A 64,630-nucleotide genomic window follows, 5' to 3' on the forward strand; every position below is an offset into this window, starting at 1 on the left:
TATTTTTGCATGTAGACATGGTTGAGATGATCTGATGCAGTTCGAACCAAGCATCATAATGGGGAAGAAAGGTTATTTAAATGACTTTGAACATGGCATGGCTGTCAAGCTGAAAGGGCTTGATTTGAGTATTTCAGAAAATACTGATCTACTGGGATATTCACACACAACCATGTCTAGGGTTTACAAAGAATGGTACGAAAAAGAAAAAAAAATGCAGTGAGCTGCGATTCTGTGGGCAAAAATGCCTTGTTGATGGTACAGGTCAGAGGAAAATGACCAGACTGATTTGAGCTGATACACAGGCAACATTAAGTCCAATAACCACTTATTACAACCAAGGTGCATAAGATTGCACAGGACATCAAATCTTGAGGCAAATGGGCCATAGTAGCAGAAAACCACATTTGGTGCCACTCTTGTCAGTTAAGAACAGGAAAATGAGGCAACAATTTGGACAGGCTCACCATAAACGACACTAGATCGGAAAAATGTTGCCTGGTCTGATGAGTCTTGATATCAACTGCAACACCCAGGTGGAATGGTCAGAATTTGGCGTCATCAACATGAAAACATGGGTCAACCCTGCCTTACATCAATGTTTCAGGCTAGGGATATAATGGTATAAAGGTATTTTCTTAGCACAATTTGGGACAATTAGTACCAATTTATCTTTGTTGGAATGCCACAGCATACCCAAGTATTGTTGCAGGCAGTTCATGCAGTTCTGAAGGCAAAAGGGGGTCCAACCCAGCACTAGAAAGGTGTTCCTAATGCAGTGGCCGGTGAGTGTATGTGATACACGTGGATGTACTGTATGTAGCCTACATGTAATGTACTGTTTCTGTGTAATGGAATGCATGCTTCCTACTGTATGTTCCATATGGGTTGTGCGAGTTATCGTATGACCAAGGAAAAATATAATGCTGGCATGACAGCAAAGTCTATTATATTATATTATATTATATTATATTATATTATATTATATTATATTATATTATATTATATTGTATTATATAATGTGGAAGTCCAGTATTCCAAAACAGTGTTCCATCCTCAGAGTATATCAACTTGTAACTATTTCACCATTAGAAGAAGAGAGACTGGCATAACTGAAATGTAAGGATGCTGGTCAACACGGTACACTAAAATCAATCAAATGTGGCACCGCTTTGCTAATTTATATTGCACATGATTCTAAGAACATGAAAATATTCTAGAATGCAATTGAGATTTCTTTCCCTGCGGAGCTCAGCTGCTATAGATTTTAAAATTCTTCTCATAATTCAGCTGTTCTGTAGCTAGCAACAAAAGTGATCGCATCAATAGTGAAATTGTGCATGCATGATGCAATATTTTCACACACTATGCACACATGCAATGTGCACGTGTGCACTCCCACCGCGTGTTCATGCATACACACACACACACACACACAGCCCCCCCCACACACACACACCAGTGCAAACATAAACAACAAACCAGCATGTGTCTTTGAGAGCGGATTAACCTAAATCATTTAAATCAGAGCATACAGCACGCTCTGCCTCTGCCAGAGCTTCGTGATAATAAAGTGCCCAGCATGCCTGTGCTCAAACCACCAGTGGCGTTCAACAGACTCAAACTGTCCATCAGCGCCCACCAATGTCCAACATCAGTTATTACACTCTTAATGGCACCACTGATGATACTTGTACATAATGCTGTGGAAAGTTAGCCTGGTATGACCCTCCCATAATATTTCTTCTCATACCAGGCTAGTAGAGAGTGGCAAAAGTGACCAAACCTGCAGAGCTGTCATGCTGTTATTTATGGTATTTTATGATTGATAAATTATATACAATTTTTAACCCTTTAAACCTTTTTTTATGACCACAAATGCACTTTATGGTCTGTCCTGTCTGTGTTATCTGTCACCTACAGTTTACATGAACAGTATATGTTTCCGATTGTGTCTCGCTTCACAAGTTGAAGTTGAAGTAAGAACTGTTCAGAGAGTAAAAACCTTGTCACGTTCTCTAAGCAACCAGCTCTGAAGCAGCTGTTCATGATGAAACCTCAAGACAGGTCAACTGCTCTGTGAAGACACTTGTGAAAGAAAGAAAGCCCAACTGGGAAACTCCAACTCCCATTGTCATTGTGACACAGCACTCCACATCACACAAGTGTTCACTGCACACAACGAAATTGCATTTATGCCTCAGCCGTGCAAGGGGGCAGCCCCCAATGGCGTCCCAAGGGAGCAGTGCGGCAGGACAGTACCATACTTAGGGTACCTCAGTCATGGAGGAGGATGGGGGAGAGCACTGGTCAATTACTCCCCCCACCAACCTGGCGGGTCGAGAGTCGAACTGGCAACTTTTGGGCTACGAATCTGATGCCCTAACCGGTTTAGCGCTGACGCCCTACACTTGTGTTTGAAGGGGAAAAAAGTCACCTGTCTGCCCTACCGTGGCTCAAACGATAGGTCACTGCACCAAACAATCAGCTAGTAGACTAGATACTTCAGGCTCAGACTTTTCCAGAATCCATGTGATGTGAGTTGAACACCCCTTTAGGAGACCCTCGGTTAGGAGAGCTTTGGAGTCTTATGGTTGAGAATGAGAGGAATTCCCTTACCGCTGTAGATGGCGGTAGCGCACATCTTGTACAAGCTGCCACAAACATTACAAAAAGAGAATAAGAAGGAGGGGACAACGCCCCCTAAGGAGACCAAACTTTTTAATATATATATTTTTTGGTCTTTTATGACTTTATTTTTACAATAGGAAAATGAAGGAGTGACAGCACACAAATGGGGAGAGCTGTGGGGAAGGATTGACATAGGACCTGGCCCGGGCCAGAATCAAACCCTGTTCACCGGCATAGTCTAGTGGCCAAGTGCCCTACCATTAGAGCCACCAGAGACTCTTTAAGTATATAGAGATATGCCAACATAATAGGTTGCTATGGGCACCTAACATGACCAGGTTCCGGTCTGCCTAAAGGGGCGTGTCATAATGCTCCTAGCATTGAATAGAACAGCCCTTAGGTCTGCCTAGGTCTGCCTAAAGGAGGATTCCCCCCCCCTCCCCCTTGCAATAATAGAACCCGGAAACAATGGGCCAATGGAACCTCTCTCTCTCTACTCTCTCTGGAGCCACGGTAGGGCCAGGAGACCAAACTTGAGCACACTCCTTTGCATTGGGGGCATGGGCGAAGTTTGAATTATCTTTCTCTACTAGATGATTCTTTGACGGCACTGCTACACCGGGGACCCTGAGGTCATTTCCCGATCCTTCCCCATCTCTCTCTCCCACTCGCTTCCTGTCCTATATAAAAAAGGCATAAAAGCCCCTATAATGGGTGAATTCAGGTAAATTGAGAAACTTTTTTTTGCCTATAAGCGAATGGCCCAAAGTGACCCAATTTACTAGCCTGATAAACCAGCCTAAATGAATTGGATGTCTTGGCGCTGGTTTTCCAGGCTACCAATTTACCTGAGTTCGCCATATATATATATTTTTTTTAAAAGTCACCTGTCTGAGAAAGTAAAAGTCCTGTTACTGGCCCTTTTAACACAGATGGTTCTACCAATTATCATTTCGTCAACCTTTGTGATTAGTGGTGCTAAATAGGATCAGTCACGATTAATTAAATTGCCCGAAACAAGTGTGGCAGGACTTCACGTTGTGACATCCGCCTCTCGGAAGGTGGCATGTTTACATCAGTCTGTTGACACACAGTTAGCCTGCTGACGCATGAGTGAGCAATGCAGTGTCTTGGCTGTTTAGCCCCATACAAACAATGTGGGGTACTATCGCTTTTCAAAGCATGCATGCTGGGACCTGTCATTTTTTGGCCGCATGTCACAGTGGCTAAGTTTCCGGAAAGTGGCAAGGCACAGGTGTTACGCAATACTGGCAGTCATTCATTAAAATTCCCACTGCCCAACTGTGCGGAGGGAATAATGGCCATTTTAATGGGACCATTCATCAGGTCACAGCATCATTTGCCAGCAGCATTGTTTGTATATATAAACTCAATTGAAGAAACTAACAACAGGAAATCCTGCATTTTAGCAAGTAATGAACGTCAGCCTGGACAAATATTGGAATGCAGTGTTCTGCTCTATTACAACTGTATACAGTTTCAATTACGCCATGTTATACAATGGTGAGCAAATAAAGGAAGAAAGACATCTGTGTGTGTGTGTGTGTGTGTGTGCGTGCGTGCGTGCGTGCGTGCGTGCGTGCGTGCGTGCGTGCGTGCGAGAGAGAGAGAGAGAGAGAGAGAGAGAGAGAGAGAGAGAGAGAGAGAGAGAGTGCGTGCGTGCGTGCATGTTTTGTGTGAGTGACTGAATGAGCATGTGTGTAAACATGTTCATTCAGTTTGAATACAATAAGTCAACAGGTGGGGAGGAGCAATGATGGGAATTCTACACAATTGGGAGAGTCAGGATCCTTCAGTTGTGAATCATCTCACTTTCACTGGACTGGCCTGCTAAATGATAATTGTTCCATTCCATGTTCCATATTCCATGTTCCAATTGTCCCACACCGTCCTGCTATATTACTGCAATGCTAAATCTTCATATGCCTACTGGGTCTTTGTTTGAAGTTAGTTAGTATTGAAAGGAAGTAAAGGGAATGTTAACCATTTTTCTAAGATCAAGGTGTTCTTTGACTCGTAGCCTACAGATGTATGTCAGCATGAATAATAGAATGTGGTAGTCTATATATCTGGCACCAGGGGGGGGGAGAGAGAGAGAGAGAGAGAGAGAGAGAGAGAGAGAGAGAGAGAGAGAGAGAGAGAGAGAGAGGGAGAGAGAGAGAAATTCAACTTTTTCTGCTTGTAATTTAGCCTACAATCAATGCTTCTGATACACCTGCTATCATCCACCAATAGCAATGTGATTCTAGTATGAAGCAGAAATCACAATTAAGTCACTGGTCCGTCCCACTTGAAATACAATTGGTTCTCTGAACCGAAATGAGTTTGACATCCCATGCTGTAATAGGCCACAGAGGGTTCAAAGGCCACCAGGGGTCATCAAACTGTGTAGGCTAGTCTACATTCTCCGTAATAGGCCTAGTGTGTCCACGCATTATAGCCGAAAATGTGTCCTCCTAAGTAACCTAATTCTTAGGTCTACTAGGCCTAGGGCTCGCATAGGCTTACCACAAACTAAGATAACTCTTACCATAATTCGAACTCAGAAATGTTCACTTACCAAGACATGGGAGAAAATAATAGCTTTGTTGGCCCTTAGCCTATTTGGGATCCCTTGAGACAAAAATGCACTCGCCGTCATTCTTTGCTTTGAACAACTTCTAGGGCACCTGAATTCTTCCCAAGGTTTCCCCCCCAATAATTTTGGCTAATTTCGAGGATCAAACAAACATGGTCTCTTTGGCAATTTCCTCTGTCTCTTCAGAGCCTTCTGCTATCTGATAAACAGTAAAGGCCTATCAGTGCTGTATAGTCTTGGAGGATAGGGCACGTTATCGGAGTTCTGCTTTCCTCCTCTTTCCCATGGGATGGAGAGTTTACCGTTCCCATATTAACTCCCTCACTCACTCGCCCAGCTTATCCCGCTCTGCGCTCTAAACAAGATTGCTTCGTTTCCGAGTTGGGGATTCTGTATTTCAGCATTGAACCGTTATTGTAACCCCATTCGGAGGAAGTTAAACAACTCAATGCGTGGTAGTGAATGCACGTACAAAGTAGCCTCGGCCTGCTGAGTCGTGCGTTTTTACTTTTATTTCAGTGTTAATAAACATGGCTCCAGAAGTTGTCTAGGTCTGACTCGTCGGTGCGACGGATACGAGCGAAGAGGATCCAGACGCCTACAAGACATTACTCACAAGGCGCAGCCCAGACGGTGCGGATCGCAGGTTGTGAAACTACTTTAGGCTACTGCGCAATATTTCACATTCTAATAGGGTTGACGCAAATGTGGCATATCTCCTTCATGGTGTCTACAGGATGAGCATGCACTGCGCTGGGAAGTTTGGTGGAAAATGAAACATGTCAGCCCACGGACTGCTGAACGTTTTCTCTTGCTCTTCATCAGCATCCAAATACACAACTAAAAGGAAACTACGGCAGACTCGAAGTTTAGATCCAGCATTGATAAGAAACGATGGGACAGATTCAAACGGGTTGCCAGGATATCCTGTTGAGGCAAAGTTACACTATTTTGCTTCACAAACAGGTGGTTTGTCGTCTCTCCAAGCGTCCTCCGAGAACCTCACGGCGAGTCCAGCGGTGTCGCGCGCCAAGACAGCGCGAGTGAAAGCGCATCATTCGTCGTCAAGTTTGTTTCCATCCTCGGAGTCGTCGTCGCTGTTTGATTTCGGCTCAGATTATGAAGGCAAGACCTTAAAACGAAGTGTTGGAGATCTGACGCTTCTTCGGTCCTCAACACCAACAGGATGCTCGAGCACTCTGTTTTCACCCCGAAAGTGGCTTCAGAAAAAGCAACACCACCAGAACACGCCGTCGTACACGGTGTACCACTCAGAGGTATGATTTTGTTTTCAGGAGGTAGGCTATTGTGTGATGTGGTTATGTATCCTAGACATGAGACATGGGTATTATGTTGAACACTTGTTCCAGTTTGCTAGTAACCAACTACATGTGGCATCATGTAGGCTATATCTGTCACATTAACTTAGACTATAACTGTTCTTTATTGGAAATGCAGGCTAATTATATATTTATATGTTAAAAAACTCCTCTGGACCCTGATGACCCCCCCCACACACACACACACACATACACACACACCTAGTTCCACTACCACAAGTTCCATCCAGTAACTATGAGTTTACCTTGCTCTCACAAAGCAAAGCCTTGCTTTCCCTTATCGCCAAGCAAAATATTAACATTGTAAGCATCTCTGAAGATTGATGGGGCAGTTGAATCTAGGCCATGGTTCTTTCTTGAGCCTGAGAAGTAGCCTGTATATCAGAAGGCGTAGCTCACAGTTTGAAAGAAATATGGTCTAGTGGTGCCCTAGAGGTTATGTTTTTCCTGAAAGCCCCTGAAGCTGAATGATGGGCCTCCGTTATCACAGGAGAGGTGTAAGAGGAAGAGGTTCCTCCTCAGGTACTCTGTAGTTAAGCCCTAGAAGAGTACTCAGCCTTGACCTCTGTGAGGAATGTGACTATAGGCTACTCCCGAATGCCGAGCATCATAATGCACGCCATTCTCCCAGTGGAACGCTGTCACAGTCATTGAAAAGACTTTATATTACTACCATGCTATTACACTGGTACTATGGCATTACACACAGCCTTTAGTCATACCTTATGACTTGGTCATTGGTATTCAGGTGATGGCAGATTTATAGTTGGGGGTCATGTCTTAAAAGTAGATCTATAGCAGCTCTCTATTGGGTATAATTAGTCCAGGCTGCCGTTTTGGGGCAGGTGGGTTTCTCTGTTTAGGTCTACCTGACTCTTTGAAGATGCAAAATACTACGTGGAATTGTGATATGTGGTGAGGTTGTGATGGATAGTCTTACCAGATGAAGTTGTTTTGAGTGAAATTTATCTTGGTATTTTCTGCTGCAGCAGGCCTTAAGAAGCTGTAATACCGACATAGCTAATAGATTTGATCTTGCAATCACATGCAACAAACTTTTTAAAAATTATTTATGTTGTTGAAAACTACATCAGACTTGTATTTTGAAATGTTTGTGGTGTAGACACATTCCACTTCTGCTATTGTGCAGAGCTCTCTGAAACCTGTCCTGTAAAACTAGTAGATGCATGTCCATATAAGGACTAGACTTTCCCCTCTTCTCTCCAATATGAATTGAGTGTGTTGTGTGTTTAAAAGTGTGATGCCTTTTTAATATCTAATTTTTCCAATACAGTTCTGTAAAGAAGAAATGATCAGTGAAACCTGCTCATTTACCCTGTTGAGTGGTATTCACAAGGTAACTTGTAGAGAGTTACTTGTGCACAATCCCTGGTGCTGAACAAAAAAACAAAACAAAAAAAACGTATTTTTGGAAAAAAGGTTCGCACACTCCTTTGGATTTTTTTCTTTTTATTCATTCATTGGCAAGCATGATGACGTTTCGACCTCTTGGTCTTCCTCAGATTCACAAGGTAAACAAATGCATTTAATTCAATAAGCACACATTTATTCCCCCCCTTTTTTCATTCACAATTCGATTGACTCTGAACTTGTTGTGTCTGCAGTGCAATCTGAATACTGTTTATTTTGGTCGTTGAAAGGCAAAATATACTAATCTGAAATTATGTTGGATTATGCATATTGTTATAAAGGCTGGGTGATAGGGTCTAAAATTTATATTGCAGTGTACCAAAGTTTGATCCATAGACAGTAGACGGTCTCTCGGTGTACTTTGTTTTGTGAATTACAACTAACATTTTCTTAATGGTTACACAACAGTTTATAGTTTACTCTCAAATTCACACCAAGGTAAACCGGTCCAGAATTTATCCAGGCAATAACTACAGTTAATATGTTCCTACAGTATGCTCACAGTTTCCTTGTAAGAATGAAGTATTGTCATCAGTTAAGATGAGGCTACAGCCAGGCCAACATTTTTTCTCATGGTTGTTGTAGTTATACAATGACCATTCCGGCAACCGGTATGACCCAAAATCTCCACCGTTGACCAAATTTATATCACATACAGTACCGTCTACATGGTATATTCTAGGGGTGTAAATAATAATCGAAATGTATCGATGCATCGATCCTACGGCCGACGATTTCATCGAATCGCGTCGTATTGTGAGGCAATTTTTTAAGTGTCAAAAATGGAGTCCTAGCTCCATAACATAATAGAAGTGTAAAAGTACTTGGAAAAAAATGAAATCGAATCGTATCGTATCGTATCATGGGGAATTCACTAGTATAGAAAATAATCGAATCCCTGGATTAAGAAATCGATACCATATTGTATCGTCATGGAGGCTGTGATTTACACCCCTATCCACCCCTTTATAGAAATACAGAGAAAGTAGAGTGCAGAGTAGACTGATGCCAATATCATTGGAGATATTCAGGGGTTTGACCTGACCATGTGCCGCCCTTTCGGAGGGTGGTCTGATTTGCTTTACAGTCTAATGGATTCCTGCTATTTAAACCCATTTCCCAAGTGAAGAGAAATAAATCAGTTCACTGGCTAAGGTATGTGAGCATAAAATAATCGTCAATGAGCCTGGAACATTGCACTGTTCTTTCATTGTTGGGAGCCATGAGCAATGGAAGCAGCAGGGCCGCTGACAGCTTTGGCTGGGCCCAGGACAAAGTCATCTGAAGGGCACCCCCAACCCAATACATTTAATGTCATGAGGACCCAATTGAGGGCCCCCCCACCTCCCTGGGCCCGGGAAAACAGACCCCTTTGTTCCCCCTCGTCGGCCTTCCTGGAAATCAGCAATGTCAGTGATCAAGGTCGAACTTCCGTGGTGTTTGACTCAGTTTGAAGTCCCATGACACACACACACACACACACACACACACACACACACACACACACACACACAAGGAGAGCACATTGAAACACCTCGGACGCGCTGTGCTGTGCTGTGCTGTGCTGTGCTGTGCTGTGCTGTGCTGTGCTGTGCTGTGCTGTGCTGTGCTGTACAGTGCTGTCAGGAGCAGCCTGCGCTACAGTACGAGTGTGACTTCATATTCCATCTGGAGTATAGCAGCAGTAGCTTGTTGTGACAGCTTTTCATTCTCAGTGGCAGAGCAACGCTGGCATGGCACCTCGCTGATGGGTGTAATATGCGCATTTGGCATTTGGAGTCTCTGCACCACCGTCATTAGGAAACAGGCCAGTGAGAGAAAGAAGCAGACACAGTAATAATGTAAACACTATCAATCACAATAATGCTGATTAATGCCAGAGAGAAAAAAAAAACCCTGCACGCTGTTGTTAGCACTGAGCCATTGAAAATTATATGAGGATGAATATTTTATGTGTCAAGGTCCACATAGGCCTATCTCCCATGTTTCAGCTCAAGTCTATCCATTTATCTGTTTAGGCTACAACCTTTCCGCACATGTATCATAATTTAGACTCTAGGCTGCATTTGGTTGTGACTTGTGTGGAAAGCACCTTGGCAAGCTTAGATGTTGTTCATTTGCGGCAAGTTTGAACAGGCTTTTGTTTAAAACACTAAGGCCTCAGACTCTATGCAAATCGATTAAACACCCATTGGTGTCATTGATTGGTCTTTGCATGCAGTCAATAAAGTCAGGCCACCACTTCATTTATTCTAAGTGCTTACAGCCGCTAATAAGTGATATGAGTTTATGGCACTGGATGTTGGTGTCCAATGTTACCAAGAAACCATCTCAAGAGCACAGAGGGACTTTCGCACAGCGTTTCCTCCTTTGGCAGAGGCTTGTCTTTGGCACTGTTACTAGTCCTAAATGGAGTGGGTGCTCTGGAAACTTTGTAATCTTCTTGTTTGGCCAAGGCTTTTGATTGTCCGTGTGTTTGCGTGTGTGTGCGCGTGCGTGTGTGTGTGTGTGTGTGTGTGTGTGTGTGTGTGTGTGTGTGTGTGTGTGTGTGTGTGTGTGTGTGTGTGTGTGTGTGTGTGTGTGTGTGTGTGTGTGTGTGTGTGTGTGTGTGTGTCTGAAGTTATTTACACAGGGTTCAGCAAGAAATGCCTATGTAAATGCCTAATGGGAGTGAATGGCCAATGCATCTCAGAAAGGCCAGGCAGACAAGTATGCAGACAGTACCTGTAGTTCTCACAATTATTTATTCTTATCCTACCTCCACCTCCATATCTTAAGAGACTGAGTAGAAAAAAATGTGTCATGACGCAAAATGACACGGTTGACCCAATTTCTGAAATCTTTTCATCCCTGTGAAGCCGTTATCCCTGATGGCTTTCGCAACACAGCGTGAACAAAACCAACTGCTCCTTTGATTGCTGTGTTGTTAGTCTTGAATTAAAACATGCAAAGGCTGGCTGTGATAAATGTGTCTGTGAAACAGACAGACACTCGATACTTTTAGCCTGTGCCGCTGCCACTGCTGTGATTCACAGTGCCTGCGGTGAAAAGATCTCGTAGGGTTCTGAAACGGCTCAGTTGAAATGTAAAGTGAGGAGACATCTGGTTTACATGAAGTAAGCCCCCCCACTCCTATTTCTCACAACAGAACAGAGCAGCATGACCTGATCTCTGGCAGCGTTCCCTCCCCGAGCAAATATTTCATCCCGCAGGAGACTGTCAGCGTAGGATGTGTGCCATGAAACAGAACCTGCTCCTCGGCTCGAGTCGGCTGAGCTCGCCCTCCCTCCTCCCTCCTCCCTCCTCCCTCCTCAGTCCTTTGGCGTTTATCTGCCTTGCATTATAGGCTCCCACAGTCTTGTAATGGAGAGAGAAGCACAAATATGCAATAGCCGGGCCATTAGGACGCTCTCATAGGAATAGCCTTTTTAAGAAAAAAAAACAAGAAAAACCCTTGTCCTATTTCACTAACATTGCTGGCCAGCCCTGACGCCAAGTATGTTATCCTCTTTACTGCCACACTTCTCACAAGAATGACGCCAACAACAAAGCATAGGGTTAGCTAAAATTGTCAACATGTCCAGCCCTCTCTGGAGGAGAGATGTGGGGGATAGCTCCGGCTTACAGACTGGACCGCTGCCACTTCGCATACACTACCACAGCAGTACACGGTCAGCAGAGCACAGTCAGAATCCGTAAATGTTTTGGGGGCTATTAATAGCACGGCCGGAAAGATGCTTTCTTTTCTCATAATGTGTAACATATGGGCTTGATATTTGGCGAGGGCCTACTTCTTGTGTCGTCGTTCACTCTCGTGCATGTTTATGTTTTCGGAGCTTTTCATTTGTGCGATGTTTGGACTGAGGCCTCGCTCGTTCCCTCTTCCTGCACCCAGGGGCGGATTTTCCATTTGGCAAACCTAGGCAATTGCCCGGGGCCCGACAAAATCTGTCCTCCATAGGGGCCCCAACTGTCACACCAGTCATGGTAAACACACAAAAAAGTAGGAGTAATCTTAATTTGTGAACTATGTAAAGTAACCGAAGATACCTATGCATATAAATGAGACAAAACACTTAAATAACACCAGAACACAGAGTTTCATGTCTATACAATGACGTTTTGAGGACCCCATGTTTATATTTTGCCTAGGGCCCCAAAATGGCTAGATCCGCCTCTTCCTGCACCGCTGGGTCTTTGTGTTCTTTGTTTGTCTCGGATCGCTAAACATTTATAACTCTTTCAGTCAAAGGGTTATGGGCTGTGGAAGAGCCAGCTGTAACACTGCGCCATGTCATTTGCATCATGACCAGATGTAGTCATTGGACCGTTTGGAAATTAGTCTACTTCATAATTATTGGCTGCTAAATAGTACCATACGCCAACGATGAAGATAATTACATTTGGAAACTTTTAGGGTTTTTTAGCTGAAGCATCCTCACTGTGAAAATAGACTGTCTCATTTTAATTGGATAGTGCATGATGTTAGGCCAAGACTACTGTACCAATTGTTTTCCATCGCTGTTTCCACTATATAACAGCCTAATTAATATGAATTAAATTGAAACCTTGGTGCACTACACTGATTCGCCCTGCAGTTGTGTGCAATATCTGCCTATGCCCGGGGGGGCAAGCGCTATTCAGACATACCGCTATTCAGACACCAGATATGCCGTAGGGTTAGGGTTAGAGTCAGGGTCAAGGTTAGGGTTAGGGTTAGGGTTAGGGTTACAGGTAGGGTAAATGCATGCACTCTCCCTAAACTGAAAAAAACCTGAGCAACGTAGCACAAACCACAGAAATGGCAGCAGTGTTTCCCATACATTGAGGAAACTATGGCGCACCGCCATAGTTTAAATTTGGCCGCCATAGTTTCCGAAAATGTAAAAAAAAAAAAAAAAAAAAAAAAAAATTTTTTTTTTTTTTTTTAAACGATCTCCGTTTTTTAAAAAGCGATTTCAAAAACGATTTCCTTCGCATTTTCCTCCTGGAGTAAATACATTCTATAGAGGAAACTATGAATGCTTGAAAGACAGAGGGATCAAAAGCCTTGTCAAGTTGTTAACTTGGGTTTGGAAGCAATACATATTTTCAGAGAAGGGACAGTTGGCAATTGAGTTTACTAACACTCCCCAGGCTTTGTTTTACAGTTACATGATAATGAGTTAGGCACAGGCCTTCATTGACACAGCAAAGGAGACATCAGGATGCATAGAGATGAATGTGTAATGAATGTGAATATAGACTGTAATGTGTGATATGTTGTTCAGCCCTTTTACTGGGAGGAATTTTGAAAAACTGGCCCTGTGACCAGCACCCCTCATGTAGAATGTTTACGCTTATGTGTGTGTGTAAAAAGGCATAGCCTAGTCTCTTCGACCCTTTTTGTCTGTGTGTTAACAATTTCACAGTGCTCCTAAATTCTTATCTGTGCTCCTATTTTTATTTTATTTTTTCATTGCATAGAACCCCTGCATGAGGGCCGAATGAAAAGTGTGTTGCAAACAGAAATGATTCACTGTACTGCATTTTTAAAAATATAAATGACAATGCACTAGGCCTACTATACATGTCATGGGTAAAACATAAATGGCTGAAATGTAGGCCTATCGTTTCTCCATGCGCCAATGTCATACTTTACTCATTGTTTTGCCCGTTTTGCATTTTGTATCCCCCCCTCCCCAAAAAAAATGGGCCGCGAGAACCCCGGCTGCCCCCATAGTTTCCAAAATTTCTGTGGGAAACACTGGGCAGATTTCGGTGGGAAACTTGCCGGTATTCAGACAATAGACATCAATGTCTGAATAGCGGCATGTCTGAATAGCGGCATGTCTGAATAGCGCCATGTAACCCTATGCCCGTATTGCTCTTTTGGACTCCAGGCCCCGTCAGCAGAGCGAGGGAGTGAGCAAGCCACAGCAGAGGCCATCACTCTGTTTATAAAAAGGGGTTTTCGTTATTGGCTGCAGGCATCAGACTCCTCTCTCTCAGGTTCTTTTGCTTCATGTGGCTGCAGACATTCCTTTTCCTACCACAAGTCCCATCTCACATATCATACTTCGTTACGCTGGCATTTTGAATTCATTTAGATTGATTTAGACTTTTTAAACTCTGTGGCTTTTGGGTCTGCAGCAATTGTAGGCTACCTCCCTCTCTGAGGCGTTATGCTTTCATCTTTGCCACAGGCAGGCAAGACCATAACATCAGAGGTCATGGAGTTATAAAAAGTGCTCCATTTGAGTGGAAAAATTAATCACCAAAATTTGATTTATTTCATTTACATCAGACAATCTGGCCTTCCTTATGGGAGTTCTGCTGATGATTATACAGAAAATGGCAACTTGTTTCAACTTTAGATGGTTGGAGAGAGCAGTTCCATCAAACAGGCTGATTATATTGCTCTTGAAAGGGGGGTATTGGTAATGAAAATGTGGTAGGTCTTCAATCAACCAGTGTTGTTTATGCTGTCATATCTGTTGGTCTATCACACACATGTGCTGGTGGCCAAAAAGAAGTCAAGTAAGTGGTTTAGTGACTAATAGAAAGTTAATTTAATGTGGTAAACCCCCTGGATAAGGACTTATCTTTCATTCCCCTGCCAAAACAAAGCCAAAGTGACATGGCTTACCGGCTGTTTAGGCATTTGCATGCCTAGTGAGTGACTAAATCTGCTTATCAAGATACCCCCCTCCAGCTGTGTGGGAATACAGCGTTTTTGCTTATTGGGTTAGTGGCCAAATGTTAGCCTGACTGACCACATATACTCCTGCTACTGCTGATAGTGTTTACTATGATCTAATCTCCGGGGGCGTATTGAAAACACTGCATGCAACCAAGTCAAGTCAAGTGTACTTTATTGTCAAAGATCCATGTGGGTTAGCACAGAAGTTTGAAATTGCGTTTGACCAGTTTCCAATGTGCAGTTAAACAAAACATACATACATTTAAGACATTTCAGACAATGCTTACCAGTCAGTGGTCTCAGTGGTAGCCTATCATGTGTACAGATTTGAGTTTTTGGTCTCTTTAACTCAATTATTGACTGATATGCAGGCACATTCACACACGGAGACACACACACATACACACACATACCCAAGTTGTAATATTCACAAACGTCTGTCCTGCTCTCTGTCATGATCACAGATGTGTGGAGCATGGGTTTATAGTGATCTCCAGTGGACCTCTCTGTTGTCACAAGTTGTAAATACAAAAGCAGTGTGCACAAAGACAAGTAAAAATAGCAGTAGGCTATTATTTACTTATGCCGAGACACAATGAAGTATATCTTGAAGATATACTTATTTTTAAAATTAGTTTTTATAACATTTGTGTTGATTGTTAAAACTCACAATATAATAATTTTGCACGCATAATTCAGGGGGTTGGTTTGAACCCATATGAATTGCTATTAATGTCCTGATTTTTAATAAATCTAAATCGTATCGTAAGCGTCACCAGTAAAACTGTACGTGCCATTACTTCACCTTTAGGGGGAGCCATTTACCTTTGAACTGAGCAAATGATCTATGAAACCAGTCCTGAATTCAATACAGTGAATTGAAGTCCTCAGATCACCTCTCCATAGTTGCTGCTAACAAAATCTTCTTCTTCTTTTTTTTTTTTTTAATCTTAATTGAAACACAGGGTCAGACCATTTACACATGGTGACAGAGATCTTAAATTAGAACTTTTATATTTTCTCTCTCTCTCTCTCTCTCTCTCTCTCTCTCTCTCTCTCTCTCTCTCTCTCTCTCTCTCTCTCTCTCTCTCTCTCTCTCTCTCTCTCTCTCTCAAACAATTTTCTGGACATTTTTACTCAGGGCATCTGAAACAAATCAAGCCAGAGTGACCTGCCTAGCTGACCTTTAGTCTTGTGCCCTCTCCCCGGGGCAAGCTGCATGCATGTGGAACACTTAAAAGCACACTTAACTCACAAGACCCAACTGAAGCAGACATTCTTCCCACTCCATATTCATTTTGATAATACCACGTCTTGTGCAATTTTAAGTCATGCGTTTTTGTGCATGATTTTTTTTGCAAAAACCTCAACAACATAGCAACATTTCTTTGATGTGAACATCTGCCGTGGAGGGTGTAGTGTGAGTGTGAGTGTGGAGATGTGTTTATGCTGGGGGAGTACTGGTGTGGGAGAGAAGTGGAGGTAGGTCCCATCGTGAATCAGTGGAATGTCGTGTGCATTCCTGAGGCTCAAGAGAGAGCAGGGGTATCCCATCTCAAGGGGAGGGAGGAGGAGAAGACAGATCTGGAGTGGGGTGGCACTGCTTTGATACACCCTTTTCTTGACCCCATGCATGTAGGCCTATTTTGAAGGGGGGGGGGGGGTTCTAAGTAAAAACAACAACAGAAATAGGCCTAACGAATACAAAATTGAGCAAACCATCTCAGTCTTATTATTGCAATACTTTTCTCATTATTTTCTGGTAATTTTCACATTACGACTATTTATGCAAACATGCATTGTGCATTCACTGACATATTAGTTGATTTCTTAAAAGTCTCGAAAAATCTGACAGATGTGCGTTAAGCTATAGCCTATTTTTGTTGTCTTTTGTCTGGTTTCCTCCCGACTGTTTTGTGATGCCCCGCCTTTGTATCTGTCAGCTCTGTCTGGCTCTCAGCTTAGAACTTTGGAGCGTCCTGCGCAACATGTTCTGCAAAGTGCGTCCATGGGGTTGCCGTCTGGAGAACTGAAGTTGCTTTCAAGTTTCCTGTCGCCTTATCAAAATGGTTTTGACAGCCCCGGCCACGTTCCTAATAAGTTTTTGCGTTTATCGTTACTGACAGCAGGTTGGTTGGAATACTACGGTTTGCGTCATTGTAGCAGAGGACCACAAATTGCGGCATGGAAGAACTCGCGGTGTTCGGCAAGCGCGTTTCTTACCTCGTAAGTCATCCCATGTGGATTTTTTTCTGTCTGTGCACCGCGGTTATAGACGCTTGGTATTTCACAAAATGTATGATTTCCCAATACTATGCATGCGTTTATCTTAACTCCTCTGCTTTTCTTATGGTTTGCGCTAAGTTTGGTGTGGCCAGATACAGTTGTATGGGTAATTAATTGCGGCTGCAAATGAATCATCTTTGTCAGTAGTGTGATGAAGTATAGCAGCCAGGTACTGTAAAGCCTGATTTATACCACGCTTCAGAGAGGTAGAGGGTATTTGCAGCAATAGTGCAATAACTCTACTTGAAGACATAGAGCCTGGAATGCGCCATGAGCACAGCTCTAAAAGAGAAGAGCAACTAGGTCTATATAAGATCCCAATAGATAGTTGTGTTGAGATAAGCATTTCCTTTCCCTATCATAAGTTATGATTATGATAATGTGGAATCACTTGATATGATTTGCACAAGGATTTTACAGCCTAATTGATGGAAAATAATTTTGGATCAGAAACTCTGGTTGTGCTGTAGGCCTATAGATTGTGCTATTTCTAGGTTTGTTTCGAGAGTCCACAGCTAAATGCCTGACTGTCAATTTTAGAGCAGAAAGTGGAACCGCAACCATAGACAAATTCAGGTGCAACTCCCTGTCAACCATGCTGAAATAGCCCAATAATCACGTCAATTAATCTACAATCTCATCCTATAAGCGACCACTTCTGACTTTCAACATCCATCATTACAATATCAGTAGTCCTCATACCAGCATTCACATAACAAGCGTGTGCATTTAATACAGACTTACTCAACTGTTTCTTGCAGTAGGAAGTACAGACCCCTATAGTCTTGGGCTTCATGGTCCATATAAACCAATGTGGAAAATAGCCTTTACATGGCCAACTAATATGACTTTGCAAACTAAAGTAAATTTAAAGAGTACACTGCATTCCCTGTAGCACACTGTTAAACTGCTGTTTGTTGTGGTAAACTAGATTTCATGGAAGACCCTCAGACACTTGACACTTTCAATGAAATCTGTCTGAGCGAGATCACAAGTCGTACATCAAAGACAGGAATAACTTGAATAGATTATTTAGAACTTAAACAATGTTGTTTCCAGGGAGGGTGGCGGCCAGAAGCTCACTTCTAATTTTAGCTTCTTTTGGTCCTTTGGATGGTTTTGCTTTAAGGAAAAAACACGGAACAGCAAACAAACGTTCAGCTGAACATGACTCAAAGAGTGTCTTTATTTTCTGGTCTTTCTTTCTTTCTTTCTTTCTTTCTTTCTTTCTTTCTTTCTTTCTTTCTTTTTTCTTTCTGTATTTCTTTCTTTCTTTCTTTCTTTCTTTCTTTCTTTCTTTCTTTCTTTCTTTCTTTCTTTCTTTCTTTCTTTCATCACAGAAACCTTTCTCTTTAGAAGACGAGGGAACATTTCAGCTGACTGTGTCTGCATCAAGCAGTTTTGTGAATTATGCCTTAAATTTCTAAAATGGCCTAGCCGACTGCAACCCAAACCTATGGGTCCTTCTAGTTTTTTTCCCCTCTCTCACTTAATGTTTGACATTAGTTTAAAAATAGCACATTACATATTTTGTCATCAATCCAGTTATTTATGGATTTGGCCATTCTTTAAAAGCCCTTGTGTGCGAGTGACCACTGTTTCCTTTTAGGACCAAGTTACATTCCACCGTGTATAAACATGGCTCACGCCATGTAGCTTTCAGTAACACAGGTTTAACTGTTCAGGGTGGGATGGATGAAACATGATAAAGATCTGTCCACTAAGACACATGCGCCTTTTGGGAATTCCTTCTCTCATGTAACCCCCCCCCCCCCCCCAACTCCTCATACAATTCCTCATGATTTGCCATTATGATAAAGACACCTCTAGTCTAGCCTGATTATCATCGACTTTCAAATCTCTGCGAGACTTGGTCTGACCAAGACCATACCAAATAACATTGACCTACCTCCCTTGGTTTGCTAATGGTTGTTTGCTTCCCGACAAAGTGGGAGGAGTTCCCGATTTTTTGGGAGCTCAGAAAGTATACTTGTATTGCTCTTCACCTGACTAGTAGCACCGCTGAAGGTGTTGCGTCACTAGGAGGGCACAGCCTGACTTCCTCTAGTCTACTTTAAGACATCTAGCCATTAGCCATTTCAGACGTTTCACTGAATGCCAGGAAACACGGGCTGTGGGCACAGGCTTTTAAAAACGTGCTTTGTTTATCATGTGCGTCAGACGTGAAGGGCACTTCCACCATTGTCCCAGGAACCTCCTTGCCTTCTTACGTACGTCTTTGCTTAAGTTTAGGGCCATAAGTCAGCTATCGAATCAGGATGCATGCATTGTTGATTTATTTCATGCCCGTTTTTGTGCAGTAGACGCTGGCATCCTGCCGTAATTCTCATACACTATAAATCTACTTCAGGGACATTTACTTGATGCCCTGATTTTTGTTTCCAGCTATGTTAGAGAACCATGTTCTATGGCAGTGCTTTTCAACCTTTTTTGAACAAATGCCCCCTTGAACTTGTCATAAGCCTGCCTACGCCCCCTGACCTCATCATAAGCCTGCCAATGCCCCCTTAGCATTGAAAAATAAAATATACTAATGCAACTAAGCCATGCCCCCCTCAGCTGTGTCCTTCTCAACGCCCCCCTAGGGCTCCCCAACGCCCCCTGAGGGGCTGTACCGCCCCCATTGAGAGACATTTTTCTATAGAGTTCTAAGTACCTGGTAATATTTTAATCTTCTGTTTTGGAGCTGGTAATTTTTTGATATATTTGGACCTTGTAGGCTACTCTATTATTCACATAATGGGTTTTCATAGATGGATTATGTTGGTTTTGGCTCAGATCTCCCTGTGGTGGACACACTCAAATGGAAATGACTGATAACACATGGTAGGCTTTCTACCCTGGCCAAGTCTGATACAGTATAAAAGCTAACATGAACCAGCACGGCCCTCCCACCCTGACTCTGATCAGGGCCGTGACAAGACATTTTCAAATACCGGGGTCAAATACTGTACTGCATAGGCTACTGTACATTTCTTCTCTCAAAGTTCGTTTTCACTACTGCCTTGAGGATGCGCTCCAGAGTGTTTGATGAGAACACTTGCCTTGCAATGTGTATCCATGACTCGCGCACTGACTGTTGGGAGGTTAATATTCTGATAATAGTCTATAGTTGGAATATTTCAACTAATAATTTCAAAAATATGGGCTGTGTTTGAGGTAAATAAATGGAAATATAGAGTGCCGTATACAGACAGAATTTACCATTGTTGATCATTGATCGATTTTTATCATAGATAAATGTTACATTTCTGAACAAAAAAATACAGAGTACATGACCTCTGTGTCCTCAATGGTAGTTACGGCCATGTCTCTGATTCACTCTCACATCTGCACACATTGCACACAAGTCTCTCAGCATTGAGGGGGGAATTTCTGTTGCAGTCATGAGAGACATGCTGATACTGTACAGTCAAAGCAGCAGGTGTTCTCTCAACTTGGCAAGGGAGGACAGGACAGCCTTTACTGTTATAGCTCATTCAACAGAGTGCCCAGACAGAGCCCTGTTAAGGGTAATGCCTTGCACTCAGCCAGTCACACTGATGATAGAAGGCTGTAATAGGACACTGCACACTCATACAATATACGCTCCATATGAATTGAAAGGCTGGCATTGTTAAAGGATAAACTTCTGCCAATTTCAATATGTTGTTGTATTGCTCACGCTGCCTTTGACTTGTCAACATTTTTTGAGTCAGCCCTTTCTGAGATCTGAGCTATTCTAATGGGGGCAGATTTTGTTTACATTCAACATTTTCTTAACGTAGGCCTGCTCCAAATATTATCCCAGGTATCGCTATTTGTTAGTTGTCAGCTGATGTTGCATAACCTTTTGGATGTTATTGGGAGTAAATCAAGATGTTTTTTTTTTATGTAAACATACACCTTCCCCCATTACAATGACCAGGATCTTGGAAAATGTTGAAGAAGAAGAAAAAAATCGCAGGTACTGACAAGTCCAGGCAGGGTAGTGTGAGCAAAACAACTGCATGTTGAAATTGGCAGAAGTTACCCTTTAAATCAAGTTTAATTAAAATAAATGTGGAGCACACCTGCTTTCCAAACCACTCTCACTCAATTGGCTGACTCCTTGAGTGTTTCTAATGTGGTTGTCCTCACCCATTGCTTTCATTGGCAAGGGGTTCACGATTCGATGCACATCACGATACTGTACACACGCCACAATGCGATACTATCACAATGCATTGCGATACATGTATTATTTTCATGCATTTCGATATTTACTTAATTCATTTTCTTCTTGCACCTTTGCCAACATTATACAGTAACATATAAATAAATGTATGATAGTATATCCGCAGAATAGGTTGCAAAAGACTAATAATAAAGTTTCAAAATAATGATCGCTTGGGAGTACTATCACATCATATCATGTGATTGTTTTCCGGACTAAAGTGTAACAGAACTTTGAAAGGACACATCAAGACACTGCGCCCTGGCATCGCGATACCTTATCGTGACTGTGTATCACGATTAATCACAATTTGATTCAATATCGTCACACCCCTACAAGGTACCCAACAGCTCAACGGAACCAGTAGGTAGCCTACTGTCGCTAGCAGTCCATGAATCACTAAACAAGTCAGTTATAACAGCATCGAATGTAACAATTCATGTAAACACGTAATGTCTACAGTGCTCTTTTCAGTGACTCAGTAAGTTGGCAAAACACTGAAGATGGATTGAATGATCATAGACTCAATTCTTGGATTGATCATTTGACTTTTAAATGACCTTTACATCAAATTAACTTATAATTATTATATTATTATTAATATTATCAGTAGCTTGTATAGCACATCTCATTTCTAAAGCATGTAGGCCTACTAAGGAGAAAATTAAACAGTTTTTAAAAAAATATACTTTCCCTGCAGCAGAAAGAAGAGCAGCTACATATTTCTGGAACAGTTGTTTACCCCTCTCTTCCACTATTACTCACTGGTGTGCAACGATATCATGGTTCTCAGTTAGTCCTTAATGCTTATGGACGAAGCCGGGCTGCTGACAGCTTTTGCTGGACAAAGGACAAAGTCATTCGAAAGGGCCCCCAACCCAAGAAATACAATGTAATGGGGACCCAATTCTGGGCCCCCTATCTCCCTGGGACCTGGGCAACATACCCGTTTGTACCCCCTGTCGGCGGGCCTGGATGGAAGACCACATAGACAGTGGTAAAGACTGGACAAGACTTTACCTGGAATAACCAATCTGACAGACGGTTTCAGTTTGTATGGGGATTTGTGACAGGGTTGATTTTGTGAAATGAAACCCGGATTAAGATTTGGAAAGATATGACCATATAAAAGGCATAGACACGCCACAATTGGATGCTTTACATAACTTAATACAGTTTTTCTTGGCCACTTAATGGAGTGTTGTGTGTATAGCAATGTTGTTTTATAATAATAGATAATAAGAACAGGAACATGGAGGATAAGGAGGCTTAGGATTGTAAGCAGAAATCTAGGATGTTTATTAAAACCACCTTTTTTATGACTTGGCTCGCTGCAAATTGTGTTTGGGATAAGCTTAAAGCGATGCATAGTTTGCAAATGAACAGTGTCACAGACAATTGGGACAACATGTTCTTGTGCGCCACATCGAATTGCACAAATACTATCCATGTATAACAACAGAGCAGGCCTATGCTAACCCTGCCGAGGACAAAATATGCTAACCCTTCAGAATCTCCTTTTGTATGTATGGTTTAACATGTCCATTGTTGCCGTCGACAATGCTACATACCACAGATGGCATCTTTATAATTGCTCTAGCTTTCTGCAGGCTCCTCCAGAAATCTTGTTTCGAAAGACTGCATCTGCCTGTCATTCAGTCTATCTGTTTCTCACTCTCTGTGTCTCTCATGCACACACGCACACACGCACACACACGCGCAAGCACACACTTTCTCTTCCCCTTTCTCCCTCTCTCTCTGTTGTGCAGTTGATTTGTGGATCTGCGGATTCCCATTGTTTGGGGAATGGTGTGATGACTCACACATGAGCATAACAAAATAAGTGGGAATAGGCCGCTTCGCTGAAAGAAAGAAAGAAAGCAAAATGCACATTAGGCAACACTTCCTGCAATTATGAGATGATGCTTGCTTGCTCGCTCGCTCGCTCTTCATCTTTCCACATTTGGTTATAATTATCCGCCATTGAGTTTGTAGACACTTTGTTAAATGATGCTCAAGCGTTACTTCTCACTGAAATGTGCGTCAAAGGGGAGACAAAGTCCCTTAAAGGGGTATGCCACTATTTTGGGGCTTAATACAGCTAAAATCGTTGGCCAGGGTTTATAAAGGTGGTAAAGTGTCTTATTTTTCATGTAAGCCGTTAAAAGAGGGAGTATGTAGCTAAGCTAGTGAAAGTCAATGGATCACTGTAGCATGTAGCATGCTACACGGATGTATTGACTTTCACTAGCTTAGCGACATGCTAGCTTGCTTGAAGCAAGACAACGGCTTACATGAAAAATAAGACACTTTACCACCTTTATAAACCCTGGCCAACGATTTTAACTGTATTAAGCCCCAAAATAGTGGCATACCCCTTTAATGCTATAAAATAGTTAAGCGGCACTGTTTTAGAAAACGCATGAAAAACTGCAAGAAGATTTGAGACTATTTAACCTGCATCCCTAAGAAGCATCATATGTATTTTTAATTCTTACCGTAGGGGGAAACAAACTCCAGTGAGCTATGTGCTGTGTTGTTTGTTCCTGAGCAGAAGAGCTTTTTACACTCAGACTCTCTGTCCTCTGTCTGTTTTGTATGAAAACATGCATCCTGGTATATATATCTTTGCGTTTCACAGACTGGTATTTGGCATGTTTCTAAATGGTCTCATATTTCTATAACATCGTAATTAAGTGCTGGGGTTACAGGGGTTCCATGAGATAGTGGTCAGTTTGTGTGTGTGTGCGTGTGCGTGTGTGTGTGTGTGTGTGTGTGTGTGTGTGTGTGTGTGTGTGTGTGTGTGTGTGTGTGTGTGTGTGTGTGTGTGTGTGTGTGTGTGTGTGTGTGTGTGTACGCGTGCATGCGCAGGCATGTCTGTGTCTGTACCTGTGTCTGTATGCACACATTTGAAGGCAGTTATTTTCAAAGGCAAATTGGTGACGTAGTAGGTTGTCTCTGTGCAGCAGTAAGGAACTTGGTCCTCTTCACATTTTGGCATGTTCCATGTCATTGTGTCATCTATCAACAACAAAGGGGTGTTGTTTAGACAATGGGAGGCTTGCCGCTGTGTCTGATAATCACCATGACAACTGATCTACTACTAACACGGCTGTGTGTTGTGTATGAATCATGGTGGAAGTGAATACAGGAAATTAGTCCTTTGCCTCATGAAAACATTAGGACATAAATATGTCCCGGTTGTTTGAGTGAGATGAGTGAGTCATTTCTATGGGAGGCCGACAGCCAATGAGCTTTCTCCCACGGAGATGACGAACGACTCTTACGAATAAGAACCAAGTTCAAACGGGTGTATGTGATGGACTCTAACCTGTGGCCATACAGAGACAAATCATCTCGAGTGGCTGTAGAGAATCACTGCTTGTCTGGAGCCAACCAGGAGAGCTACTGTACAGCACCATTCCCAAGACAGTCTGTCCTAGGAGACAGGGATAAAATGCTCCTTGTGATAGATAGACAAAAGGAGAGAAAGAGAGAGAGAGAGAGAGAGAGAGAGAGAGAGAGAGAGAGAGAGAGAGAGAGAGAGAGGGAGGGAGAGAGAGAGATGCAGAGAGACAGGGAGGGAGAGTGAGAAAGAAGGCGACGGAGACACAGTGCGAGAGATACCTTACTGTAAGCCTGATAATGAGTTGGTAAGCCTCTTTGGAGAGGGGCTCATGATAGGTCGAACTAGTGGATCAAAGAAAGTCTAATCTTGTCAGGCTAGATTTGCAGGGCAGTTGCTCAAAGGTTAACGAATTCCACTTAATATCGATTCTGTGGAGCTACTGCAGCACTCTTCTTTTACACTCAGTGACTGATGGCTGGGTACGTGTACTTATGGTTGCACCCTAGTGAAGTCAGAAGGACTGTATGAAGGCGAAGCTGGTAAAAGTGTATCAGTGAGTAATGGCTGGGGGATGAAGGTATCAGTGTAGTTTTTCTCTTGACAGATATGCGTACAGTGCATACACATATCGAGTCTCTACAGGTCATTTGGGGAACATGAATACAGATCATTCATGGCTGGACTGGGACTAAAAACCAGCCAGAGCACTTTTGGCATAGACCACCAGCCCCTTAAGACATCCCCTATTACACTATGATATGAGTAGAATATAGTAAATGTTAGTAGCCTATAAAGTAGTATTAATATAGTGGACTATAGTAACTTGTATTAATCTTGATGGATATTACAGCGTGATTAATTCTGACATGCTCAGTCCACTGCCTATACATATGTAGCCTATATATATATGTAGACGCACTAATGGGCTGCCCCATTTATAATTGTGGGCTGGGTAAAAACAATCAAACAAACAAACAAAAACAACAACAAAAGCATCCATGCCCACCGGGAAAGTGCCTGTTATGCCAGAAGACCAGTCCAGCCCTGAGCCCAATTAGGGGAGGTCCGAGCAGGTTCATGTCCATGTAGGAATCTACTAGAGCAGCAAGGTTGTCTCAGTGCGTACGTATGGCGCCGGTGCCAGCAGCTCAGCTCAGGCACAGACCCAACTCACAGTGCCAGGACTTGTTGCTCAGTACATTTTGCAGTCCACTTACCTGCTGTAGAGAAGAGGACAAAGGTACTGTAGACACGTGCTGAATTTGTCTCTTATGTAGCCCCTTAACAACACACACCGTTCCACCACTGGAACGATGTAATATTCGCTGAAAAAACTTGACTACCATAGTACTACATCACTATGACAGTGCACAGGGCCTTTAGTAATACATTTCAACTTAGCCATTGGCATTCTGGTAACAGCTAATTTACAACAGGGACCGTGTCTTAAGGGGTTAACTAAAAATGCAATTATGCAATGCAATGGCTCAGATGTTCAAATCTCAGGGATTGCGCACTAAGGACTGCAGTTGACGGTCGGCAGCGATATTCCTTGTCTTTGTCTTGAAACCAGGAAGGAAGCCTCTGATTACGGTTGGTAAGGGAGGCAGCCAGGCAGCCAGCCAGGCAGGCAGGTGGAGAGGAGAGGAGAGGAGGACTCGGGGTGAAGGTGAGACGCGGGACAGGACAGGGATAATGTGTTTTAAAGTGCTTGTGCAGATTGCGCCGCCTTCACTTTCCCCCCTGAGCACCGCAGGGACAGGTCTGAGAGAGTCCTCCGAGAGCCGACACACGTGGGTATCATCCCTCTAGTACTTAGCCGGCAGCCAAGACAGCGACTTGGCACAAGTTCCAAGCAACAGACGTTTCAGAGAGGACAGTGCTTGTCTCTTTTTGAAAAGCGTCAAAGGTTTAACAACGTGGCCTGCCGTTTACATAACAGCTCTGTTGTTGTTGTTTTTTCAATGTATTTGAAACTCAATTCTAAAGGATTGGGTAATCATTGGATAACAGTGTTAGAATAAGCCACCTTTGTTTATATACTGTATTTGGCATATCCTAGACCTACTGTAGTGTATATGTATGTTAGTGCTGTTCTTTTGGAATGTTGATGATCTAAGTGCCGTGTGCCTCATGGTACCACTCCTCCCCTCGCTTTTCTCTTCTCTTCTCTTCTCTTCTCTTCTCTTCTCTTCTCTTCTCTTCTCTTCTCTTCTCTTCTCTTCTCTTCTCTTCTCTTCTCTTCTCTTCTCTTCTCTTCTCTTCTCTTCTCTTCTCTTCGCTTCTCTCATATCCTCCTCCCCTGGTTCCCTTGTCTATACTTCTGAGTTCTGACCTCTCCTCAAGAGCATAACAGATCAGAAACGATATTTGCATTGCTCTTGGCCTGACTAGAAGCAATGTAGAACCTCAACCTCAATCTCAACCCCGTCTCATTCTCTCCTCTCTCTTCCTTTTCCTCCCCTCTCCCCTCTTCCGCAGGGTGATTTCACCTGGAGTAGTGCCTCGGGGCGCTCCGTGTGTCTGCAGCCCTCCCCCATACAGAGTCTGTCGGAGTTGGAGCGGGTTCGACTGCAGGAGGTGGCCTTCTGTCAGCTGACACAGGACTACGACCTGGCCTGCCAAATCACAATACCCAAAGGTGCAAACGGTACATACTCTACATACATACATACGTACATTCATGCATAATGCATACATACTTATTCATACATACATACATACATACATACATACATACATACATACATACATACATACATACATACTGTATGCAGGGGCGGTTCCAGACATTTATTCTTGGGGTGGCAAAGGGGTGGCGAAGTGTATTTCAGGGGGGCATGCTCCTACACTAATGGAAGATGATAAACGCTATATAATCGACACACACACTTTTGTGATACAGTGAATCCCTTCAAGTGAAACCCTGCAACCTAAAGGTCTATGTCTGAAATGATGTCAAGCATTAAGGCTATTGGTCACAATCAGGGCTCATAATTGGGGTGGCAAATCATATTTCTGGGGGGGCAAATGCCACCCCCTGCCACCCCTTAGAACCGCCCCTGACTGTATGTCAATACATACATGCATGCATGCAATCATAAATACATAAATACATAATACATACATAAATACATCACAATGACAAATAAAAACATATTCTATATACATACATACATACTGCCCTGCATACTGCCATACTGAGTTTGCCCACTTCTGCTGTGGATGCATTGATCCTGTACATTTAGTACATACATACCTAGACTCACACGCACGCACACACACACGCACACACACACACACACACACACACACACACACACACACACACACACACACACACACACACACACACACACACACACACACACAGCCAGGCCCGTTTCTAGGATTTTGGGGGCCCTAGGCAAAGGGGTTGTCGGGGCCCTAGGTTTTTTGTTTTTTTAAGCGGGGGGGGTGGGGGGGGGGGGGGATCGGGGGGAGTAGCCACGGCGCCAGAACTTCTGTTTCGGGTTTCGCGGAGGGGCCAGACAATTTTTGGATGGCACTTCAGTCATTGTCACATAGCCTACCATTACAACACAATGTCACAGAAACCATAGAAATCTAATGGAACAAACAAGAAGTCACCTTATAGACAGTGTTGTGGCAGGGCAACACATGCATGAAGGGCAATGAATGCATAAAGAGCAAGCATACACCAGCATTTCCTGTGAGGAAATGCAATCTAGTATGATAACTAGTCCCTACAGTTCATTTTATGAAACTTTATGAAGAAAGACCTGGGCAAATATACGGTAGTCCATTCCATTCAGTAGGCTCCGCTCATGAAGTAGGCTAATTGAATGTTCAGTTTAACCTGGTCTGTCTGTCTCACATGAGAGTATATGGCCCAATCAGATTTTTTGACCCTACCACGAAAATCATGATCTGCATTGCCAATCACAAATAAAGAAAGGTCTAATCTTTCCAACCACTTTTAAAATCTAACCAAGGGTGCTCCATTTGTGCAAAACCAACTATTGACTCATAAAACAATAGGCCTAGTCCAGAAACTCAAGGCTGAAAAACGAATGAGCAGGCACAGTGGGGGGTTTGGGGGGATGTGATATTGGTAGGCCTAGTAAGAATTCTAACCAAGCCAGGGGGGGTCTCCCCGACGAGATTTTCTTTCGTATTGCATCCACCACGCATTTGAAAATACAATCCAAATGTTTGTGTTAGTAATACCACAGCACACACAAATAGGCTAGCGACCAAGGATCACTGAACAACCACCTACGTTACTCCGTGGTTGACACAGCTGTGTCAATTATAGGGGACCAATACCCCGGTGCCCTTACCTTGAGTTGTCTTGACCGCAGAATGTATCCCAACCTCTCACTGTAATCCACAAGTTCCCAAATTCCAATGTGTAATCCATATAATAGCAAGAAAGTGGGCTACAATGTAGCTATCCCAGCGCACTTGTGTGACTCGTGTTATCCGAAATATTGGTCATATGCATATGCACATTGTTCATTCGTTTCTTCTTGCGTTTGTCCACACTCAAAACAGTTCCGTGTCGAGAAAAGGTGCGTTATTGAACAATCGACGTTTGCCCAGTGCTTGTTACAGCACATGGATAATGCTTCACGGATGTTTTTGAAAACATAACACTGTAGCATCTCGCTGTCTGTGCGATGTCAACTGGCCTGGGACAGTTTGGTTGCAGTACAGAGAGTAGCCTAATATGTCGCCTTCAAGATTAACTTTTATTTTAAAAGCAACTGTCTTGAACCAAAAATGTAATATAAACTGGCGTCTGCGCAACATCCAGTGAGAGATTATGTAGCTTCATCTTCAGTTTGTATTTGCGCTGGATTTGACGGTTGAACAAATTGGAAGGGGGGCCCCCTCGAGATGGGGGTACTTTGACTACATTTGTCGTTGCACCTTTTGGCAATTGACATTTTCACGTCGCTGTCGCTGATGCAAACCTATTGGAAGGGGGCCCCCTCGAGCAGGGGGCATTAGGGAGGCGCTGTTGCTTCCCTCGCAGCAGAGCCCTTCATAAAGATGGCATTGCCTTATTATAAAATATTTCAAATGGTCGTTGCTGTTGGGTCCATAGCCTGTCGTCCTTGGGGGCCCCACCTACTCGGGGGCCCTAGGCAACTGCCTACATTGCGTACCTTAACGCAACGGGCCTGCGCGCACACACACACACACACACACACACACACACACACACACACACACACACACACACACACACACACACACACACACAGGGAGAGCGTGCAAGTGCATGCAAGACCCTGAGTCTCACGGCACACACACGCGCGCGCGCACGCCCTACTTATCCTTTCTGTGCTAGTTTGATGTGAGAGTATCATAGTGGCCACATAGCCAGTGCTGACCAAGGGGAAACAAGGGAAAGGCAAAGGATCAAATCAAATCTGCTCCGCGCTAGTCCACATGCTCTGGAGTCAGTTAGCTCTTAAGTGTTCTAATCTCCTGTTTCTCAGAATTTTTTTTTTCACACGGGGCTCTGGGGTCGTTTAACATGCCTTGCAGATCTCTGACTCAGCTACATTCAGTCCTCCTCATCATATGTCATCATCAGGCAGAGTGGTTACACGCGAACAGGGGTGCCAACAGGGGGACACAAGTAGGGGACAGTTGTCCCGGGCCCAGGTAGAGAAGGGGCCCAGAATTGGGTCCTCATTACATTGTATCTTTTGGGCTGGGGGTCCCTTTCAGATGACTTTGTCCTGGGCCCGGCCAAAGCTGTCAGCGGTCCTGCACGCAAAGGTTAAAAACGAAGCTATTGTTAATGTTATTGTTAGTGTGACCTGCTAGCAGCCGTGACTGGGAAATTACCAACTGAGGCCTGTGGTTTACTGCTTTTCTGGATTGGTTTGGCTAATTTCTCAAAACTGGGATGACATTCTCAAAACAACACGGACAAATCCCCAAACCAACTTGCAATTTCCCTAAACAGAATGGCATTTCTCATTGCTTTCATCAAATATCAAATGCTTTGTACATGTGTCAAATATTTAGTACATCTCTGTAGATGGCTATGTACAGGTACCCTACAGTTGACACATTGAGCATACATTTAGCACATTTTCCAAATAAATTTATCGTGCTTATCTGAACGAATTAAACAATTCCCAGTGTAATGGTTAACCTCTCCAAAACATGTCAGCATGATTTCATTGTGTAAGCCATCATAAGCAAAGTAGTCTACACAATTGTCAAAACAGTCAAGGACCTAATATTTTAAGAATTTCATTTAGCAGTAAATTCATGACTATAGGGCAGATGATATTGTAACTTTACTAGTTTGTTGAAAATTATTTTACAACCGTGTATACTACAGTTTCCTCTGTAATTTGGCTAATTTCATTTTTCCAAACGACATTCTGTTTTGAACAATTGCTAGTTATTTTGGGATTTGTCCATGTTATTTTGAGAATGTTATCTCTGTTTTGAGAAATGAGCCAAACCCATGAGAAACCTGTAATATATGGGCATTACTTTCGGTATATGAATTTACAGTTAAAAAAAAAAAGTTACTGATAAATGTCCTTGGTAAATTGTCTGTGTTGTCAAACTTCAATGGTTTCACTCACTTTTTCATTTTTATACATAGTCAAAATCTGATAGCTGAACGTAGACAAAACATCTAACCATTTTGACTTGTAGTGCTTACACCATGGCAAAGGGACAATGTATTTTGGGGGTACTAATGATATATGTGAGGAAGGAATTTAGTTTTGACACAAGGGTAAACTGTTTTTGGAGCGATATGAGCAGGTGATGAGGATCCATTATGCTGAACCATCTAGTTTATTTTGACAGGAGGACTAATTGAATGCAAATGAGCCAAAGCAATTGTGAAGGATCTATGCAATTTTTATGGTACTGGCTGTATTTATATGGGAGAAGGTTTAGTACTGATGGAAGAATGAGGTGTTTTGGGAGGTATATGTCATTTTGCTAGTTATCTGAACTGAAGTGTAAGAATGTTTGGCCAAATGACCCAATGGTTATAGGAATGTCATCAGAAATTAGCCAAATCAATCGAGAAAAACTGTGATGTGAATGTGTGTGAAACTGTGTGTGTGTGTGTGTGTGTGTGTGTGTGTGTGCGTGCGTGCGTGCGTGCGTGCATGCATGCTTGGATGAATGGGTTCACAGTTGTGTAACTAGTCTCCTCTGCTCTCTTCTTCACTCCTCCACTGTCCTCTCCTCTCCTCCTCCTACTCCTCAGATAGATAGATAGATAGATAGATAGATAGATAGATAGATAGATAGATAGATAGATAGATAGATAGATAGATAGATAGATAGATAGATAGATAGATAGATAGATAGATAGATAGATAGATAGAGTTTCTCTGGTGTTTTGATTTGGATCTGTTCAGATGAAATGTTGTTTTGGGTTTTGTCTTCATGTTTGTGAATGGTTTGTTGCCTGTGGCTGAGTGTGCTTGTGTTGACCTGCTGTGGCAGGACCATCATCATTTCTGTTTCTCATCTGCCCTGCTCTGCTCCGTTGCGACCCTCTTTCCCGCATCTGTGTACGGTTCATAACTCTCTGCTCCTCCCCTGAGCCCTGTTAAAGTGTCTTACACACGCACACGCACACACACGCACGCACACACACACACACACACAGAGGGAGAGAAACAGAGAGCGCTTGCTGTAAGTGCATGCAAGATCCCGAGTCATGGCGTAAACACACACACACACACACACACACACACACACACACACACACACACACACACACACACACACACACACACACACACACACACACACACACACACACACACACACACACACACACACACACACACACAGGTATAACTCAATGAGTGGTATATTTGGGCTGGAGGGTATGTTAAGGTACATTGGCCGTATAAATATTTTGTAACATTCACCTCTCTTGTCAGCACAGGCACAGAAAAGGGCGGAAATAGGGCACACATTTCAGTATGTGTACCTGCATTGGTGTTCTCTGTCACGTAGCCCTAGTATTTGGCATAACTCTTGCAATATATGTCAACCTTATATAAGTACCATGATTTATTGTCATAGCCGTTGGATACCTTCTGTGTTTTTTTTCTACTTTTGCCTAAAATTGAGTATGAACAATCACATGCTCTTTTGTTCAAATATGTTTTTATTATTTTAATTATTAGCATCATGTTATATTTTGCTCACTGACTAATAATATCATTTTGCTTTCTCAATTTTAGATTGTCAAAAACGGAAGAAGTCCTTGAGGAAAAAGTTTGACTCCATAGCCAAAGAGAAGAGTAAAGACAAAGGTATAGTAGTCTATGACATCATGGGTGCGTTTCTCGAAAGCATAGTTGCTAACTACGTTAGCTACTTTGTTGTTTACGATGCATTTTCCCATTGCTCAGGTTGCTAACTGACTAACAACTTTCAAGAAATGCACCCCAGATATATCCAATTCATCAAGTTAAAGTGTTTTTACTGGTAGGAGACTTGTTTAAACCAAATGGACCACATCATTCCAAACGCTCATCCCAGAGGAGCAACAACACATTCTTGTAGTGCAACAGCACAAGTTAGTGATTGTGATGCTGTTGTATGACACTAACAGAGCTTATGCAGCGTACAGCTAGTTTACAGCTTACTTCTGCTGCTGCTGCTTCTACTACTACTACTACTATTGCTACTACTACTACTACTACTACTGCTACTACTACTGCTGCTGCTGCTACTACTACTACTACTACTACTACTACTACTACTACTACTACTGCTGCTGCTGCTGCTGCTGCTGCTGCTGCTGCTGCTACTACTGCTGCTGCTGCTGCTGCTGCTGCTGCTACTACTGCTACTGCTGCTACTACTGCTGCTGCTGCTGCTGCTACTACTACTACTTCTACTACTACTACTGCTGCTGCTGCTGCTGCTACTACTACTGCTGCTGCTGCTGCTGCTGCTGCTGCTACTACTACCACTACTGCTGCTGCTGCTACTACTACTACTACTTCTTCTACTACTACTACTACTACTACTACTACTACTACTACTGCTGCTGCTGCTGCTGCTGCTGCTGCTGCTACTACTACTACTACTACTGCTGCTGCTGCTGCTACTACTACTACTACTTCTACTACTACTACTACTACTACTACTACTACTATTGCTGCTGCTGCTGCTGCTGCTGCTACCACTACCACTACCACTACCACTACTACTGCTGCTGCTACCGCTACCGCTGCTACTGCTGCTACTACTACTGCACTACTAGTACTAATACTAATACTAATACTACCTCTACAATAGCACTGTTATATTCTTCTACTCATTAAAGAATACACAGTATTGTTGCAGTGTTAATTCAACACTTAGTGAGTCCATTTAACATTCACAGTGTTTGGTCAACTCTCTAAGCGTTGAATTAACACTGCTACGTTTACTGTGTATCAGGCGTCATCCTTCTAATGTACGCAGTTTAATAACACATCTGTTGTCATATGTGCAGTTAACATGACTCCCCCCAGAGTCTTTGTTCGTTAACACTTTACTGGACGCCGGTGTCATATGCATGACATTACAGTGTCATAATAGTGTCATGACACAGTCATAGATAAGTCGTAAACATTAGGTCCAATGCCATGTCAACTTGTCTTTGCCATAACCGAATATCACTTAAGGCCAACAGCCTAAAATGTTTATGACATGGACATAATGTTTGTGACACGTACATAACTGTGCAATGACACTGTTATGACACTGTAATGACATGCTTATGACACCGGCGTCAAGTGAAGTGTTACCCTTTGTTCTGCCTAAGCTGAGGCAGTGCTTTCTCCCCCTCTGCCTGGACAGTGGACCGACAGTAGTAGAAGCTGTAGCCTTTGATCTGTATAACTTTGTGTAACTTTCTGGTGCAGACATCAGCTCAGCTCAAGCTGTTTATACCGACATAGCCGTGTGCAAAAATATACAGAATCCCGCCATGTAAAAAAAGGAAAAAGGTCAGCTTGAGCGATCGCTCTGCGTCAGCCCGTGTGCAACAATGTACACTGGAATGCAAGTTTCACAGTCGTCGCTAGGCTAGGCAGCCGAAGGAATAACAAAAACACTGTGGAGAGAGGAGAGGTTCCTTACTTATCATGGCCCTAGTTCTAGCCCTGCATGAGTAGCTTGTAGAGAGTTACTTTTGCACAATCCCTGGTGCTGAACAAAAAATTACGTATTTGTGGAAAAAATGTTCGCACACTCCTTTGGATTTTTTTCTTCTTTCAGTTATTTTTTTTTTTTTATTCATTCATTGGCAAGCATGATGACGTTTCGACCTCTCACCCTTCCTCAGATTCCAGATTCCTAGCCCTGCATGGGTCTGGGGAAATCTCAGGCCCTCTCCTCTGTCTCTGCATAGTATACGTTGCAGTGTTAATTCAGTCTCTATTCAATTCAATCTCAATTCAATGCAATTCAACACTCAGGGAGTTGATTTCATACTGTACTAGCCTAGAGTGTATTGGGTTCCCGGATGATTATTGGCAAAGGGTTCACGATTCAATGCATATGCCAGGATGCAATTCTTTCACGATGCATTGCGATTCATGTACTATTGCGATGCGTTGCGATATTTACTTCAGTAAATGTGTAAAAATACATCTTATTTGTCAGTTGCTGTGTAGCTTTCATAAGTCAATTCATCTTATTTAAGCATTTTAGTATCTGGGCCATCTTCCATCACAACAGAAATATTGCCTATTACCTTCTCTAATGAACAAAATGAAGCAGTGACAAATAGATTTTTTATTATTGTTAAATAATCGATTGTCATGAATCTATGGAGTATGTTGTGAAAATAAGCATCGCATTGCGTTGTCATTACGAATCTTTTGCACACCCCCAGAGTCCTCTCTCATCTGGCTGATGAACATATTCAAATCTACTTTAATCCTTGATTAAACCAGTTTAGGTAATCCAGGTTTAAATTTAAGATGTGCAACACATCTCAGATTAATTTAAACCATGTTTAAACATGGATTAACTAAACTCAGTTTAGGCCTAAACTAGGTTTAAGTTAAGCTATGTTGGTGCAACCCACCCTAAGTGTTGAATTGACACTGCAACATGTGCTGTCGTATTCAGAGTGCAGATAACTATAAAAGAAAATAAGGCATTGCCATTTTGACCATGAAAGCTTGAACTGAAATAAATCAGCTCGAGTCTGCTGCACTAAATCTTAACCAGGGAGCGATCCGAGACACTATCATGGCTTTGCTGTCACAGGGTGATTGATGAGTGACAACGGATCCGATCCCGGCTAGTGATAATGATCCCAACTGAAAACGCCTCTTCCCTCCACACTCGTCTCCTTATCACCCCATTTATCAACCTCTTCCCCCCCCTCACCCCACCCCACCCCACCCCACCCCGCTGCAGAGTTTGTGCCCCAGGCTTTCGGCATGCCGCTCTTGCAGGTGATTGCCAACGACCGCGCGCACAAGCAGCGGCATGACGGCCATCGAGGAGAGGAGCACCGAGACACCTCCACCGCCACCACCACCACCTCCTCCTCCTCCTCTGACCTGTTCTCCTCCATCCTGCCCTTCACCTCCAAGCGGCCCAACAAGGAGCTGTCCAGCAGCAACTCCTCCCTCAGCTCCACCTCCGAGAGCCCCAGCGACGGCACCAGCGTCACCCCGGGCACCCCGGAGGCTGGACCCCGCGCTCGCCGACGGGTAAGGATGGAAGGCCCATCTCTTCTGTGTACAGTAGATCGGTTTAATCTCAAACTGTGTGCTGGGACGACCCACCGGCGGGCCTTGAAAGTATTTCAAGTGGGCCTTGAAATCATTTTCTACTAATCAAAATAATATTTGTGTGTGTGTGTGTTGCTGTTGAATGTTTATTTGAGTTGTATTGTTTATTGGGTCAGAGGTGAGCCCGGAACAGTTTCAAGTGGGCCCCAAGTTGGAATAGGTTGGGAACCCCTGGTGTAGATGTTCATTCATGGTAGTCAGGAGGCCTAATTTGTGTGGTAACTTTCTTTTTTCTTTCTTTGTTCTTTACCTTGGAGGCTCGACTCCGCGGTCTCCGACGGGTATGAGATGTCCTTCTCTCTACAGTAGTGTGTAGATGCCCATTCCTTCCAGATCATGGTAGTCAGAGAGCCTGATCTCGAGAAATTGTGTCCAATTTCTCACGCAAACCAACATCAGAGACTGCCTCCAGATTCCAACGCTTTCCCTGCTGTCTAAAGCACATAGATACGTAGCTTCTGATTGGTCTAGCTGTGCCCTTACCAAAGACATCCCTAAACCTAACCTGTCAGTAATGCAATGTTTCTGAGTTATAAATTTGTGCCCTGATAAAAACCATCCCTAATCCTAACCTGTCACAGACAGCATGACGACTGCGCATGTGTGTCAAAGGGAATGCGTCGCAATCTGGACGCAATTTCAGTTCAGTTCCAGTTTCAGTTCAGCTTTTGGTTTGCGTGAGAAAATAGACACAATACAATTCCTTCGAGATCATGTAGAGTCAGGAAGGGGCTAACTTGTACAGTTAGGAGACTGGACTTCTCGTAAGAGACTGAAAATGTTTCCCTTTTCATCAAAAGGCCTTGTCTAGATTTGGATGTTGATGGTGAAGTCATCATTACTGTAGTTTCAGAAGTGAATCAGCTGTTGAGAGTTGAACGATCTTCACTCTGCAAGCAGTCCAGTTACCTTACAACTAGCCATGTTTCTTTGTAGTAGAGTATAGTGTAGTAAAGTATTTTTATTGTCAACTTTGATGTTTATCCATTTGTTAAGCACTTTGAGCTGAACGCCTTGTATGATATTGTGCTATACAAATACAGTTATTATTATTATTATTATTATTATAGTATACTATAACACATTTCATACACAAAGGCAATTTCATGGGCTTCACAAAAATGAAACTATGGCCGTGGCCTAACGGTAATGCACTGGGTTACCACGCTGGCGACCCCGGTTCGATCATTCCGGCCCGAGTCATTTGATGACCGTTCCCCATCTCTCTCCCCTCTCTCCTCACTTCCTGTCAAAATCTCCACTTTCCTATCAACAAAGGCATAAAAGCCCCGAAAAAAAACACATGAAACCATAGAACAGGTAGCCATCTAGTACCTATGACTAAGATCTGACGTGATGTGGCAGATTTTTCTGGTCCCCAAATGATGACATTTTCTGATCTGAAAGAAAAGGTTCACCTGACAGTAGGGATGCAAACGATTCATCAATTTATCGACTTTAATCGATCAATGCGTTAATCGATTAAAAAACATTAATCGCAATTAATCGACAATTCAACCTACAAGAGACCCAGGTGAAATGGGCATGTGAAGAGTGTGTGTGAAGAGGGGTGTGATTAGTGGGAATATTTAAATCACCTTTGGATTAAAGAATTGAAATAGAACTTATTTACATGTTGTATTTTAATTCAATTTTTAAGTTAAACTTTTAGATTTAGTTTTTTTTTTCGAGAAACATTGAGATTTCTGTGGGAAAACGCAGCTTATCAATTAATCGTAAGTCGATCGATAAGGCTATCAACTAATGATTAATGACTTAATCGCTAATTTGCATCCCTACCTGACAGTGCAAACACAGTACAGTAGTAGTTAGTACTAGTAGAGAGGGGGGATCTATAGGTGAATGGGCAAAGAGCCCAAGAGAGCCTATGTAGCTTTACTCTAATCAAGTCTAAAGCTTATGACCTTGCTTAAGGTAAGGACCTTATTGTCCTGTGAACAGCTAACGTCTTCCACTGAGTACATCCTCCCGTGCAATCTGCTGCAAGAGGCACATTTCCATTTCCTCAAATTGCAGATGCAATAGTGTGCTCTTGTTTTTTGTAAGTTTATTTTCCTTATTATATGTCTATGTGCATTCTCCCTGGCAGAAGAGACTCTTTGTCTCAATGGGACAATCCTGGATGAATACAGGATACATTAAATAAATAAACTTTTATTGCATTTTAGAAAGCAAAAAAGTGCTACCCAAAGTGAAGGGCAAAGGTTTCGGTCACAGTCTCAAATGCAATTAACCCCTTAAGACACGGCATTATGAATGAGCTGTTACCAGCATGGCTATGACCAAGTTGTAATGTATTACTAAAGGCCCCGTGCACTGTCACAGTAGTGTAATACTACAGTAGTTAACTTTCAATGTCTATTACAGTGTGCCACAGGAGGTACGGCGTGCATTAAGGGGCTACTGTATACTATTGCATCCAGGGGCGGAGTGGGAGGACTTTTCCCACCGGGACAATTTTCCACTTGGCGGCCCTTTAAAAAAATCTAAATAAAAACAAAGCGAACAACATGGTTTCCTAACCAAAAACACTAAAAAACACCAAATCTACAATCGTACTACATGTGGACATTAGTGTTGTCAAAATGTCAACCTGAAGTGGAGAATTGTAGCCTACACCTTGATGAAATGCACAGCCAGTGGTGTAGTCTAGGCCCTACGTAAAACGCAGGTAGGCCTATACGCAGCCATTTCAAAATTTCAGGGATTACAGTATACCCACTCAAAATTGATTGATCCATTATTTAGAATAGCACAAATATATACAGTATACCCACATCAAAAAATGCTCAAATATACAGTATACCCACTTCAAAAAGTAGACTACACCACTGCAGCCATCATCACAGTCCAAAGCAATAGAACTAGTTGCAGGTTAGGATACATCATGCTACTGTTCCATGCAAATGTGCACTCCACTGTCATTTTGACAGTTTGTAGGCCTATTGAATTATCGTTTAAGGAAGACAGGATGAGCATGGGCACAAAGTTTTGAGTGTGGGGATTTTTAGAAGAGTAGGCTATAGCTTACAAAAAGTCTGTCTACATTGTGCATTAAACCCACCATACAGCAAATAAGCCAACCCTAGCTACTTCAAAGCACAACCATAAGTCAACAAAATGTATTAAACGGTGTAGGCCTACCTTTAAACGCTGTCTTCGTTGCAGCAAATGTCTTTTCTAGCAATCACTCCACTTTAATCCACAGTTTAGTCTACACACCCAGCACTGGTCACATCAGAATCTTGTGTGGTAATTATTTTGTTCCATTTCTTCAGACATTACATAGGCTACATCCTAAATGTGCCACATATAAATATATGTATGATAATAATATTATTTCGAGTATAAGGAGATATACCGGACCAGTAGTTCTAACAAATCAATGCCATCAAAACAAAACTGCGTCTGTTAGCTGCAGTTCTCTTCCTTACCACTTGGTGGAGTCTGTTCGTAACCCAAGTCAATAACCACAGAGCAAGTGAATCTGGGCTGGCAGACTGTAAACTGTAACAGTCATGTGGAAATCGGAAAATAAATCATAACTTATTAATATTTACATCTTTTGGTAACCAATCTAAATAGCACAGGTTCTTCAAATATAGACAGGTCATCAGCTGGGAAAATTAGGCCTTTCGTCCTACCGCACTTTTCTCTGTGGATTACTGACCAGAAGCCCTATTGGAAGAAATTAAATCATGGGGCCACGTCAATTTTTGCTCAGAATTCAATATGGCCGCCATTTTCCAAAATTACTTGTTTTCATGCATTATTACATTGTACTATAAGGTGATATTCATGAACGATGAACTACTTTCAGCACTATTCTGTCCTATTTCCTTACATACATGTTTACAAAGGTTGACTAAACTAAAAGAAATGAAAATAAAGTTGGCCACCGTGCAATATCCAAAGGAAAGAGCTGAAAATAATGACTGAAATGCACATACAGAGTCTATGGCTGCGAAAAATTAGGCCTATTGTCCTGTCAGGGTTTTCACAGTGGATTACAGACCAGAAGGCCTATTGAAAAAGATGAAAACTTAGGGCCATCTATGTGCTCCAAAATTCAAAATGTTCTCTGTTTTTCAGAATGGCAGACTTTCACACATTTTTCTCAATACTGTAAGGCCATAATTACCAATAAAGATGACCTATTTTTCAGTTAAATTGTCCTATTTCCTTACAGACATGAGTATAAAGGTTGTCTAGAAAAAGGCGTGAATATATGTACAGGGAGTGGACAAAATAACTGAGACACCTGTCATTTTAGTGTCATTTAGTTCCTCTTGCATCCACAGTTAATCCCGTTGGATGTGGTTCATCCTTCTTGGTGGAATGCAGACATTACCTTGGATACTGTGGCTCTTGATCACAAAAACTTGCTGTCTCGGTCAAAGATGCAACAGTTACACAGAATTTCTCCTTTTTGAACTCTGACATGTCACCCATAATGTTGTGTGCATTGCAAAATTTTGGGCAAAACTGTGTTCTTACCCTGCTAATTGAACCTTCACACTTCACTTTACTGGTGCAATGTGCTTAATGAAGATTGGCCAACAGGCTGGTCCACTTGAGCCATTAAACTTCCAACTCTAAAATGAAAGGTGTCTCAGTTATTTTGTCCACCCCCTGTATCTTGCCACTTTGAAATATCCAAAGGAATGTTGTCAAATGATTGAATTTCACAAACACAGTGGACTGCTGAAAAAAGGCATATTGTCCTGCCAAAGTGTGTGTGTGTGTGTGTGTGTGTGTGTGTGTGTGTGTGTGTGTGTGGTGTGTGTGTGTGTGTGTGTGTGTGTGTGTGTGTGTGTGTGTGTACGTGTATGTGTATGTGTGAGTGTGTGTGTGTGTGTGTGTGTGTGAGCGCGCGCTTGTGTGTGTGTGTGCGCTTGTGTGTGTGTGTGTGTGTGTGTGTGTGTGTGCGCGTTTGTGTGTGTGTGTGCGTGCGTTTGTATGTGTGTGTACGTGTGCCTGAGTGCGCTTTTCTCAAGTGTGTGTGGCCAGTGTGCTTCTTTACATACACTGACATGAAAGTCTGCCATTCTGAAAAACAGAGAACATTTTGAATTTTGGAGCACATTTGAGATGGCAACCAGCTGGTGAATCTTTTTCAATAGGCCTTCTGGTCTGTAATCCACTGTGAAAACCCTGACAGGACAATAGGCCTAATTTTCGCAGCCATAGACTCTGTATGTGCATTTCAATCATTATTTTCAGCACTTTCCTTTGGATTTTGCAAGGTGGCCAACTTTATTTTCATTTCTGTTAGTTTAGTCAACCTTTGTAAACATGTATGTAAGGAATTAGGACAGAATAGTGCTGAAAGTAGTTCATCGTTCATGAATATCACCTTATAGTACAATGTAATAATGCATGAAAACAAGTAATTTTGGAAAATGGCGGCCATATTGAATTCTGAGCAAAAATTGACGTGGCCCCATGTTTACATTTCTTCCAATAGGGCTTCTGGTCAGTAATCCACAGAGAAAAGTGCGGTAGGACAAAAGGCCTAATTTTCCCAGCTGATGACCTGTCTAATACTGAAAACGAAACTGTGTCACTAAGATCTAGTAAACTTGCGCGATCTACGGTGTATGGAAATTATCAGTAGAGAAGGGGTGTGGCCAATTTACTGTTTGACACCGTCAGTGAGGTATTGCCGTCTGGTACACCGTATATATAACGGCTAGTCTATCTCATTTTAAAAGTGAGCTGCGGAGAGCAGGAAACCAGCGCTTGTCGAGACATTCGGGACATTTCAGGGCCAGTTGGAAACTCATAGCGGCCGCATTATTACATTTTACGGCCGCGGCCCACCGGGACAAGTCCCCGATCTCCCGATGGCCACTCCGCGCCTGATTGCATCTGCATTAAGGTGTGTGAGTACCCCTCGCTTGCTTACCTATTGGAACCTCCGCACCCACCAGGCTCCAAGTCCAAAAGGCGCGGTACCTCCACTGGAAAGACCATTTACTTACATTGGTAACAGCCATTCCCTGTCATGTAAAACAGACATCCATCCCTCCATAAATCTCTGTCGAAAGTTATGAACTACAGTTTTGACACTGGAATGGAAATCATTCATTTCCTGACTTTTCATGACTTTGTTCTATGACATGACATTGTTGTGTGACACTATGACATATGCATGAGCACACACAAAAATGTGTGACAGATTAAGGATTTAAAACGTGCATAAATCATGGAGAAATAAATCTGCAGAGATGTCTCTCCATGAGGTACGCCACTAATCCATACACGCTGTGTGTCTGCAGCAGAGAGCCATGTCTGAGCTATGGAATAGGAGCATTAGTAGTCGGCAGTACAGGGTGTGTCACAAGTTCTAGGAGATGTTTGAAGCACGCACATCCAAAAAACGTCTGACCTGGGACCAAAGACAACCAAATGACCAGATGAAGACGAGAAAAAGTCCGCTTCAAACCAGGATTTTTTTGCTCACACTTCTTTTTATTTTTGCGTAAAAATAAAATTGTTAGTGTTCACCCAAAACGTGTAAAAAAAATGTGCTAAGCCCCCCTTTATGACAGTGCATGAAGATGTGCATAGTATAGGCAAGTGTCATGTAAATTCATGCTATATGCCTGTCTGTGGACTGCATAACAGCCCTTTATGACAGTGCATGAAGATGTGCATAGTATAGACAAGTGTCATGTAAATTCATGCTATATGCCTGTCTGTGCCCCAGGGAGGGATGTCTGTGGACTGCATCACGGACCTGGACGACAGTGACTCGCGGCTGCTGGAGGCCCTACAGCTCTCCCTGCCCGCCGAGCCGCCCAGCAAGAAGGAGAAGCAGCGGGACAAGAAGCTCAGCCTCAACCCCATCTACAGGCAGGTGCCCCGCGTGGTCGACTGCTGCTGCCAGCACCTGGAGAGATTCGGTAAACCTCCTCCTCAACCTTAACACACGTGTTGTTTACGCTTTCGTTTTCTTTTCTGTCACCATCGCAGCAGTCAAAGTACTAAAAGAATACACAAATACAAAATACAAAATATAATTCACTTAGACTGCTGCCACCAGCACCTGGAGAGATAGGGCACACCTCCGTAACCTTAACACAGACTTGGCTCTTTTTTGCGTTGCATTACATTTTTACTATTATTGCATTTGGCAGAAGCTTTTTAATCAATACGACTTACAATCGAGGACACAATCGTAGCCAACAACACTAGCAGATACAAAGTCCACAGGAAATACAGAGCAAGAGCAGATGCCAAGTAGGGTTAGTTTTTTTTTAAGTACATTAGTACCGGGGCTTGACATTCACTTTTTCGCTTGCCGGACACTGTGGCTAGTGGTTTTCCTGAGTCACTAACCATCCAGCTATTCTACTAGCCCCATTTCTTTTTTTTGTATCATGACGCTGTACATCTAACCTCAGAAGATGAGGTGCTTAAAGCAAGAAGATGAGTGCATGGGTTTCTACTTGGAAATAAAACAAACAAATAGAAACTGAGTAACTGAGCTTTTTCTCACACTTAAATACAAACAATTGATGCACAAGGGGCAAAGTGCAGAATATACTCTATTCTGATATGTCAGCAGCATTTGTTCCATTGCTCCATTCAAAGTCAAGTCAAGTGTACAACATTTAATTTACTAGACTGCTGTCACCAGCACCTGGGGAGATGATGTTACACCCCTTAAACCTGACTTTTTCTTGACACCCGTTTTTTACATCTTTATGTACAAAATACATTTACCTAAACACTGTTTAGTTGTAGTGTTTAAACTAATAGGAGAATACACTTAATATACAAAATATATTTTCCTTGTGTCAATATCTTAACAGGTTTGCAGACAGTTGGGATTTTCAGAGTGGGAAGCTCAAAGAAGCGGGTGAGACAGGTATGACCGATTTCTTAGCTGCGTATTTGTTTACTTTCTTAAGTCTTGGTGTGTGTGTGTGTGATTACTGTCAATTGCTACATTAACATGACGGTTTTCATTCCGAATTAATAATTCAGAATTAAATAGCTCCGTCGAGTTGACTTTGATCTTTTCTTTAATTCCGAATTAATATGTGTTTACATGACATTTTCAAAGCGGAATTAATCTTTATTCAGAATTAAAGTCAGTTAATTCCGAATTAAATGTCTCATGCAAACGTAGCAGCTGTCTTACAGGTATTGTTGTGCTTAGTTTAATTGCACATCGGAGACACATTGGTCACACACGCAATTTCAAACTTCCCTGCTAACCTTGTTACTTAGATTTTTGACAATGAAGCGGTAATGATGCGGAGAGGAGCTCTGCTGATGTTGTTGCTGTTGTTTCCTGGTGATGATTATGTAGCTACGAGAGGAATTCGACCAGGGCATAGACGTGCAGCTGGAGGAGGAGCACAGCGTCCATGACGTGGCCGCGCTGCTGAAGGAGTTCCTGCGTGACATGCCTGACCCGCTACTCACCAAAGAGCTGTACACGGCATTCATCAACTGCATGTGTGAGTGCCACGTAATCTTGTTCATTCCCCGGTCCAGGCTATATCACAAGTATACTGTCTGAGCAGCAGTACAAATAGTCAGCAAAACGGTTGATAATTAATATTAACAATTGCTAATGTTATTTTATTGTCGTGAAATGAAACATTTTGTTTGAGAGAATAGAACAGTGTTGCGGAGCTTTATCATTTCCCTTCAGCTACCTTTTGTTTGGTCCAGCACCTGTGCTACTGATGTGCGCGCATTTTCTGACTTTTTGGTTGTGTCTGACTGTCTGTGTGACCGTGTTCAGCTCTGGACCCCACGGAGCAGAGAGAGTAGTAAAATGTTACACTAACCAAAGAGTAAAATTGTTTGACCTGATTATATTGTATGTCCCCCTGTCTGTTTGTCTGTCTGTCTGTCTGTCTGTCTGTCTGTCTGTCTGTCTGTCTGTCTGTCTGTCTGTCTGTCTGTCTGTCTGTCTGTCTGTCTGTCTGTCTCTGTCTGTCCCCCTGTCTGTCTGTGTGACCATGTCCAGCTCTGGACCCAGCGGAGCAGACTAGCTGTATGCAGCTGCTCCTCTACCTGCTGCCCGCCTGCAACTGCGACACTCTGCATCGCCTCCTGGAGTTCCTGGCCACAGTAGCGGCCCACGCAGACGACTCCCACAGCACAGACGGACACGAGGTGAGGAGAGGGCTGAGGACGGGCTGTAGAGTCAGCTTTTATAGATAGGTTTCCTTTTTAGGCCCAGCTGTGGCTTAGTCGGCTGGGCACTGGACTGCTACGTGGGCGACCCGGGTTCGATTCCCGATCCGGGTAATTTCCCGATCCTCCCCAGTCTCTCTCTCTCACTCATTTCCTGTCACACTCTTTACTGTCCTGCCTGGAAACTGCTGTCACTCAAGAAATGCACTCAGGTTATTGGCTTCTTAGCCTCTTTCCCCTCCTCACAGCGGGAATGCTCGTTAACAGGAAACCTATCTATACCCAAGTACAGTTTACTTGCACGTGATACAAGACCTTTTGTCTTCGGTGGATGTTTACTGGGCTCTACAAAATACACAAAGATAGGCATGAGTACAAAGGCAAGGCAAGTGTATTTGTACAGCGTGTTTCATACACAGATGCAGTTCAATGTGCTTCACAAAAATAAAAGTAAAATATAGTAAAAATAAAGTAAAATAAAGAAATAAAGAAAACATTAAGTAATTAGAGTCAAAGAAAATGTAAACTTTAAAATAAACAATACATAATTAGAATCAAAGTAAGCTACATTTGATTATCAAACTCTGTATGTCAGTCATACAGGTACACATCATTTAAGAGGGACAGCAAAGATTATACTAAAATGAAGAGAAGTCAGCAACATTGTGGCATATGATTTGTTCTGCTGGAATTGCAGTCCATCAGTTCTCTTAATTATTCTGCCCTGAGAAGCAATGTTGTTTTATATTATTATTTATAGGGGCTTTTGTGCCTTTTTTTTGAGAGGACGGTATGAGATGGTGAGAGGAGGCGAGTGGGAGAGAAAGATGGGATCAGGAAATGACCTCGGGTCGGAATCAAACCCGGGTCCCTGGTTTAACAATGCAGTGCCCTACCGATTTAGCTGCGGCAGGGCCGATACAAGGGTATTTTGTGGTGAGGAAGCCAGAGTAAGACCATTTTTCTGTTATTACTCATGCAGTCATGCAGATTCACAGCAAATATAGCTGATCCCACCAAGCTTAGTGAACAAGAAGCTTATCCCAGTGTTGGCAGTAGTTTCATGACTAACAACAAACCCCCATGACAAAGTGTGGATGGGTGTGTTTGAATGCAGGGTTACATGAGTTGCGTACTGTATTGTGTGTGTGTGTGTGTGTGCGTGTGCGTGTGCGTGTGCGTGTGTGCGTGTGTGCGTGTGTGCGTGTGTGTGTGTGTGTGTGTGTGTGTGTGTGTGTGTGTGTGTGTGTGTGTGTGTTGGGGGAGGAGGGGGGGTTGAATGAGGTCATGTAAGTGTCTGTTTGGACATTACCTCTCCTGTTCCTCTTTCGTCTTCCTCCTGTTGTCTGCCAGTATTTACAGTATCGTATATGCAGCATATGTCTTGGCCTCCTCGACTCGTTCAACACGAGGGTCCGTCGGCTTTGGCATTAACAGCCATGTGTCATATATTTTCAGGTTCCAGGCAACAAGATGACCTCTCTGAACCTGGCCACCATCTTTGGCCCCAACCTGCTCCACAAGCAGAAGAGCTCGGATAAAGAATTCGTCGTGCAGAGCTCCGCCCGGGCAGAGGAGAGCACCACCATTATTGGCATCGTCCAGAGAATGATCAACACGTACGAGGCTCTTTTCACGGTAAGCACTGCATATGGAAAATACAGCTGACATTAATGTGAATGTTCCAACTCCCATTGTCATTGTGACACAGCACACAAGTGTTCACTGCACACAACAAAATTGCATTAATGCCTCACCCGTGCAAGGGGGCAATGGTGCCCGAAAGGGAGCAGTGCGGCAGGACAGTACCATGCTCAGCGTACCTCAGTCATGGAGGAGGATGGGGGAGAGCACTGGCTAATTACTCACCCCACCAACCTGGTGGGTCGGGAGTCAAACCGGCAACCTTTGGGCTACAAGTCTGACGCCCTAACCGCTTACCCATGACTGCCCCAAGCAGAAGCAACATGCTGGATTTTGTTGTGGTCTGTACTGTGCACGGTATACGTGTACAGTGTAAATTCAACACTGGTAGAGTTGGAACAACACTGCGGGTGTTAAATTTGACTCTAGTCCAAGCGTTACATGCCTTAACACTGTACAGTTTACTGTGTGCTGCTGTGTACTGTCTGCCTGAAGTACCGACTGCCGAGCAGCAGATCACAGCATGATATGATCAGATGCTTGCAACTCCAAGTCACTGTTTCCAGCACATCCCAAGATGGTCTTTGCAGGCGCTTACTTAGGCATTTGAAAAAGTCATCCAAGTAGCTGAGTCAGATTGAATGTAAACAGGAGTTTAACAATGTAGCAATGAGTTTGAAAAGAGCATGCAGGGCTAGCTCTGGTGAAGAGGGCTCTTAAAAATGAGTTTTATTCGGAGCCTGTGAAAGCCTCGTCAGACTGGATAGAGAGAGGGGGGGGGGGCTCTCCTGCGCTCCTGTCCAATCCCTCCCCCAAGATGGCCTACAGCACAGCACAGCACAGTACAGTGCAGCTACTGAGACCCTTGTTGCCAGATTGGGCAGTTTCCCACCCAGTTGGACTGCTTAGGATGACGTCTGCTTGTAAAATATCATTCAGTCAATCAATCAATCAATCAATCAATCAATCAATCAAAATTACGTATATAGCACATTACAATACATACTTGTCATTCAATGTGCTAAAGAGTAGAGAAAGAGGAAAGAGAAGGAAAATGAACTATTTTGTAGTGGTATCAACAATAATCTTCGGCAATGCAATGCGGGGCATGGACAATTCAATTCAATGCGGCAAGTTCCAGAATCGATAAGGCAAATTTTTAAAGTTTCAATTACTTTCGTGGATATTTCAGGAGCAAATGAAGAGTTCAGGTACAAAACCCCCAACTCCATTTCTGAAGACCTGCACTTCTATATTTTTAGAGAACCCCGTTGTTGTTTTGGTTTACATTCATGTACTTGATAATACATATAAATAGTTATATTACATAGATAAAATAAAAAATATGCAATTTTTATAGCTTTGTATTAAATAAAAAAATGAATTAAAATTATTTTCTGAAAAGGCACTTAGGGGATTTTGCATCTGAACTCTTCAAATGAATGTTAAATTAAATAAAACACTTCAAAGCATTGAAAACTGCAAGACTGATACAGAAAACAGCCAATGAAATGTTGCTCAGTATCTGACTACTTGTATTGCCTCATCATGACTTATGAAGCATTTGCTTTGCTTTCAGTAGAAATGTAATGCATTGCAATGCATCGTAGAATTGAATCAAATCGCTACCTCCCGAATCGTAATCGAATCGAATTGTGAGGGCAGTGCCAATGCACACCACTACTATATCGTGCTATAGATAGTAGATCATTAACTATCACCAATTTTAATTGTTTGTTAAAACAAGATTCTGTTGGGGCAGTTCTAATTTGGACAGGAACTTGGTTCCAGCATTTTGCAGCATAATGACTAAATGCAATTTCACCCTGTCTAGACTTGACCCGAGGCACAACCAGTAGTGGAGGATATTCTGGAAAATAGGATGAAAAGGGCATTTGAGTCGGGTTTTCCTGCAGATTTATGACCATAGAAATCTATAGATTTGAGTGTAAATTGGGCAGGATTTAGTGCTTCCAGGTGGGTTTTGAGCATTCTTTTTTAGACTGGAAATGATCGGCCTCATCTGGCAACCCTGACTTAGTTCTGATGCCTCCTGAATCTCAGGAAATGCAGTGTCTGTTTGGGGCCGGTCCAGGCGAGTCTTAACTCCTCTGCTACAGGCTGAGGGAATTTTCTTCATAACACGGCCGGCTACGTGCGGGAATAAATGTATTTGTTGCATTTTTTTTCTTCGTGTATATGTGTGCTCATGGTGAGTTTGATAGTTGCTCGCTGCAGGCCAGAGTGATGTCTTGCTACATGACGTCTTTGCTCTAGTTGTCAGACCACCCAAACCTGTGGCACAGCAGTGACACAGCATTTATATGTAAGAGTCAGTTGCTATTTTTATTCTCAGTGCTGTGGGTGTGTATATGAATTAAAATGGTGCTATATTTCCCATAAGCTGATTGGTCTGGAAATGTTAAAATTCCATAACACAACTGCAGCAGATTATCTAGCAGAAGACTAAAACGAGTGTGATACAGTGTGATGTGCAATACGTGTATTTGTTTATGTAATCATGTAAAGGACCATCTAACCTGTCAAGGAACAAATGAGCCTTATTGCTATAGTCTTGTGCTGTCCCTGTGTTAAATAAATAAACTTTCAAAATAAACTTTCAATCATGAAGTTCATGGAATCATGCAGTTATGAGGGTGTGGGATTGCTTATATGGGTGTATTGTGGTAATGAAAGTGGATAATATTTCCCAATATTTTGAAAGGGAAAGCTCACCTGGGAAACTCTAACTCCCATTGTCATTGTGAAACAGCACACAAGTGCACACTGCACACAACGAAATTGAATGTATGCCTCAAGGCCTCAACTGTGCAAGGGGGCAACCCCCAATGGCACCCGATAGGGAGCAGTGCGGTGAGATGGTACCATGCTCAAGGTACCTCAGTTATGGAGGAGGATGGGGGAGAGCACTGGTTAATTACTCCCCCCCCCACCAACCTGGCAGGTCGGGAGTCGAACCTGCAACCTTTGGGCTACAAGTCTGCAGTGCATTTCTCGAAACTAAAGTTTCTAACTGTGTTAGCTACTTTGTTGTTTGCAATGCAATTTCCCATCGACAACTATCCAAGTTGCTAACTATCCAACTATCCAACTGGCTAACAACTACGCTTTCGAGAAACACACCCCTGACGCCCTAACTAACTGCTTACCCATGCCTGGCCTTTTTGCTGTCTCCTGTAGGTGTCCCCTGAGCTGCAGCACGAGGTGTTGATGAGCCTGCTGGAGACCGACCCTGACGTGGTGGACTACCTGCTGAGGAGGAAAGCGGCGCAGTCAGAGTGAGTCTGGGCCTTGGCTCTTTCTCAATGCCCAGTGTTCTAGCCTTGCTAGCACGTGAAATGCCCAGTGATTGGATACTCTTTGGTGAACTCTGTGGAGTATCCAATCACCAGGCGTTTCACATCCTAGCAAGGCTAGAGCACTTGACATTGAGAAGTAGCCCTTGTCTTGTTGTGGACACTTGTTCACAAATGGCAGAGTGCGTTGTTGTGTGTTGTCTCCCTCTAGTGGTGGCTCTTGGATAGTACGTAAGTCCATTAAGCCAACAGATCACAGCTGAAGACAACAGAGGAACACGGATTCCCCCCTATCAGGGCTCTAAATGAACACCAGCCCACCGGCCAAATGCTGGTAAAATTTCAGTTCGGCTGGTAGATATGTCAAACTTACTTGCCATACTTGCCATAGTGAGTGTATGTTTGACTACTAAGATTAATACTAGCCATTTTGACTGGTGATGAAAAAAGTTCATTTAAGTTACCTCTTATGGTGCAGAACTAGACCAAATTGCAACTCGCAAACATATAACATAAACATCTTTGTCTAGTTTCATTACAGGGTTGTGTCAGTAACCTTTTTTTTTACATGAAATGTTATAAATGTTCTTTCCATTGTTTTGGCCTCCTCCTCCACCCTGCCCTGCTCTCAAGTTCAAGTTCAAGTGTACTCAATTGTCAAAAATCTATGTCACAGGGTTAGCACAGAAGTGTGAAATTGCGTTGGACCAGTCTCCAATGTGCAGGTGGGGTTGCAGGTATGACATCACGTTGGGGGAACTCCCCCAGGATTCTAAGGTTCTACATAGACTCCTATGAGCCTGTGGAACCCCCAACGTGATGTCATAATGGTACATTTTCTTAAAATGGTTAACCTGCAACCCCACCTTTAACTAACTAAAAACATTTAAATAAGACTCTCCCTCCGCTCCGCTCTCCAGAAGCCCTGGCCCGCTCCGCTCGGAGGACTCCTTGTCCCTGAGTGAGAGGCACTCCTGCAGCGACTCCAACGTGGCCTCCAGCGGCGAGGTGTCCCCTTATGACAACAACTCCCCCGTGCTCTCCGACCAGCTGCTGCTGCCCCCAGAGCTGTGTGAAGACAACAGCAGCGGCAGCAGCAGACTCCCCAACAAGCCTGACAAGCTCTTCCTAGAGGGGCCGGTCCGAGGGAGGCTAGGGCATCCCAGCCACACAGCAGCAGCCTCTGGCACAGGTATGATTGAATGTGTTTAACCGGATCCCACCGCACTCTCGATTAAAAGGTGCCAAACATAAACAAAAACTGTGTAATATTGAAAGAAAAATGTTCAGCCCTGAGGAAGGTCAGTAGACCGAAAGCTTGGCCTATCATTAAAAAGAACACAAAGGGGATTTAAGTGTGCAGACATTTTTCTTTCAATTTTACACAGGTATGATTGAATGAAATGAATGAATAAATGAATGAATGAATGAATGAATGAATGAATGAATGAATGAATGAATGAATGAATGAATGAATGAATGAATGAATGAAGACCTTTATTGCCCAGGAGGGAATTTGTCTCACATTTTGAAAGCCATACACTAACAAACACTTGGACATACCTGTCATATCAATTCCATAGCTCACAAAACTGTATAGCGCTTTTACTGTCGAATAACACTTAAATATAAACATGCAAAGTGTAATGGACTTTGTCTACTACTTAAAGTGGATTGGATTAATCCATGCGCTGTATGTCTATCTGTATGTTACATTAATGCTTATGATGTTCATTATATATATATATAAACATATTTTATGTACTGTATTACATATAATACCTAAAATACCACTTTGGAGACACAATATAAAATTATATATACCAAATACAAACGGTTACACAAAGGCTAGACAGCTGTCTTCTGTAAGGCATTGGATATGACAATTTTCCTCATGTTTGTTTCAGTGAGGTGATTGAATGATCACCCAAAAATGTGATGAGAATCTTGTTCAGTGAAAAGTCATTACATTTCCTTCTTTTTCAGCCAAAAATGAAGACGCACAGTCATACTTGTGGGGAACTTGGCATGCATCACTGAAGACAGGATTGAAAGATCACAACTCAGGTAAGTCAAACTAATGGACACATACAGCAACAGGAGTAATCATGGCAGCATTGTAATGTTAGCAGTATTTCTAGAAGTGGTATTTCATTTCTCTGTGCACTATGTATATCACATACTGTAGATGAATTTCCCTTTGTAAAAGGACCAGTTAATCAATCCCATGAACTGGGAGAAATACCTTGAAAAATTACAGCCGAAGTGTTTTGCTTCAGAAGGCACATGGTCAAAACAGAAGGCCAGGCAGCAGCATGCTGGCTAAACATGTTTTGTGTGTGTTGTGTGGGCTGTGATGTGACATACTGTGTGACTATTTATCACTTATCCTGGGCCCAACCCTTGTGGACCTTAAGGCTCTACAATCTCTACTTATGTCCCCTTATGTCACTTTCGCTACATCTACTCATTTACCTATCTACTTATTTGTCTTTTCTACTTCTACCTTTTTTTATTTTCATCTTCAACATTTATGTTTTTCCATTTGCTAAAGGGAGACCGTGTGGGATTTTTAGTTGTTTATTTCCAGAATCCATGCTACCCATTCACTGATGTTACCTTTTTCATGAATACTTACCACCACCATCAAATTCTAAGTGTTCATTATGACTGGAAAAATTGCACTTTTCATACATGAAAAAGGGGATCTTCTCCATGGTCCGCCATTTTGAATTTCCAAAAATAGTCATTTTTAGCTGTAAAACTGACTGTACCTGGGCCATACTAGAAAATATTAGTTTATTTCTTCGTTAACTTTCACGAAAAGATCAAATTTGGCAATAGGCAACCCAGTTTCAATGAGCAGCATAGTTGCAGTACCTTATTTGACCATTTCCTGCACAGTGTCCCTTTAAGCACTTATTATTATTATTATTATTACTGTAGGCTCTCAGGGGAACGTGTCCCAGAGCTCCCTGGGAGGCTCCTCGGAGGGTCTGGACAGCCAGCAGCAGCGTGTCTGCGCGAAGCCGCCCCTGCGACGCCTTCTCACCTCCCAAGCGCTGGCCGAGTTGCGGACCCATCACCACGCCCCGCTCACGCGAGCCAGCAGCAGCCCTCAGTCAGGCGCCTGGCCCAGCCCCGCCCCCAGCCCCGTCCCCGGCCAACCCATGTGCAGCAGTCACCATGAGACCCGCAGCCAACCGGCGTCAGGCAGCTTAGACGACATCAGAGGCCGCACCGCCAGACCTCCTCACACGGCAAGAGCGACATGTGGCGGCCGACCGGAGAGCAGACCGTCTTATCTTTACTCAGCGCAGTGCAGGAGTAACGCCGCTCCTCCTCCTTCCCCACTGTCGCTATCGTCTACACACTCCCCAAGTTCTCCGTCCACTCTGTCCCCACTGAACAACAACAACACCCCAGGCCCCCAGACGGAGGCGTCAGGAAGTCCGTCCACCCCCAGGGGCCACAACGGCCCCAGCACAGACTCTCCGGAGTGGCAGCAGGAAAAGTGGCAGATATGGCAGCTGCTCTCCACAGACAATGCAGACACATTTCCTGAGACTCTAGTGTGACACTGTCACTCACTGCCATCGGCCCTCGGGGCCTTTCGCCTAGCTGCGTAGCACATGGCTCCAAAACTGTTCTAGTATACCCGGTGCTTCGTGGCGAAAGATGTAGATAGTTGTGAATGTTTTCTTGCTTTTTTTGTACCCACCTGCCAAGAGATCGTTTCACTCTGCTCCATTTAAACATACCTCAGCTTTAATATCCAGTATATTTTTTTGTCAACTCTTTAAAATCCCTCCAGTTGCATATCAGACAAATTCGTGTTGAAAACATTTCTTTTATATTAATCAAAAATGTATCCGCTATTTATCATTTTTGACCTATTCACCACTATATGGTTGTACAATCCTACAGTAATCACAGGAAAATTCACATACCAAAGAATGACAGTGATGTACTGTCAGAAAGATGGAACTGACCCAATTGAATGTAAGCTAAATGCAGTATTTTGGTACTATTTTTATACCTAGCTTCACTGTTTCTTTATGTTTATGGTGTGTGTGTGTGTGTGTGTGTGTGTGTGTGTGTGTGTGTGTGTGCGTGCGTGCGTGCGTGTGTGTGTGTGTGTGTGTGTGTGTGTGTGTGTGTGTGTGTGTGTGTGTGTGTGTGTGTGTGTGTGTCTGCGCGTGTATGTGTGTGTGTGCATGCGTCTGTGCACATGCGTTGAGCTGTGTTCTTTCCAGAGGGCCGCATGATTTGTGTTTGTCGTTATGAATCACAGTGTAATTGATCCTCCTTTGTGAGATGCTGCATGGCACCCAGTATGTCTCTATGGCGTACTGTAACCGAGAGCTTGTCTGGAATTAATGTACATGGATGATTTGCATCATTGCACTTAATTTTTTCAAGTAGAACTTTTCGTATGTATTTTCTACAGACATTTCAATGCCTTTTTATTTCTTCTCTCTTGATGGTCACCCACGTTTTATAGGATTCACATGAAGAGTATATTTTATTATTAGATATTATAGTTGCACCTATGCTACAGGTGCTATTCATGTGCATGATATTATAACAGCACTGATACACCGTGTAATGACCATTTCCCACTTCAAGCTTTTTAGTTGTGTGCAGGCGGTGACTTTTCAAAACACTATGTCGGATGGTCAGAAACCAGTTTGCTTTTCACGCCTCTTGAAGCATGTTAAAACTGTAATGAAAACCTTCATAAGGTTTCACATTGTTCAAATAGTTCATAGAATCTGGCATCATATACCTTCAGTGTTGAAACAATATTTTGAAACCGTGTTTCGGTAGTGTCCACATATCGATAGTGTCCCCATGACAGCAAATAGCCAAATAGTTGAAAATAGTTATCATCCGCAATGGCACAGAGTATACACGGTGTTGGGTGTTACAATAACGCAATGTTCTATTCATGTTAATCCCAACTGACATTGACCACAAATGATACACATCTCAAAAAATGTTCTCATGGCTTCCGTACGTACTGACATGCCCTGAATGACATTCTTATGTTTTCAATATACAATCGATGTAAGATCATTTATTTTGGTTCATTTATTTTGGCGTCCTTCTTATTGTCACTTTTTCTTTACAGGCTGACAGACTGTGTAATTTGACATTCAAATTGTCACATCTCCACCTTTCAACACCTCTGAGCTCTGCAGCTAGGGTTAGCTGCACAGGAGTGAAGGTGGAAGGCATTTCTGTGGTAGCAAAATGAAATGGTCGATTAATTTCAACCATGTGTCTAAAGTAAGTGGAGGATTGTGACCCTGTGATGCATTGTTCTCCATACTTGGAGTAATCCCTTTAATCTGTCGAGGTAACAGTAACACTTGGTGACACTGAGCCTTTTACTTTTGTGAGGGGAGGGAGCAGGGTTTTTTTTTTTTAAAGTGAATGTGTTTGTGGTCTCCGCATTGAAGGTCAGTGGTGTTCACAGCAAAGTAAAAAAAAAAACATTGGCTATAATTTGGTCAGAATAGTTGGAAGCATTTATTATGTTCTTCCCCGATGCCTCCTTGCCTAATCTTTAGTGTCCCACATTGGTCAACTCATTATGTATTCTATGCATTGTCCCAAAGCCTTTCCCATTTGTAATAAAGCTGCTGCGCTGCTTTCTATTTATTGGATATTTCTTAATATTTGTATTGTGTATTATTTTGTATTTTGTATTATTGTATTGTATTATTTGTATTATTATTTATCTGTGTTATTATCCATCCCGCATTTCGCTGACTTCTGAGCCCATTTTTAAAGTAGTTCAAGGGCAGTTGAGGGGGGTGCACTAACAATTTTAGCGGTCTCATTCTAATGCCACTTAAATGAAACACAAATCCTGAGGTTTTTCCGCTTCATTCGCTTGATTCCCTTGCAAGGACAGGCACCAACGATGAATTCTTTCAGATAGGAAGTTTGGGAACAATTGAAATGTTTCACATGCTCTGATGAAGTTCAGTAGGAAGGTGGCCATTTTGGCGCCTCCACTGACTTCAGAAAGGCCCTAATTCTGGCAGATCAGCCCCACCAGTCAGGTGCCACCCAGAGGTCAGGCTGCCCTTGATGTCAGACTCTGAATTGCCCAGCCCCCAGGAAGTGTATGGTGAGGTTTTAATGTAGAGGAGTGGTGGCTGAGTCAGTGGGTGCATTCCAATATGCAACCTTGTATCCTCCACTTGTGTTTGTGGCCTCGTACCAGAAAGTAATACGCCGTGATGACATCACTGACAACAACGTGATATTTCAATATCCTGCAAAAGCTCAATTGTTAAGTCATTTTCTCATTTGCAAATTGGATGGGGAATGAAGAATAGTCCCCGAAAATTGTTTTGGCTAGGCTGACATCGGGGAAACTTAATTATTTTCTCCACGGAGGCGGAGAAAATGCGAAGCCACAAGCACAAGTGGAGGAAGGAAGTGTGCATATTGGAAGGCACCCAGTGAGTGAGTGGGTGGGTGGAGGATGGTTGGTGTTGGTGGGGGGCTGAGTGGGGAGAGGGGGCAGGGACAAGGGAGAATAGGTTTTGCCTCCCCCTCGGCAAGTGATTTTCTCTTCCCCAATGTTCCTGTAGAGTTCACAAACCTGCCAACTAGGGGGTCAGGGAACATTCAGGACAAAACTTTTTCAATGAGTTCTTTTCAGCAGGCTGCACATCGCTGCTCTCACCCCCGCTGGCCTCTGTTCCTCTGCCTCAAGCTTGGCATGTTCTATACATCAAGTGCAGTCAGACGTTACCGTACTTTCTTTGCTTAGCTTATGGCTTATTTTTAATGTACACTTTCTTCACATAGCAGTTGACGAACTGTCAAACATTTTTGTTATCCATAATTGTCACTAGTGTTGAGGGCTCAGGGAGAGAGAGAAGAAATCAGGTGGTATTGTACTGTATGTTGCTGTAGTTACCCCAGACAGGCACATGAGGGCAGTGTTATTTTGCTACACCGCTGTCTTTGCCTGCACAGATTTTGGCTGTGCTCAACTGGGTGTTGGCGATTTATGACTCGAGTCAGAAAGGGCTCTGCATTGGAAAATGTAGCCCTGTCCTCAAACATTCTGACAGTAATCTCTCCAACCACAAACATTACAAGAGTTTATTCAATAAAGCTAGTCTGACGCCATGAAGTATCTTAAGCTCTTGTTTTTCGCACCACTGACACGTTTTCATTTTCATCAGTGTGTGTGTGCTCAGAGAGTGCTTACATGCCTGTGAGCAGGGAAGCCGACAGGGGGGAACAATGGGGTCATTTGTCCAGGGCCAAAGTAGATAGGGGGCACAAAATTGTGTTTCCATTACATTGTGGATGGGGGGTCCCTTTTAGAAGACTTTGTCCTGGGCCCAGCAAAAGCTGTCAGCGGCCCTGCGACACTGTGCATGAATGTGTCAGAGTGTTTGTGCCTTCGATGTGTCCCTCTGTTTGGACAGTGTTTGTGGTGGCCTGTAAATGTCACTGCTGCAATGTAACACTGCAGTTGAGAAAGTGGCATTTTTCATTGTGTGAAGGGTCATTCGCGCAGCAAACAACTGAAAACCAGAAGTATGCTGTGTGGAGGGCACTACTGAGCACAGCCTAGTTCTGAAGCATTCAGCGGTTTAATGTCGCCACTCTCTGTATGCCCTACTGTTGAAATACATCTGGCTGTGGCACTCGCTAACATTCTGTTACTCCCTCTTCCCCTCAGCGGAGAGGGATTGCTCAGCCCTGAAAAAATGTGGTTAAGCTTTGTGGTCCATATCTGGCCTTGTACGTACGTAGCAGCAGAGTCTGTGCTGTTCATCCCACCCAGCACACAAAACCAGGAGAGGAGACTGAATCAGAGGTCTACGTATTACTACGCAAGCCTGACCCTAACCAAACCAAACCAAACCAAACCAGGCTGCTTTTTATAGGGCGCTCCGCATCCATCATTTACACAGCAGTAAATCATACAGAAACCTCAAAACAGGCTGCTGTATCGAGCGTGTACTGCTGACGGTAAACCCCTGTGCTGAAGCAGATGGCGGCTCAGGACAGGACACCATAGTAGCCTGTGAGAGGAATCTCTTCAAGATGTTTGTGTAATCTAAACCAAATGCTATTTTTGAGAATGTGTCTGTCTTTCTTTCCACTTTCCCATTTTCTTTTTGTCCATCTTTCTTTATTTATTTCCTAAGACCAACATCTTTGGATTGTCATTAGAAAAAAACATTATACATTTGAAACTAAACGTCATTTACACAAACCCTTCTAAAATGGTAAGGCCTGACTCTTTATACATCCCTCTAAATTCCCCTCCGACTTGCAGTTGAAAAATGTCACATACTTATTAATCATATAGCCTAAGTAACTTAATTCAATTATTCTTTCATTTCTTCTTCCCTGTCTTTCTTCCTTTCTTTCATTTCTTCTTCCCTTTCTTTCTTTCTTTCTTTCTTTCTTTCTTTCTTTCTTTCTTTCTTTCTTTCTTTCTTTCTTTCTTTCTTTCTTTCTCATTTCCTCGCTTTTCCACCTTCACATTTATTGCTTCCTATCTTGGGAATCTTGGATTTCAAAAACCCATTACATGACCAGTGTTTCTATGATGTCAGAGTGCTACGCTTTATTTATGTTGAGGAGACTATCGGCACTGTATCTCATTCTAGAGGGTTGATGGCTGCAGACCTCCAGGGGGATCTGATCTCAGATATTGGGAAGGCCATGAGAGCCTGCCCAGGCTTCGCAGCCACCGTGGGGGAGACACTCTGGTGTGAGCCTCCCTGCTAAATGACATGACACCGCCAATGACATCAGCTGCAAATCTCCTCTGAGAAGCCAGATGGCTCTGGTCAATGTTTGGTTGCATTTCCTGGAGAAAGCCCATCATCTGAAATCTGAGTGTTTTGATTCATTATTAATGTATATCAACTGGAGGAACGCTGGGAAGAGGATGACATACATTTTATGACAAGGGCCACTGGTAGCCCATGTTCAAGCCCTGCGCAACGTTGATCACATGGTGACACAGCTGTTTGGGCAGGAAAACAGTCCCAGGACATGAAGGTGATGAACTTCATGTCAAAGAAAAGTTTGTTTGAGATTAAAGGATTTTGTTCTGATTGCATTAAGCCGGCAAAGGCTTAACTGTTGCGAATCCGCTTAGAGAGCTGAAATCTGTAAGTTGCCTTCAGATTATAACTACCAAATTTGTAAGTAACATTTTGCATCAAAAGTGTGTGTTTGTGGTTTTAGGGTGGATAAAGAATTTGGCTTTTTAATCTCAAACGGCATTGGTATTCTGTTGAATCTACTTGTTTAAAGTTACGCAAACAGATTTAATTTTCAAGATGTCTTGACAAACTGTATCCAATTAGATCAGAAATGGAAAACAAGTGAGTGCTGTAGAATCCTCATTTAAAAATGAGTGGGTGTGCTTTAGGTCGTTAACCAATTATTTCTTTCAACTTTTTCATCTTACAATACAGCACAAAGAAATGTGTAATATAAAATAAACAAATCATCCAAATTTGAACTTGAAAATATAATGACAATTTGTGATTCAACACTTTAACAAAGGACAAGGAATGTTACACCCATTACATACAGCGAGTGCCCTTTGAAAAAAAAATCAAAGAAATAATAAAACAGTATTTGTGTCTCTTTTCAATTAATGTGCTGTAATTCATTGCATGCATTGGGCCAATTACACTACATTGGCGGCGCCTAATGGTAGCCTACTGTGCTGTTTTGTTAACTGCCATAACCCCCCACCCCCCGCTCCGCCCCACCTGCCAGTGCCCCCTACCCAGAATTCCATCCGGCCTCAAGCTCATTAGGCCCGCCTCCAGCAGCCTCATCCCTCCTGGCCCATCTGCTCCCCCTGACCTTTAGGCCCTGCCACTGAGGGCGCTAGTCAATTACGGTCCTCTTCTCATTTCCTGCATACTGTAAAACATTGCAGCAGTTAAACGTAAAAAAGCAAGTTGCCCTACTGCCTCAAGCTTGTAGGTTAACTCAGCCTGAGAAAACCTCGAGTTGAGTTAAGCTTCAGGTTGAGTTGACTTACCAACTTAAAGCAGCAGGACAAATTACCTTTCTTACGTTTAACTGGCTGCAATGTTTTTCAGTGGTGTCTTGCCTCAGAATCTCACCGTCTCTGTGGAGAAAACATCCCAAGAAAGGACATTTTGTGAGGCTTCCTTCCACTCAACGTCAACATCCTGACTCCAAATGAGAGAGTGACCTTTTGATTATGTTTTTGCAAGGTGCTGAATAAAAACTGTGATCATTGATGATGTTGAGTGTTGTGTAACGGGACCTGAGGGTGGAGGAATTGATGGTAGGACATAGATTGACTTGCACCCTAGTGAGTGCACACACTTGTGGGCCATTCACCGCGTGGGGTTGTCTTTTTTTGAGAATATATTGTACTTTATGCATGGGTATTTCCAGGACTTAAGTAAGCATGACAGTTCTCCAGAGCTACGTTTTAAAGGTCAAGTCTGTGATTGTGGCTAACTGTGCTAAAGTAGGCTATGGGTTTGGCTTTTCAGTGTGTATGCTATGAAATGTACACTTTGGTTTTCTTGGTTTGAAGAGAATATTTTTGTTTCTCACTCACTCTTCAATTTCTACCAATTATTCTGTTCTGAAAACTTCTGAGATAGCTAAAGAGGATATCATCAACATTCTCTCTCTCTCTCTCTCTCTCTCTCTCTCTCTCTCTCTCTCTCTCTCTCTCTCTCTCTCTCTCTCTCTCTCTCTCTCTCTCTCTCTCTCTCTCTCTCTCTCTCTCTCTCTCTCTCTCTCTCTCTCTCCACCCTATTGCATGCATGCATGTGTAACTATGCACGTATAGTACAGTACATAGGCTACATGCATAACTTACATCATGCATAAGTTATAATGCTCATGCAGAAGGGTCAGGCTTAGTGCATGTATGTTTGTCTGTTTGTGTGTGCATATGCTGTTTGCTTTTACCTTGATTCCTTGTTTAGTTTCATATACTTGTTAAAGTCGAGCAAAGCTGTCTTTTATCAAATGTGAACATTGTTTGGTTAAAATACAGAGTACACTTGATGTGAAATGTGGTCAAATACTTGGAATCCACAATGAGCAGTGGAGTCTTTGCAGCTGAACAGTGCAGTGGAACAACAGAGGTATGTTATGTTTCAGTGGGGAGTGTTCAGGCTTACCATGTATGACTGAAAATGGGAGAGCAATTTGCTTCATGTTCCTCCAACAGGTCCCACTTGGCCCAGTCCAAGAGCTTGCACTGAGCCCGACTCAAAAAACAAATTTTTGAAGATGTGGAACAGGAAGCGCTGCTTTTCCCCCCAGTGCCAAAACCGAGAAAATTCATCCAGATGTTCTCATAAGAAGTAGATACCAGAAGAGCAAAGTTATCTATTTCTGGCTGAACCATTCTTGGGAGCTGTTTGCACAGCAAGTAGTATGATTTAGGAACAATGCTATTTTTTTTCTGCAAGTTATTGCCATGGGTAAATTAGACAGGGTTTGAAGTCAGTAGGCCTGGTGCAAATCAGTGTATTCCTCCTCCATATCCAAACCATAATGTCAGTAGCCTACTAACAAACCTAATGTTTTCAGTTTAATATGTAAGGTACTAAAAATATAATATGTCCCCACCTTATTAAGAATTAGCCCCCTTTACCCTATACTTTTTATAGGGTGCTAAGTGTAACATGGCTTACTACTGTATGTCTTTTTCATCGTGAAACTGTGATTTGTCCATGGAATGCGACTGAGACACAGATACCAGGGCTGGACTGGTAATCTGGTATACAGGGCATTTTCCTGGTGGTCCACTGGGGTTTTTAAGGTTTTTTTTTACTGTATATGTGTTGGAGTTTTATGCCTTTGTTTAGGACAGGACAGGACATTGAGAGCATGTGACCGGAAATGAGGTGTGTGTGTGTTTGTGTGTGTGTGTGTGTGTGTGTGACCTGAGGTCAGAATCAAACCCGGGTAACCAGCATAATGGAACGGGAGAAAAGCCAGTGGATTATATACATTTTATGATTGACAAAATGTATTTTAGAGATACACGACATCCATTCCATTTTGTTCCATCCCATTGCATTTAGTTTCAGACCTTGAGGAACAGCAAAAATACAAATGCATGAGGAAATACGCAGTACATACTGTAGACATAACACGGTTATTGCAGGGGAATTTTAGCTGAGTGTAATTAGTTTATTATGAGAGCTTCACAAGCTTCTTAAAGGTTAGGATGGGATGGCCTATTGTAGTAGCAGCTGTTACTGTAGCTTATTTCACTATTAGGAGAAAATGACAGACCAGTTTGGCCTTGGATTGTCTGGTGTATATTGTTGAAAACATGGCTAGATGGTTTGTGTTGAGGAGCACGGCATCCTGGAAGGAACATAAGTCTTCAGTATAGCCTTTAGATAAGCCAGAGCAGATTCTGTAGTAGCTTTGAGGGTGAGGGTCAAGGCCTTGTGCTTAATTGTGAGTGGACCCCCGCAGTTAACAGGACTGGCAAGTGCCCGTTTGGGTTAAATGAAAAGCTTAGTAATGGCAAAACTCGTGTCATGTATGAATGTATTTCTTCTTATCTTATTCCTAATTTTGTCCATGCAATTGTGAACCCCCTCTAGCTTTATAAAAAAGGAACTCATGAAATGTTTACGGCATACTTCTGGTGGGGCTATATTTATTTGCAATGACTTCTAATGTCAACTGTATTGCCATACTCTGCCGCGTCCACCAACGCGTAAGGTCTTTCTTGTTAATGTGATAACTTTTGAATGGATGGATTGATTTGTACCAGATTCAGTAAGATCATGAACTGATTACATTTTGGAGGCCAACAACACTTTCAAGGTGGTTGAATTCAAGATGGCTGAATTTTTGTTTGGCCCACAACTTCTGACCCCGTGGATGGATTTTCCACAAACTTTTTAGCTTTGTTTTCACAATAATTGTTTGATTTTAAGCCTGTGCATGGCACCTATGTAGGCCTATATATTTAATATTTAAGTTTATGAATAAGTGGACGGGAATGGTGGGAATGATGGGGGACTGGAAGCATCGTGTTTTTCGATACCTTTAGCAGTCGGAGTCGACTGCATAGGCCTAGTTAAGTGTTGCTGTTGTGAATGTTGCTTTGAAACTCATCGTATGTGTGTGTGCTCGTCTGTTTCCCGTTAGGACATTTCCAGGTGAAGGTGCCGTGGGTGGTAATTACAGTATAGTGGAAGACCTGCCTTGATAGATAATAGTAGTAATCTTATTTTATGGCTGTAGATGAAGGTGGTGGGGGGGTTTCCATTAGGCTAGGTCAAAACTGACTTTGGTTGTTCTGAATCGTGCCCACAGTAATTTCCCCAAATATTTTAGTAGCTACCTCAGTGGGGGGAAAAGAAAGTTTGTCATCATGAATCATCCCATGATAGACTACCTCTTCTGTTGAAACAATCTTGCATCCACAATAAACTTCTTCCTAATTTTCCTTCCATCAAAATAATCGGTCTCTGCTACAAAGGTCAAAATAGTGAACTATTCTATCTGATACCATATTATTCTTTGGCATTAATGGATCTCCTGTTGAAGAAAGACAGACCTTGTGTAACTGTTGTTCTCATGATACTGGCACGGCTCGTGATCACTGACAGCGTCATTAATCACACTTCAGGTCTAGTTTCCCCCTTGCTGACCAACCTTTCCAAACCGTAACATGGCTTGATACATGAATCCCAGTCTGATCTGCACGCACATCCAATTTATTCATTTTTCTGGATGGAGGGACAAAATGTGAAGTTCATACAGTATAAGGCAAGGGAGACCTGCACACAGATGAGCTCTCTTTAACCCCTTAAGACGCGGCTTTAGAAATGTGTTGTTACCAGTATGGTAATGACCAAGTTGTGGTACATCACTAAAGGGCCTGTGTTGTGTCATAGTATTGTAGTGCTATAGTAATTACATTTCAATGTCTATTACAGCGTGCCACTGGAGGTACGGCGCGCATTAAGGGGCTACGGCCCTTGCCGTGGTGGCCCAAAATGTCCCGAAAATGAAAAAGGATTAAAATGGAGCTGTGGATCTTCCTTGTCTTCTTGATACATGAGCCACAACAATGTGTTCTTATTT

General features: G+C 42.8%; 1 protein-coding gene across 3 annotated transcripts; it reads left to right on the forward strand.

Moving 5' to 3' along the window:
• The first annotated feature begins 5,588 nt into the window (after window positions 1-5,588).
• Window positions 5,589-54,586, forward strand: LOC134460770 (rho GTPase-activating protein 6). Of its 3 annotated transcripts, none has more exons than XM_063213308.1 (13): window positions 5,589-6,507; window positions 27,016-27,184; window positions 32,793-32,864; window positions 35,977-36,275; window positions 43,090-43,285; window positions 44,198-44,253; window positions 44,701-44,851; window positions 45,370-45,518; window positions 46,998-47,177; window positions 50,385-50,482; window positions 51,421-51,692; window positions 52,487-52,567; window positions 53,447-54,586. In XM_063213308.1, exons 1-13 carry the CDS (start codon window positions 6,010-6,012, stop codon window positions 54,076-54,078), a joined length of 2,853 nt encoding a protein of 950 aa, XP_063069378.1. In that variant the 5' UTR covers window positions 5,589-6,009; the 3' UTR covers window positions 54,079-54,586. The 3 variants fall into 3 exon arrangements, with proteins under 3 accessions (XP_063069378.1, XP_063069379.1, XP_063069380.1); XM_063213309.1 differs by having other exon boundaries at window positions 27,016-27,175; XM_063213310.1 differs by lacking the exon at window positions 5,589-6,507 and adding an exon at window positions 16,382-16,909.
• Window positions 54,587-64,630: the final 10,044 nt, after the last annotated feature.

This window comes from Engraulis encrasicolus, chromosome 13, assembly GCF_034702125.1.
Source record: "Engraulis encrasicolus isolate BLACKSEA-1 chromosome 13, IST_EnEncr_1.0, whole genome shotgun sequence".
Lineage (NCBI taxonomy): Eukaryota > Metazoa > Chordata > Actinopteri > Clupeiformes > Engraulidae > Engraulis > Engraulis encrasicolus.

Excerpts from the sequence above, each read along its gene's own strand:
- LOC134460770 (XM_063213308.1), top strand. The coding sequence starts at position 6,010 with ATGTCAGCCCACGGACTGCTGAACGTTTTCTCTTGCTCTTCATCAGCA. Across the intron at positions 6,508-27,015 it reads ACACGGTGTACCACTCAGAG|GGTGATTTCACCTGGAGTAG; the intron begins GTATGATTTTGT and ends CCTCTTCCGCAG. Across the intron at positions 27,185-32,792 it reads AATACCCAAAGGTGCAAACG|ATTGTCAAAAACGGAAGAAG; the intron begins GTACATACTCTA and ends TCTCAATTTTAG.